General features: G+C 41.1%; 1 protein-coding gene across 1 annotated transcript; it reads right to left on the reverse strand.

The window, feature by feature from the left end:
* Nucleotides 1-9519: 9519 nt before the first annotated feature.
* On the reverse strand, nt 9520-12392 carry LOC308681545 (uncharacterized protein). The gene is made up of 2 exons (XM_081350541.1): nt 12254-12392; nt 9520-12165 (listed from the first exon to the last, which is right to left on the reverse strand). Exon 2 carries the CDS (start codon nt 11479-11481, stop codon nt 9880-9882), a length of 1602 nt encoding a protein of 533 aa, XP_081206667.1. The 5' UTR covers nt 11482-12165; nt 12254-12392; the 3' UTR covers nt 9520-9879.
* Between the last annotated feature and the right edge of the window lie 59697 nt (nt 12393-72089).

Genomic DNA, 72089 nt, shown 5'->3' on the forward strand with positions numbered 1-72089 from the left:
GCCCCCGCTTGTCACAGTGTAGTGGCCAATGTCCCAAGCTGTCATATCGCACATCTGGTTGCGGTTTTGGGAGTGAGGGTCTTGGGCTGTAGTGTTTCTTTGGTGGTGGTGGAGAGCTGGATGATGGTCGACCAACCATCATCCAGGATGCAGGCTTGTTGACCAGGTTCAAACTATGGGCAACTGCCAGGCGGAACCGTTTGAGAGGCATTGCTTTCTCATTTAGTAGGCCACAGTCCCTCTTGTAGACCAACCAGGAGTTTGCAATGGACAGATCAGGAATGTATCCAAAGAGGGGAATGTACATGGGACAGTGATCTTTCCTTGGATCCACCACCGTTTGACAGCTGAAAAAGGCATGATCCCACTGGCATTGACACATTTGTTGTCAAACTATTTTACTGCAATCACCCCTTCAGCAGACCTATAGTCGTAAGACCCACGTCATCTCTGATTCAGCTCTTTATCTGTCATCAAAGGAGCTCCATCAGTGTGGTTTGGTCGGACGGTGCCGATGCACTTGACACCCAAGGAGTTTTGCAGGGTCTGGACCAATTCAAAGAAGACAACAGAAAGACGTGGCTGTTGTATAGTTTAGCATAGTGTTGTCAGCACTTTGGCTTCTAAAGGTAGCATCTGCTCCTCTGAGGGCCACATTGAAAAATGTGGATGCCCCTTGATACTTCAGCAGGTCATGGATGATGCCAGATGAACTGGCTCTGCAGAAGACTTTAAAACCCCACTTGTCTGGTCTATTGCCAATATATTGGCATGTATATATATATATATATATATATATATATATATATATATATATATATATATATATATATATATATATATATATATATATAAACCATTTCGATCTGACTGTCCATGGACAGGATACAAAAATGCGGAAGTATATTCTTTTTTTACGAAAACCATGGAGCTGTCAAAAGTCATTTTGCTGACAAGTAAAAGTGAATTTCTCAGTTCAGGTAACACGAAAAACGAGTAAACGTCTGAAATTACACTTTAAGGATTAGTCTGTTGTTCCTGAATCGTTATTAAGATTTGTTTGTTAGTGACTCGCAAAGTTATCACAATATAGGAAAAATATATTTTCTTGCCGTTATTACATGGTAGGCTACACACCCTTTTAATCTCATCATGTTCAATACGCACTGCAAACTCAGAACGGTAAATGTCTTATTTTATCTTGAGGATGTAGATTCACCACTCTATAAAATGTGTACTTTTTAGCAGGCATATTATAAGAATCAGTTTCGAAGATCACGATTAACAAAAAAATATATATATATGTTGTCCAACAGTATTCACTATGGTACTGTAGCCTTTATGACCTGGAGCAATACATATATGAATTAATGTTAAGTTAATAACAACATTAAACTACGTTGGAATTTTTTTCGTGTTTTTACTTACATAGCCTACATATTTATTTGCCTGTGACGGGTGGCACATGCCTGTCGTTGAAGATTTGCAAACATAGCGTTTGGATAATTTATGTAAAAAAAAAAAAAGAGAATATATATAGACCTACATTTCTGCCTGTACTTTCAGCAGATACTGTATGTTCAACAGGGTTCATGTTTTATAGTTCAGACAAACCTTTACTAGTTCCAGTATATAAAACACATAATGCTGTCTGGTGTGAAGTGCTCTTAAAAATCTAAACTGAATTCAGTTTGACTAACAAAAAAAACAACAGGTTTTTTAAAGCATGATAACCAATGAGGTTTGACATGCTCTTAATGCATCTTTATTGGTCGTATATAGAGAATGAGACCAATGGAAAAGTTTCTCAATGCATAATCTTAAAGGGGTGGTTCAGGATTTTCGACATCGGTCCTCATTTTCAAGTGAGCCTGGTTGTTATTCATCAGTGGAGACAGTTTTCAAAAAAATTCATCCAGTCCTTACTTTTGGATAGTTCGCCTATGCTAGGCTAGCGCGAGTCAACGGTGCACGTTAGCCTGCCATTAAAAACAGTTTTACCCACTCCACAATACACCAAAAGCAAATAAATTATAACGCCAGACTATCGATGTAAATGTCTATTGAGAGAATAATGTTAGAAATCAAAGTACTCTTGTATCTCAATTATCTGCAGCAGGTAAATACACTTGCGTGATTGTTATGTGGACCGGCTCACTAGGTTTCCTAGGTAACCAAATAAAACTCTGCTGCTGCTGTAGACTGCTTATAAATACAGGGAACAAATTATAACTAATGCAATGTGATGAAAGGGTTGTTTGATTTCTAACTTTATTCTCTCAACAGACATTTACATCGATAGTCTGGTGTTATAATTTATTTGCTTTTGGTGTACTGTGGAGTGGGTAAAACTGTTTTTAATGGCAGGCTAACGTGCACCATTGACTCGATCGCGCTAGCCTAGCATAGGCGAACTATCCAAAAGTAAGGACTGGATGATTTTATTTGAAAACTGTCTCCACTGATGAATAACAACCAGGCTCATTTGAAAATGTGGTCCGATGTCTAAAATCCTGAACCACCCCTTTAACAAGCCGGTGGACATCTTTGCTTATGTTTGGTTCTCCTTGGTTCTTTGAGTCTCTGGATTGATATTATTTGTAGATCTTCAGTTTGATGAATATATGAAGAGTTCAGATGCAAAAGCCTCTAAGTGCCATCTGAAATTTTCTTCTAGAATGATCATTTTTATCAAGCTTGTATATTTAAGTTAAGTAATTTCACTTAAATGACAATTAATAGGTAATTTGCATTGCCATTTAAGTGAAATTATTGAACGTAAATATACAAGCTTGATAAAAATGATCATTCTGGAAGCAAATTTCAGATGGCACTTAGAGGCTTTTGCATCTGAACTCTTCATATGTTTCTTAGTACTTGGTGTAGTGGTTAAGGGGTTAGTTCACCCAAAAATTATAATTTTTTCATTAATTACTCACCCTCATGTCGTTCCAAACCCGTAAGACTTTTGTTCATCTTCAGAACAAAATGAAGATGTTTTTAAAGAACTGAGAGATGTCTGTAACATGTAAAGAGATGTTTATAAACGTTGCGTAACACAAAAGAAGGCGTACGCCGCTCTCTACGCAATAATTGGTATTTATAAAAAGCAAACTGGACGGGAAAATGTGCGGTCCTTCACGCAAACTCTGACCAAGGCGTACGCACAAAAACAGGTGAAATGAGAAATGTCGACACCGTCGGCAGATGGAAGAAACACGTGAAAGTGTGTGAAACTGTAAACCGTTGTGTAAAAGAAATGGCAATACTGCCTCTCATAAATAACATGAAGACTTCACAAAGCAAGTCTTACAATTAACAGCCTACAGGAACACCCGTTTGATCGATCTGCAGTGTAAAACAAACAAAATCAAACGAAGATTACAACAGAAAAGCAAATTAACACATATTTGCAAAATGAAAAGTGAAATATGTTCTGCAATAATATTGGCACGTTATGCAATTCATTCTCAAAATTCTCCGCCTCAGTCACCACTCCACTTAATAGGGATTCCCCAGTAATTTCCGCCAGTCTCTCATCAAGAGGGGTCAGCTCCGGTGTCCCCTTTCCCCCACCCGTGGCAGACACACTCTGGCGATGGAGCGCTAGACGCTTTTTTGCATCGACTTATTTCGGCCATGGTCCGAGGTTGTGGGGCTACAGCATTAACGGCGTCTGCAACCTTTTGCCACTCAAGTGCCTTTTTGGCATTAGTAATGCCCACACTGTGCCCTCCAAACAACATTTTACTCCTCTTTTCCACCTCGCCAACGATAATTTCTACTTCACATTGAGTGAAGTTATGTTTCTTGGTTTTCCTCACTGTGTTTGCCATGATTTCGCAATCGATGAATATTAACTTGTGGGCGTTATACGGACTATTTATGGGCAACTATGGGCGTGAAATGAAGCCGCAAAAGTTGCGCTACATTTAAAATTGATTGTGATTTATTAAGGGAAAACAGCGTAGGATGTGCGTGCACATGGTTTTATAAATCCGAATATTTCTGTGCATACGCACGTCCTATGTTTCATCCGTACGCCACTTCTGATGCAAATCCTATGCAAAGTTTTATAAATGAGGCCCCAGATCATTGGTGGTTTGATTAATTTAGCTATGACAATGCGGCCTTGAGCAAGACAGTTAACCTTAGCTTAATCCAGGGCAGTTTTTTTTAGTGCATTTCAATGACATTGTCACATGAAATTCTTGCAGGCCCGGAGTGGGTAATCGGGAGAATCGGGAGAATTCCCGGTGGGCCGCTTCACTTTTGGGCTGGTCAAGGATTTTTTTCTTTTTTTTCACATTTCAATGTCACATTAGTTACATTAGGCTACACACGTTCCGCATTCTGACACCGCAGCACGCAGCACTCTGCATGGGTTGTACCATGTGAGGGAGTTCTCCCCTCCCCTCCTATAGAGTTGGTTGGGTCCATAGCCCGTCTTTTCCAAAACGTTTTCTCAGGTAGGCTACCGCGGCACCGCCGGCGCCTACTGATAGCTGGGCCGGCCGTAACGGTACGCGTCAGGGAGGATGGATGGGAGGAAGAGGCCAGGAGGTATGGAAGCTTTGTTTCCGCCACAGAATAAACATTTTTAAAAGATAATTGCGACTTTTTATCTCACAATTGCGAGTTTACATCTCGCAATTCTGACTTTATTTATCCGAATTGTGAGATATAAAGTCAGAATTGCGTGAAATAAAGTCGCAATTGTGTGTTATAAAGTCAGAATTGCCTAAAATAAAGTCGCAATTGCGTGTTATAAAGTCAGAATTGCGAGTTAGAGTCAGAATTGCGTGATATAGGCTAAAGTCGCAATTGTGTGTTATAAAGTCAGAATTGCAAGATGTAATTCCTCCAGGTACCAACAGACACAAGTGGCTTTCTCAACTGATGGATTTATTGAATCCAGCTTGGTCAGGATCATAAACACACCGTGAAAACTAAAAGCACAGAACAAACAATAATTAACTTAAAGAAAGAAATTTGACAGATAAAACCATTTTGACAAATACAACATACAAAACATACCTCGTTGGCGGAGTACCGAGAGAGGAATTAGTTTTAGTCTTTTTCTTCTTCTTTTTGTTTATCTTATTTCTCTTAGACTTAGCTTAGTGACCACGCTTTAGTCATGCATCTTTCTTTCTCTTTTGAGATCGCTTCTTCTGCGGAAATTAACCTCTTCTCTGCATACTCTCTTAAGCTACAGCGCCCTCTTGTGGCACTCAACGGTAATAGTAATAATAAAAATACAGAAAATGTATAGAAACGAAAATGTGGCAGTAACACTCCCACCAATCTCACAACTCTTACTGTGGGATTTCTATGACTTACATTCAGACTGACAAACTGAACATGAAAATGAACACAAACCCTTAGTCTGCTTCTAGCAAAACAATAACCTTATGAATAGGTCGTTCTAATGAGACTGTTTTAGTCACAAGTTTACTGTGTTTGTCATATGTCCTTTCACTAACCAAAAGTCGAACCTTTCTCACTTTGTTATCAGTTCCTGGATAGACATCAGTGACTTTGGCTAGCTTCCATTCATTACGTGGTGCCGTGTCATCTTGTAGAAGCACTACATCATTTATCTTCAGATTCCTTCTGTGTACATTCCACTTCTGTCTTGGTTGCAAGTTGAGCAAATATTCTTTCCTCCAACGGATCCAAAACTCATTGGCTAAATATTGTACTCTTCTCCATCTTTTTTGAAGATACAAATCTTCTTTCATAAACTCTTCTGGAGGAGGTTGAACAATGGTTGACTTCATAGTGAGAATGTGGTTGGGCGTTAATGGCTCAGGACCTGTTGGATCACTTAAATGCTCGATGGAAAGTGGCCTACTGTTGACAATCGCCATGACCTCGTACAACAAGGTTCTCAAGGATGTACTGTCGAGTCTCTTTGCTGACTGGTCAAGGATGGCTGAAAGAACACTACGGATGGTCCTGATCTGTCTTTCCCATATTCCACCCATATGGCTTGCCGAAGGGGGATTCATGAGAAATTCACATCCAAGTGCTTTTACCTTCTCCTGATTCATTTCTTTCATGAGATCTGCGAGTTCTCTCTGGGCACCAATGAAATTGGTTCCTCTGTCACATCTCAGTTGACGTACATTTCCTCTTATTGCAATAAATGCTCGCAGAGCATTTAGGAATGCGTCTGTACTCAGGTCGTCTACTACTTCAATATGTATGGCTCGTGAACATAGATAGGTTAGTATGAGTCCATATCTCTTGAGCTCCTTTCATCCATCTTTGACGTATATTGGTCCAAAGCAATCCATTCCGACATAAGTGAAAGGCGGGGTAGGCTCCGTTCGGTCTATTGGCAAATCTCCCATACTTTGATTCTCCGTTTTCCTTCTGTATTTGCGACATCTGACACATTTGAAGATGTATGATGAAACTGCACGGCTGCTCCCAAGAATCCACCAACCATTTGCACGTAACTCATTCATCGTCATTCCACGACCTTGATGTTGAACCTTCGAGTGAAAATGTCTGATCAGCAAAGTTGAAATATGACTGTCCTTGGGAAGTATGGCTGGATGTTTTACATGCGGGTGTAGTACAGCTTGACCCAAACGTCCACCCACTCTGAGGATTCCTTCTTCATCCAGAAACGGACTTAGTTTGTACAGTTTATGATTTGTGGTCTTGGAAACTGTTTTCTTTGATTTTAGACTCTTTATCTCTGCTGCGAAAGCTTTCTCTTGAACAATTTTGATGACAAACAGTTCTGTTTGTTTTCTCTCTTCCAAATTTGTACTTTCTTTGGTCCTTTGTATTTCACCCTTGTGTTCCTTGACCTTTCTTCTCAAGATTGCAAGTGCTCTTATCAATCTGGACCATTCTGAGAACTTCTCAAATCTTCTGAAAATAGTTTGCTCTTCCTTTGCATTGATGGTATACACAGAGGCTTTGCGAAGTTCTGGATCATTTTCCCTGATCTCTCCCACCTTGACATCTCTATCCGAAATGTTCTTCTCCCAGAGAAATGCTGGCCCCTCAAACCATTCAGAGGACTTCAGTTGTTCTGCGGTTAAGCCTCGAGAAACGTAGTCTGCAGGGTTCTGCTCTGATGCGACATACGCCCATTGTTCTGGCCTTGTGCTTGATTTGATCCTTTGTATCCGATTTGCTACGAAGACCTTTTGGCATCATTATTTATGTAGCCGAGAACAACGGTGGAGTCTGTCCAGAAAAACTCTGCAATGTCTGGGATTTCAAGCTCTGCCCTGAGTAAATCACTGACTCTAACTGCGACAACTGCTGCTGAGAGTTCGAGTCGAGGGATAGTTGTGACACTAGTAGGTGTGACTCTTGACTTGGCCATTACTAAGCAACAATGGACTTGATCTGATTGGTTAATGATTCGCAGGTAAGTACAAGCACCATATCCATTGACATTAGCGTCTGCGAAGTGATGAAGCTCGTAGCTTTTAACCTGACCAAAATCTGTAGGAATGAAACATCTTTGAATCTGCATGTTGGCTAAACTTGGAAGGTCTTTAATCCAGGATTCCCACTGGGGTTTTAAGTGCTCTGGAAGCTCGTGGTCCCACTCAACCTTATCCTTGCACATTTGCTGGAGAATCTGCTTTCCCAAGAGGACGAACGGTGCAATAAACCCCAGGGGATCGTAAATGGAGGCGACAGTAGAAAGTACACCTCTTCTTGTAAGGGGATTCAACTTGACTTGAACTCTGAATTTGAAAGTGTCTGAAGTGACGCACCATTCAACTCCAAGAGCTCTTTCAATGCGTGGTAAACTTAGAGACATGTCAAGGTCTTTCACTGTGGCACACTCTTCTTCTGGAATAGTGGACATAACTCTCTCACTATTACACACAAATTTGTGGAGTCTTAACTTTCCTTTGGAACAGAGCTCTCTTGAGTCTTTGATGAGCTGAATGGCTTCCCTTTCAGTAGGAACGCTTGCCAAACCGTCATCAACATAAAAGTTTCTCTGTATGAAGTGTATGGTGTTTTCTTTGAATTGACCTTGTTCTTGGGCCGCGAGGTGTTTTAGGCCAAAGTTGGCACAGCCTGGAGAAGACGCTGCTCCAAAAAGATGGACCTTCATACGGTAAACTGATGGTGATGCTTCCAAATCTCCCTTCTCCCACCAAAGAAACCTTAAATAATCCTGGTCTTCTTTTGTGACATGGAATTGGTGAAACATCCGCTCTATATCACACATGAATGCGACAGAACTTCTGCGGAAACAACAAAGAACACCAACCAATGCGTTTGTCAGGTCAGGACCGGTTAAGAGATGGTCATTGAGAGAAGTGTCCTGGTACTTGGCCAATGCATCAAATACTACTCTGATCCTTCCGGGTTTGTGTGGGTGATAGACCCCATGATGTGGGATATACCATGCAGGAGTGTTATTCAACTCTTCGTCAGGGACTCTTTCAGCATCTCCCCTTGAGATGATGTCATCCATGAAGATTGTGTAATCATTGTAGTATGATTTGTCTTTCTTTAATCTCCTTTCCAGACACTTTAGGCGATGCATTGCACATACTCTATTGTCTGGTAATATGGGTCTTTCGTCACGAAATGGTAGTGGCATCTCATAGTGGCCGCTCTCATTCTGTGTGATGTTTTCTTTGAGTTTTGTGAGAAACTTTAAATCTTCTTGTGACACAGGGTTGCCATCAATGGCTCTTTCAGAGAAGTCTCCTTCAAGTGCTTTGATAATGTCCGAAGGGGTGCTGTCCTTTACTGTTGTCCTATTGACATAGTGGACTTTGTTCTGAAGCTTTAGAGAGGGCTTAAGCTCTGGGATGACTTTCTTAACAATAATGCGATGACTAATTCCAATCGCATCTCCATAGTTCAGGCAGGGATTGGTTTGTCCAACTATACTCCAACCAAGATCGGTGCGCTGAGCGTATGGCTCGCCTTCCTTGCCTGACACAATCTCTCTCGGGAGAAGAGCTTGTGAGCAGTTGTATCCAATCAACAATCCTACCTCGCAATCTTGCAAAGGTGTGATCTCTGATTGAAGGTGTTCCAGATGTGGCCAAGCTTTAGCTGTTTCATTAGTTGGAATGTGAGCTTTGTTGGCTGGAATGAATTCTCGTGTGTATGTAGCAGGTAAAGTGATTCTTTTGCTTGAGTTAAGGCCACGAACTTGAAGATCTTGAAGTCTGTCGGACTGAACAACTGTAGTCTGGGAAGACATAGTAGACAGTTCTAGTTTAACAGGTTCTTGGTTTGTTTCTAGTAACTTTGCAACTTCACTGAGAACAAAGGTTGTATCGCTTTGCGAATCCAGTAAGGCATACACAAGAACTTCTTTGGGTTTTGTAGAAGATGAAAGCCACACAGGAATGATTGCAGCGGTCTGTGTGTTATTTTCTTGACTTGCGACTCGGTTAGTCGTGGCCATGGCTGTAACTTGTTCTTGAGCTCGGTCGCTTTGACTTGACCTTTCGTTAATTGGATTTGGATTAGCTAGTGGTTGCCTTTGTTCTTTGTGCTTAACTCTATCTTCATGAAGACAAGTCGGATGCCCTTTACTGCACCTTTCACAAATATTGCGGTTGGTACAGCTCTTCGAATGATGGCCTGGTTTGAGACAACCAAAACATAGCCTTTCTGACTTAATAAAGCTGACTCTGTCTGACACAGCCTTTTCCAGAAAACTTCTGCATTTGTGTAAACTGTGCTTAGGTTTCTTACAGAATACACATACCAGTTGTATCTTTTCTTGTGAAGTCGTCATCAGTGTTTTAACTCCAATTTCTTTCTGTTTTGTAAGTTTCGGTTTGTCTGATTTGTTAGGCTCACATTGTTTTAGTGACTGTAAAGATGTAACAGGATTACAGGCAATCTTGGCTTCTCTCGTTAGAAACTCAACAAACTGGCTGAAAGTGGGAAACAGATTTGTTTGTTCTTCAATTTCAATAACCTTGCGGTTCCAACTAGCAGCAAGCCAGTCTGGAAGTTTGGAAAGTAGGCTATCTTTCGGTTCTCATTGCAGTCATTCAAGATCTCTAAAGACTTGATGTGAGCTGTTGCAGCTTCACAACTGCGCAAGAAATCTGCAAAGTCTCTTAGTTCGAAACTGTCCCTTGAGGTCATTTTGGGCCATGCATGCAGTTTGTCTCTAAAGGCTTTTGCGATTGTGAATGGATTTCCATATCTTTCATCCAGAATCTTCCATGCAGCAGCATATGCAGATTCAGTTCCAAGCAGGAAGTATCCTTCAACCGCTCTCTTAGCCGGTCCACTCACATATCTCCGAAGGTAGAATATTTTCTCCTTGTCCGGGATATTTTTTTGGTCTATCAGCGTTTGAAATGACAGTTTCCAGTCACTGTAACTTAAGGGATCCCCAGAAAACACAGTAGGTTCCGGAACAGGGATACGGCTAACACTTAGTGCACTTGCTAGCACTTTAACAAGATCTGATGTACCATCACTTATAGGAGTGGCTGCAGCTTGGGGTATGACTTGTTCAAGCAGAGATGGGAAGCTTACATGTTCAGCGTCTTTCATTTCTGTGTTAATCTTTGTTACATCGATCTTTTGTGCTTCTGCTGCACTCATTTGGTCATAAACCTGCATCCTTGCTTGTGCTGCCTTTAGATCTTTGACCTTTTCCAGGTGCAGTACTTTTCTTTTCTTTTCATCAAGTGTTCTCTGCAGAGCTGCATACTCTGCTTCTTGTTGAGCCTTAAACTTTGCTTCATCTGCTTCTCTCTGCATTCTTAGTCTAATTTCTTCTGCCTCTCTTTCTAAGCGCTTTTGTCTAATCAATGTTTCTTGTTCTACTGCCTTTTTCCTGACTTCAGCTTCAAGTTTTTCTATCTCTTGCTGTTCCATTTCTTGTTCTTCTAATATTTTGAGAACAGCTTGACTCGCTGCTGCTTCTGCTGCGGCTTCTTGATGTTTTACAGAGGATCTATGTGAATGCTCAGATGAGTTCTTAGTGATGTGGAAGGAGCTTGACTTACTGCTTGAAGTTTGAAAGAGGGAGCCTGCTTCCGGCCAATCTTGTTCCTCTTTTCCTTCCAATCGGCTGGTTGCTTTATTCACAAGGAAACCTGAGATCTCCACACACAGATCTACTCTGCGACGTGACTCCTGATCCGGTGGGGTGAGCTTACGTAACTCTTCATAAACTTTCGTGACATCTGCACAAAGACCTCTAACATCACCAATAATATCTTCAAGTATGTCTTTATTCAAGGGTCCTGTTTGAGAGAAGGGTAGCTTGGATGCTTTTGCACGTGTTCTCCACTTTTCATAGTTGTAGTTAATTCTTTGCTGGAGTCCTTTAATCCTCTCATCCTGCATTTCTCTTCCCTTTTCTGTGAGTGTTTTCACTCTCTGACTTCTTCTAAGTTGTACTGATTCTTGCTGCTCACTAAGATCAGTACATTGGGTTTCTTCAGACTGCCTCTGGGGGTCTGCACTAATTAGTGGTGTATTTGGATCAGTCATTTTAACGTCTCGTCACTTGTCACTAAACAGCAAAACGTTTACGTTAACTAAAAGTCACCCCTGTACTGCAGGCAGTTCAAATATAAAGGCAGAATAAAATAAAAATGTAACACTGAATCTTAATGCAGTAATATGAATGTAACTTAAATTACTCTCAACTTAAATATACCCAAAACGTATTCAAATAAGAGTTATTCACATTTAAACTGTTCACATGAAATACAGAATTCACATTACTGTTACAAATAGCCCAATAAAACAAATGTACTGATGCTTTTAGGTGCTTTAGAACTTACACTGTGGCTTAATAAACAAAAACTAGGAATAGCAAAACGTTACTTTCACTTTTCACTGTTTGATTAATCAACCTTAAACTTGTTTTGTTTTCCTTGTTTAGACAAACCCTTAACTTATAAGTGTCCACACTTCTTATGGCTTATCTTAAAGTGTTGCTCTTCAAATCGTGTGCTTTGGTCCCGTGCGCGCTCCCCGCTCTGTGCACGTGCCGATCACGCTGTGGCAAGACTGCTGCTCCTTTGATCATGGTGCCTCGCCTCCACCCGCGTGCAGATCAGTCCGAGTTTTCACTGTAATTCCTCCAGGTACCAACAGACACAAGTGGCTTTCTCAACTGATGGATTTATTGAATCCAGCTTGGTCAGGATCATAAACACACCGTGAAAACTAAAAGCACAGAACAAACAATAATTAACTTAAAGAAAGAAATTTGACAGATAAAACCATTTTGACAAATACAACATACAAAACATACCTCGTTGGCTGAGTACCGAGAGAGGAATTGGTTTTAGTCTTTTTCTTCTTCTTTTTGTTTATCTTATTTCTCTTAGACTTAGCTTAGTGACCACGCTTTAGTCATGCATCTTTCTTTCTCTTTTGAGATCGCTTCTTCTGCGGAAATTAACCTCTTCTCTGCATACTCTCTTAAGCTACAGCGCCCTCTTGTGGCACTCAACGGTAATAGTAATAATAAAATACAGAAAATGAATAGAAACGAAAATGTGGCAGTAACACAAGATATAAAATCAGAATTGTGTGAAATAAAGTCGCAGTTGCTTCTTATAAAGTCAGAATTGCAAGATATAAAGTCAGAACTGTGTGAAATAAAGTCGCAGTTGCTTATAAAGTCAGAACTGCAAGATATAGAGTCAGAATTGTGTGATATAAAGTCGCAAAATGTCTTATAAATTCAGAATTGTGAAATGTAAAGTCAGAATTGTGTGAAATAAAGTCGCAATTGCTTCTTATAAAGTCTAAGTGAATTATTATTTAACCTTTAGGCTACATTATTTGTTAACCCATGGTATTAATACAAACTACACAATAGTAGGCTACGAGCTGAACTGTTGCTTCATTTATCCAATTTTAAAAAAGTGCTAATTTGGAATTCCACCAAGGAAAAAGTGGGCCGGTCTTGGGCCTGAGACTCCCGGCTGAAAAGTGGCCCCACTCCGGCCCTGAATTCTTGTAAATAAAATCCATTGAGACTGGTCGTGTGTTGATAAAGATTATGAAGGATGACTTATTAGAGCTGTTTTGTGTTGTTCTGTATCTTCTTTGTTGAGTCTTCTGAGTTATATATAAATGTCATTCTGAGGTTGAATAATAATAGCTCTGGTTTATAGTCCTAGATTATCTTCTAGTTGCATTTGAATTTGAATTATATTCATGTAGATACTGTCAGGTTTTGTGTAGGTGCAAGGAGCGAGAACACGAGTGTAGGACTTTGGGTTTTAATGATAATAATAAAAAAAAAAAAAAACAGTCAACAAAAACTACCCCAAGAGGGAAACCAAGACAGACTTGACTTGACCATACAGCAGAGAAACACACTGTGTGCAGACGACGACGAACCAGCACAGGACTGCAAACACAGGAAGACTAAAATAGGGAGAGCAAACAAAGCAGGTAACGAGGTAGAACAGGTGGGGCAAATTAATCAATAATCAGGTAACAAGATGGTCGGGGTTAGACAATCGACAGGAGAGCTCATGGCACAAGGAAACATGACAATCCATGTGCTCACACCAAACGTGACAAACACATGAGCACATGGCCAGCAAACATAATCACCAGCCATGTGCCCCAACAAAACAAGACATGAACACACAGCTAATGAGAACACTCATAAGCCACGTGTTCACACAAGCTTCTTCAGCCACCACTGGATAGGAGGCAGATGAGGCAAACCTTTTCTTCCTCCTCCCTCTCCCTGAAGGGATCATTGGAGAACTGGGGACTTGGCAGTTTGTGAGGTGAATGGGAGGTGGGCCAAGAGGCGGAAGGCCACCCTTCTCTCTGCGATTGTAAACATACCCCACAAACTGCCAGAATGACAGTATCCCCAGCATGTGACCACGCAGCAGGGAAACACACGGTGTACATATGACGACAAACCAGCACAGGACTGCAAACAAAGGGAGACTAAATAGGGAGAGCAAACAAAGCAGGTAACGAGGGAGGAAAAGTGGGGCAAATGAATCAATAATCAAGATGTAATAAACAATTATAAACAAGATGGGCGGGTTTAGACAATCGACAGGAGAGCACATGGCACAAGGAAACATGACAATCCATGTGCTCATACCAAATGTGACAAACACATGAGCACATGGCCAGCAAACACAATCCCCAGCCATGTGCCCCAACAAAACAAGACATGAACACGCAGCTAGCAGAGGGCCAGGGCGATGCCGGAGGGACGAACCAGGCTGGCTCCGGCGGATCTGGAATTCTTGCAGAGGGCCAGGGCGGTGCTGGATGGACAGACTAGGCAGGCTCCGGTGGTTCTGGAGTCCTGGCTGAGGGTCAGGGTGGTGCAGGGAGTTTGCGTAGAGCAGGCAGGGCAAGACACTCGGGCAGCTCTGAAACGGCCTCCTTGGACGTTTCTGTGAGAGCGGGCTGCTCTGGGACAACAGCGGACAGCTCTGAGACAACAGCGGACAGCTCTGGGACAGCAGTTGACTGCTCTGGGATGGCCTCCATGAGCACATGGCCAGCAAACACAATCACCAGCCTTGTGCCCCAACAAAACAAGAAATGAACATGCAGGTAATGAGAACACTCATAAGTCACGTGTTCACACAAAACATGACAACATGAAAGCACGCAGCCAGTGAAAAACACAAGCTGTTTGCAACACAGCACAAGACAAAACATGACATAAAAGCACAGGAAACAAGGCACACAGACAAGACAAAACAGGAGTGTGAGAGCTCTGTCACAAAACCAAGAAATAGACTAGACAGAAGTGACAGAACCCTGACAGATACTTGTTTGGATTTTCTTTTCAATAACTCTTGAACCTTAACATACTATACAAATATAATTCAATGCCCTTTTTTATTTCCAAGAACGGGCTTTCAACACCACACAGCAGAAAAGCTACAATTTCTGCATTTTGTTCATAGGCTGTCTCCATAAGCAAATTACATGATTGCTTCCAAGGACAAACATAAACAAACCAAAAAAAGGTCAAATATGTCAATCATTTCAACAAGAGCATTGTGAGTGACTCAGACTTCTGCGGATTGAGATGCCACTCAGGACTGTAAAACATGGAAGCTTAATGGATTTTACATATGATGTGATTTTATGGTTATTATTATGGAAGAGTCAGGGCAAGGGTAAAAATGAACAAAGCAAAATGGAAGCATTTCTCTTTTCTACATTACAATAATGAGGAAACCCAAGGTGAATGAAGCAAAGGAAAGATAAGAAAGCAGGAAATTAAATTATTGAGATGATCTGCTGTTTTGACTTTCTTAATAACTGAGGTCAAGGTATGGAGAAAGGTGGAGAAACTCGATCTCTCAAACACAGGAGAAGCTATTTACAATGACTGCATTATAAGGATAGATGATACTTAGACTAAGTGAAAATAGTGAAAAATGTGTGAGCTTTGGTTAGTGAGCTATGGCTGAAATGCAACTTCATGCACAATCTCCAGCCTGCATGGAGAGGTTCTTGGGACTCCAGACAGAGACACCAGCAGCTTCAAAATGTTTGCTGCTCAACAGTGGCTTTTTTTTTTTACAGATGCCCTTTTAATACAATTAATTTGTTTGACAGAAACGTTCACAATAAGCCTTCTTCTAACCGAGTTCTTTTGTGCTCTAAATCACTCTCACATCTTTTGACAGTTCGATAATCTCGATTCAGTTTTAGTAAAATATTAGTTGGTTTAATGCCTTTTGCAAGACATTGTACTATTTCATGCTTTTTATCTTCAGAAAAACCCTTTCCCATATTGCATGTGACTTGTGGAACAACCTCTTTTATTAGGTTTTCCATTAACCTGAGAAGACCTAGCAAACTATTTAAAGAACCTGATGTCAGGTTTCTGGTGATGAAGGACCCAAAAGCAGAAAAATGCTCAATATTATTTATTAATTAGGTTCAAATAACTGACAACGAGCAGTAGAGCTCAGGGCCAGACTCAACTCACTAGAATAGAGAATAATCACAGTCCAGGCAATAGTTGAAAACCAGATAATCAGTTCTCCAAAGCGTCTGGTCCAAGGGAAAAGCAAGGAGGAGAATCAGGCAGGTGAGAAGTCCAGGTGAACAGCAAGCAAACATGGAATTAATCCTAGAATTAATCAGTTGTTAATTAAAGATCAGTCCAGACCGGCCATCCTGAAGGAATTCCTGAATTCCCGGAATTCCTGAAGTCCGAGTCACTATAGATGCGGGAAGAGATGACCGGGGTATATCTGTTGATCAAGGGGTTCAAACAGCTGGGGCAGATGACAGAGGCACGAGAGAGAAACACCAAATGAAAACCGAAAAACTGGTTTACAGAACAAAAGGTACGTGTGAATCGTATAGGAAACAAAATACACTGGCAAAGGAAAGAAAGAAAACAGGATATTAAGGGGCTGTTTACACGACAACATTTTCAACTTAAACGTAAGGCTTTTTAAGCGTTTTGGTTGTAAACAACAAAAACGTGAATCTGTGAAAACGATGACGTTATGCACATACATATTACATGTTCAATTTATAGTGTTTCATCGCCATCTAATGGCCTGACAGCAGAACACAGCATTTTTGGTCATCTTTGTGGATCCGTGTGAATGAGGATCGTTTTGACAATGGTGTTGTCTGTATGCGGAAAACTCAAAGGAAAAACTTAGTGAAAACGTACCCTAAATAGTGGAGAAATCAGAGAGAAAATAACAAGCAGCTGCGAGATAGCGTGAGCGGCCTCACTGATTATAGAGCGTGATCAGCACAAAGATTTGTGCAAGAGAAAAGGGATAGATCAAACCCGAGTCCTGACAGTTGTCTAAGATTGATTTAGTTGAAAAGATATGAGAAATTAAAAAATAAATACTTTCTTTGAAAAGAAAAACATAACAGAACAAAACTTTTCAGAAATCAGGTTCTTCAGAAACATTGACAGAATATGACAGAGCTTGTGTTTTAAAGCTAAGCCAAAACAGCACCGACCCACCAAGGCATGGACTCTACAAGACCCCTGAAGGTGTCCTCTGGTATTTGGCACCAAGATGTTAGTTGCTGTAATCCTGTAGGTTGTGAGGTGGAGCCGCCGTGGATCGAACTTGTTGGTCCAGCACATCCCACAGATGCTCATTTGGATTGAGATCTGGGGAATTTGGAGGCCAGGGCAACACCTTTAACTCTTCATGATGTTCCTCAAACCATTCCTGAACAATGTGTGCAGTGTGTATTTTCCTGTAGGAAGAGGGCACTTCCACCAGGGAACACCATTGTCATGAAGGGGTATACCTGGTCTGCAACAATGTTTAGGTGAGTGGCACGTATCAAATTTACTTCCACATGAAAGGCCGGCAGTTTCCCAGCAGAACATAGCTCAGAGCATCACACGCCCTCCACCGGTTTCTTGTTGTCCCACAGTGCATCCGGGTGCCATCACTTCCCAAGGTAAATGGCGCACACATATCCGGCTGTCCAAGTGATGTAAAAGAAAACGGGACTTATCGGACCAGGCTACCTTCGTCCACAGCTCCAAGGTCCAGTTCTATCGCTAGCGTGCCCAATGCGAGCTTTCGACGGTGAACAGGGGTCATTATAGGCACTCTGACTAAGACCTTCTGTTGACTTGGACCAGACGGCATAGCTTTCGTTGCCTTTGTACATTGATGAGCCTTGGGCACTCAACACCCTGTCGCCGGTTTGTGGTTTGTTCTTTCTCAGACACTGTTGGTAAATTCTCAATACTGCTGACTGGGAGCAACACACAAGGATTGCCGTTTCATAGATACTCAGACCCAGTCGCTTTGCCATAATAATTTGGCTCTTGTCAAAGTCATTTTGATATTTATTCCTGCCTATTTCTCCTGCATCCAACACGTTGATTATGAGAAATGATTGTTTGCTCACCATCAAATCTACCTAGACCTTAATATGTGACCTTGTTAGAAGATGGTCAGCGATATTCGCTTCACCTGTGACTGGTCATAATGTTCTGGCTCATCAGTGTATGTATATATATATATGATTGTTATTGTACAAGGTATGCTCATTTTATTCCAACATTTGTCTGCATGTTTTCAGATTGACGGATTCACGTTGAACTTCATTTCCTCATTTCTACTGAGCAGCTTTGTTTAGGTGTGAGTCAGATGTCATTCTAGAATATGCGGGTGAGTGGTTTGTAAAGCAGTTCTTATTAGTGAACAGACCAAGAGCATGAAGAGAGCAGTAACACTTGCTCCGGGTTTAAGAAAGGCACACGCAATAGGTGTTATGTCCTGAATGTTCACTATTTATATTTAATTTAGAAAAAAAAAAAATCTAATTAATTTCATGCCCAAACAATTCATCAAGCCTCTCCCTTTGAATTGTTCAGTTTCATTCCCTTGGATTCTGGTCACATGTGTACAAGCGCACTAGCCTGGCAAGCCATACCTACATCAAGATGTTAGGTCTGGCAACTCACCATAGACACGGCTCAAACCGAGGGGTGGGATAAACGGCTGTCTTTCAAATTCCCTCTGCACGCAATAGGACAGCGCTTCAACAACCAGAGCGTTTTCCTAACAGCGGAGCTAACGTTAGTTGATAGATTCAACTTTTGAATCTGGCTGGCAAAACTACTAACACATCTTCCTTTTTTGAGAATGACTTAAGTGACGTTCTTTGTTCTTTCTCAAAGAAAAACTTTTCAAAGCCGATTCGAAAGACTGTTCGCCAGCAGCAGCAGCTCTTCTTTGTTTTCAAGTAGCAGGGAACCCTCGCAACTCTGTCGTCATTATGTTAAGCCCGCCACACCTACTCTATATGCGATGTGATTGGCCTGACCCAATTTAGGTTTTTACAGCTCCGAAAGTCAACGGAGAGTTGCTAGACTACCCTGGCTGCAAAATACATTTTGCTGCCGCTAGGGTGCGTCTAGATTTCTAGGCTACAAGCGCACTGCAAGGATCCAACAATATTAACTTTTTGTTACACTTTTTTTATGAATTTTCTTTTCTATAATTTCATTTATTTTGCAATATTTTTTAGTAAAGAGTATATTTTGTCCTTATGGCAATTTAAATAGTTTGCTTTTTTTTCTTGCATGTTTGTAGTAATTAAATTTTTGGCATCAATCTGAGCAAATATAAGAAAATCTCTGTCTGTCATGAAATGGCATCCGTCACAACACATGAAGACTTTATTGTTTGTTAGAGTGATAAACATCTAGTAAGGATAACATTTATTCTGAAGTAAAGTTATCAGAAGATGTGGAAGCACATCTGTTTATATCTTTAATTCAAACCATTCTGCTGGCTGCAGGCTGCTGCTGAGTTGGCTTGCGTCTGTAAGCTTTGTATATCTTTCTGTTTTGAATCATTATTTACTATCATTCCTTGTTGTTTATACTGCTAAATATAGCTTATTCAACATCACACATTAACCTGACATCGCTAGCTTCAATCTAAATCATTATTGCTAGCACAACACACTAGTAATTCGCTAGCCTGTTAGCGTGCCATCCATGTGCTCTTTATTTATTTATTTATTTATTTATTTATTTATTTATTTATTTATTTATTTTTCTCTCACGCCTTTTACAAGTTCATCAAACCTTAGGTGAGTAGGATCAGTCAAAAAACACAGTGAGTCATGTCATCTTCTCCTCTATACTGCTTTGGATGCGACTTGCTTTGTGAACTCTGTCCATTGTTCGGTTCCGGCTGTAGTAGAGCCCGTGCAGTAGGGCAATTGGGTGACGGTAGGGCGCTGTAGTCGCGGGACAAAACACCACTCTTCCGATCCGATAACAACATAAAACAGGTTCTCCCCACTTAGTGAAACACCCACTGAGAATCCTGTTGAATGTGCCCTAGTTATTGGCGATTCTATTATACGGAACGTGAAAATAGAGACACCAGCCACCATAGTCACATGTTTGCCGGAAGCCAGAGCGCCTGACATCAAAGCAAATTTAAAAGTGCTGGCTAATGCTAATCATAAATTCTCTAAGATTATTATTCACATCGGCACTAATGATGTTCGACTCCGCCAGTCGGAGATCACCAAAATTAACGTTAAAGAGGTGTGTGAACTCGCAAGTACAATGTCAGGCACTGTAATTTGGCCCTGGCCCCCTTCCTGTTTGCAGGAGTGATGAGATACTTAGTAGATTATCCTCACTAAATGGCTGGCTGTCTAAGTGGTGTCCGCAAAATAATATAGAATTCATAGACAATTGGAAAAGTTTTTGGGGCAGACCTGACCTGTTGAAAAGAGATGGTATTCATCCCTCCTGGGATGGTGCTGCTCTTCTCTCTAGTAAAATGGCACATAGTCTCAGAGCTCAAACATGAATTGGGGCTCGGCTCAGATTTTCAGTCAGGATTTAGACCGTACCATAGTACTGAGACTGTTCTCATTAGAGTTACAAATTATTTGCTCTTATCATCCAATCGTGGTTTATCTCACTATTAGTGTTACTCGATCTTGCATTTGATACTATTGACCACAACATTCTTTTAAATAGACTCGAAAATTATGTTGGCATTAGTGGAATTGCATTAGCATGGTTTAAATAATACTTATCTGACCATTATCAGTATGTAGCAGTAAATGAAGAGATGTCTCATCGATCACAAGTTCAGTATGACGTACCACAAGGCTCAGTACTAGGACCGTAGCTTTTAACTCTGTACATGCTACCCTTGGGAGATATCATTAGGAAGCATGAAATTAGTTTTCACTGTTATGCTTATGATACTCAGCTCTATATTTCTTCACGCCCTGACGAAACTTACCAATTCACAAAATTAACGGAAAGCATAGCTGATATAAAAAAAATTGGATGACTAGTAATTTCCTACTACTTAATTCTGAAAAAAAAAAACATAGATTCTAATTATTGGTCAAAATCTTGGTCGTCGGTTAGGAACCTGGGTGTGCTCTTTGATACCAATCTTTCATTTCAAAGTCACGTGTCTAGTATCTGTAAAACCGCATTTTTCCATCTTAAAAATATATCTAAATTACGTCATATGCTCTCATTGACAAAGCAGAAGAATTAGTTCATGCGTTCATGACATCAAGGCTAGATTATTGTAATGCTCTACTGGGTGGTTGCCCTGCATGCTTAGTAAACAAATTACAGCTGGTCCAAAATGCAGCAGCTCGAGTTCTTACCAGAGCCAGGAAGTATGACCATATTAACCCGGTTCTGTCAACACTGCATTGGCTGCCTATTAAACATTGTGTACATTTTAAAATATTGCTGATTACTTACAAAGCACTAAATAGTTTAGCTCCACAGTACTTGAGCGAGCTCCTCTATTTACGTCTATTACGATCTCAAAATTCCGGCCAGTTGATAACACCTAGAATTTCAAAATCGACTGCTGGCGGTAGATCCTTTTACTATTTAGCACCAAAACTTTGGAACAGTCTTCCTAACATTGTCCGGGAAGCAGACACACTCTGTCAGTTCAAAGCTAGACTAAAACACATCTCTTTGGCCTAGCATACACATAACACATTATAGACTTCCATAATTCAATGTTAGGCTGCATAGATTAGGTCAGCCGGAACCGGGAACACTTCCCATAAATCCTGATGTACTCATTACATCATAAGAAGAATAGCGTCTATGCTAATATTAGTCTCTCTGTTTATCCCGAGGTTTACCGCAGTCCGCCAGATCCAGGCCGTATCCAGATCTGATGAAGGACCTGCGCCTGGACGTGACGACAACGCAGTCCAGAAGTGTCAACTAGTCTCTCCCCTGTGAAGGCCTCCCTCCCCTTATGGCGTTATTTTTTAGTCAAAAGTCATGAGCGTGTAAGACATGCTCACGAGTACATTATGTTATTTCACACGCGCAAAAATGAACCTTCAGCTGGCATGATAAAAGTACTCGCGCACAAATTCAACAACCGAGAGGTGTACAAGTAGCTGCGAGCGAGCGCCTGGCATACTCTCATAGGTTAACTCTGCTTGTACAGTGGAATCCTGTTTTGCTCGCGCAGCGGGCTTCTGCTCGCAGAGTGCTGTTTTGCTCGCGCAGAGGATTTCTGCTCGCTCAGCTGATTTCTGCTCGCTCGAGTCTACATGACTTTTGACAATTTGGGGGCGGAAACCAAGGAGGGCACTGACCCTCTTATGATTGGTCACTTTCATCATGGAAAATCTTGGGAAATCCTAACCCCGCCCACCTTCTGACGCAGCGCGCAGCTACTCCGGCTATCTCTGTGTATATTTTAGACAACGAAATATGTGATAAAAAACCATACTAACTCTTTTCGTTTTCATTTAAAGAAATCTTAAACATGATAGCCACACAAATGTGGTTCAGGCAACGCGTATTGATTATATTCACTGCACATTGCCTATTTATAAAAAAATATATATATATATAAAACACAAACCTGCCTCTTTTCGTTTTAAATATAATATAAAAACATTAAACATTTTAATATGGTCCAGGCAATATGTGCATTTGTACTAAACAACAGATTTTGCAGTAAACAACATTACAATTTTTAAAATTTTTACATACAATTATTACAATTTAAAATGACAAAACTCAACCCAGTCTCTTTTTGTTAAATTTCAGTTTTTATCAATATTAGCCATTATAAAAGTATAAGTAAAAGGTATAAGAAGCTATACAAATAAAGCTATACATAAGCTATTTAACTTTACCGTTGTATGGTTAGACTAGAGCGCTGACTTTGTATGTTTGACTGAATTGTTTGCTTTATTTGTATAGCTTCTTATACCTTTTACTTAGGGACTGTTCGTTATTTATTTAAGCCACTGGAGGAGTTTTGAGATCTGTTGTCAAAAAAGACATGACCCTCCCTTCGCCAGCAATAATTTTTTCTATGACCCTCCAAAATGATTGTGAAAAAAGGCACGACCCTCCCCGATAATTTATTGATTAGCCTAATTCTGTAGTTTGGCTTGGCAAAGATGTTCAGATAGCCATTATTTGTTTGTTTTTTAAACCATAAACTCTTGCTTTCTCATCTGGCTGTAACGATAGACCAAACCTATGATCGTATCACGATTTTTTATTTTAGATTTAAAAAAAATCATGTTTTCGGTGCTGATGCGGTGTGACGCGTTCAACATGTGGGTGGCGTTGCGAATAAAGCATCTAAAAGCTGTCACAAAGAACCGGCAAAAGTAATGATTATTAATATGTCAAATATAGCTAGACATTTTAATTGTTTTTAATAAACAAGTGTTTTCTGTGTCGACTGCAAAGATGAAGTTGACGATGCGTCGAGATCGTCTCAGAACGCGCCAGAGAGAAATGCACATTTCATAAGGAGAAAGCAGTCTGTTTTCCTTCGTTTTGAATTGTTCTGCATGTTTAAAAGTAGACATTTCAAGCTTTCTATATATTTCTCAGGTCTATGAGGCAAGTAGCATACCTTACGCTGAGTTTCGGTTCATTTATGAAACAAGAGTCCAGTTCACTCGCCCGCGTCTCCGTGTCATGTTTATCTATTTTCTACTGTATTTACTTCTTATTTATTAAATCCAGATGAAACATTGATTAAAATTAAGATAAAATTAATAAAAAAACGAAATTCACTTTAAAGAAAGGCTTTGTGCTTTCTGTTTGAGGTCTCTGTGCAATTTTTAAAGTCGCTTCAGAGCAGTCATGTCCGTGCGTAATGGAGAACTGTCACGTCCGTAACATTTTTTTTTTTTTTCAAATAAATGCAAACACGAAAAATAAAATAAAAATAATATAAAATTTAATTTTCTGTGGAGGCCGATCTTTATTCATCCGGTGGGTATATATATTTTGGTTTGCACAGTGTAATTTAAAGAATTACTAAAAAATATTTTGCCACCTAAAGTTAAAGATTTTTTTGTGTCACGTCACATGTGTATTTCCCTCATATTAAATATAAAACGCATGTGTAGACTGATATTTTTCTAATGTCTTGACTCCTTTCAGACGTTTCAAATAAATGCATTTTCTGATAATTTTTATTTTAAGTTTTGACTGCAAATGTCACGTCCATTCACTGGAATCGCCCAGTTTTAACGAATTTATCCTATAGTTTTTGTGGTGTAGGTCTATGTATTTTATGTTAACTTAAATAATAGCCTACTAATAGTGATTTAAAGATGTGGTAGCGCGGCGAAGATCGCGAGTCGTCAACTTCGTCTAGCCGACACTGACATAAAAAATAACTGTTTTATTAGTAAACAATTAAAATGTCTCCTGCTATATTGAACATATTTGCCTGTTCCTTACAAAACACTGACAGTGGGGTTTTTGACCGTTTTTTTTTTTTTTTTTTTTTTTTTTGAGCAGCAGCGGACAAATTATTTCGACACACACACACACACACACACACACACACACACACACACACACACACACACACACACACACACACACACACACACACACACACACAATATTGATAAACAGGATTTTTTGTTGCTTTTTTAATACAATAAAAATTAAATTAAATTTGTTGTTTAATAAAATTATAAGCCTATTATTTTTAGTTTATTAACAGCAACAACAGCTGTAAAGATGAAGTTGACGATCGCCATCTCCGTAGTAGTGAACACGCCTAGAGAGAAATGCACATCATTACATAACCAGAGAGTAGCCTATTTCTTTTCGTTTTAAATTTTTAAAAAGACATTTAAAGCTTTCTTAAGATATATTTCATGTATGTGAGGCATATGCTGAGTTTCGTTAAGTTAGGATGAGATGCGCTCCTGTTTACGAGCAGTGCAAGTGACCGCGCGGGCGCCTCTATGATTGTGTTGTCTGCTATATTTGGTATTTGACAATTTGTTGATAAAAAAAAAAATATTAAAATTAAGATACAATTTATACAAAACGAAATTCACTTAAAAAAATCGTTTTCTGCAAAACAAAACTTAATTAAGTGGTCAAAATCATGTCTGACCCGCTCCATGTCTCTCGATATTGCGTAGCCTATACTCGTGTGTGCGGTTCACTTTTCAACACTCAGTTTCTAAAAAGTTTGAAATCTTCTTTGAATTGTTAAAACAAACAACAACTGCACATGAGGAGCTTGAACTCATGATCACTGCTAGTACAGGTCAAGCTACGAACCGGAAGTAGGCAACCGGAGTCGTCGTCATGGCAGCGCGCATTGTTTAGACTGAGCAGAAAAAGGTGGATACTTTTATAATGGCTAATATTGATAAAAACTGAAATTTAACAAAAAGAGACTGGGTTGAGTTTTGTCATTTTAAATTGTAATAATTGTATGTAAAAATTTTAAAAACTGTAATGTTTACTGCAAAATCTGTTGTCTAGTACAAATGCACATATTGCCTGGACCATATTAAAATGTTGAATGTTTTTATATTATATTTAAAACGAAAAGAGGCAGGTTTGTGTTTTATATTTTGTTTTGTTTTTTATAAATAGGCAATGTGCAGTGAATAATCAATACGCGTTGCCTGAACCACATTTGTGTGGCTATCATGTTTAAGATTTCTTTAAATGAAAATGAAAAGAGTTAGTATGGTGTTTTATCACATATTTCGTTGTCTAAAATATACACAGATAGCCGGAGTAGCAGAGCGAGCTGAGTGACGCGCGCTGCGTCAGAAGGTGGGCGAGGTTAGGATTTCCCAAGATTTTCCATGATGAAAGTGACCAATCATAAGAGGGTCAGTGTCCTCCTTGGTTTCCGCCCCCAAATTGTCAAAAGTCATGTAGACTCGAGCGAGCAGAAATCAGCTGAGCGAGCAGAAATCCTCTGCGCGAGCAAAACAGCACTCCGCCAGCAGAAGCCCGCTGCGCGCGAGCAGGATTCCACTGTACAAGCAGAGTTAACCTATGAGAGTATGCCAGGCGCTCGCTCGCAGCTACTTGTACACCTCTCGGTTGTTGAATTTGTGCGCGAGTACTTTTATCATGCCAGCTGAAGGTTCATTTTTGCGCGTGTGAAATAACTTAATGTGCTCGTGAGCATGTCTTACACGCTCATGACATTTGACTAAAAAATAACGCCATATCCCCTCCTCTCTACAGATAAAGCGTTGTCGGGATAATTCCGGTTCGCGTGGCTACGTGGAAGCACTAAAAATTCTGTATTAGAAATTTTAAGGCCAGACAAGTAGTTTGTTGAGGAAGGACTACACGCCAGCGCACATATATTCAAATGCACATACCTATAGACTGAACTTGTAATACGCAAGTCCACGCCATCAGCGTTCTCACAGATTCGCGTTTTTGAAGTTTGCACAGAAAGAACTTAAGAGTTTTATGTTAAAACGGTGTCGTGTTAGCGACCCCTAAGTTAATAACTAATGATCGTTGCGACGGAAGTGAATCAATAAAAACTTACTTTAGCTGGACAATAACTTTATTCTAGAGCTGCTATAAAGCCAAAACAATCTCTGTTACTTTAATTTCCTATTATCAATGTAAAGCCGCTTTGGAACAATCTACATTGTTAAAAGCGCTATATAAATGAAGATGACTTGACTTGACTTGACTTGACTTGACATTCATGTCTGTAAAATTCTGAAAGGACAACCTGAAGCAACATGCACTGTTAAACATCCCTGCAAGTCCTAAATAATAATAATAATACCAAAACATCAAACGGTATCACCATGGAGAGGATGGAAAGGTCAAATTCATTCACCGTGACTGCAGGAGTGCGAAAGAGGAGATGAAATCCATTTGTCTATTAATTGACATTTGCTGGATGATTCCAGGACACTTTAAAAGGGAAATGGATTGGAGGGAGAGAAAGAGGCAATGTGAGACAGGATAGAGAGAGAGAGTGAAAGAGAGAGACTTGACTTTCAAAACCCTTTTAATTTACACAATTTTCCAAAACATTACAATGTTTTGGAAAATTGTGTAAATTAAAAGGGCTTTAAAAGTCAAGTCTATCTCTTTATACAAAACTAACTAACTAAATAATTACCAATTAAAAACCATATTTCCAAACTCGCGCAATGTCACTAAAACATCTCTCACACCCCACCCCATTTAGAAAAAAAGTACATTATCAGTTTGTTTCTAATTTGCAAACTCAATAGCAACATCTTAAAGAAAATCCCAATTTCATAATTAGTTTTTCTAAAAGTACAAAAAGTGGAACCAGTCTTGGACACTCACAGAATAATGTAAACAGCGTCAGAAGCCTTACAGAAAGAACATTCAGGCAAAACCATCATTACATTTAGAAACAAAGGCATTTGTAGCCAACACTCTGGGAAGTATTCTTCACTTAAGATCCTGACATTGTTAAGGAATAGGAGGCTTGTACAACAGGGATTCATGAGGGATTCACATCTCTGAGGGATTCACATCTCTGGGCACAGAAATGTAAGTCCTCCATTTAGTATATCCTTTTCTTCAACTGTCCAAAGTGTGCCGATTTAGTAAAACTATGATAAACCGTTTTCTTCCCCATACTTTGATAATTCCAAAATTGGGATCAAAACCTGATAGTTGAGGCTTTAGCTTAAAAGAGGGTTAAAAAACAAAGCACATCCATAATTTTCATCACCCACTCTTAAGAAATTGAACAAACTCCATGACTGAATAAAAAGAGAAAAATTGTACATTTTTTCAACATAAGGCTTCTCATTTAAAAATAACTCTTTGTCTAGGTCTGTCCCTCCAAGATCTTTAAGAATATACACGGCGTACCATCAGAGCAGTGCAGCAGTTGTTATGGTTTGTGTAGTCTCATTGCTGCAATTTTTTATTCAACATGTAAAAGGCCTTGACCTCCCTCTGCAACGGGAAGATAGAACACCCCAGGAGAAAGCCAATGGCCATTCCATCAACAAATGCATTTTGAACCTTTAAAGGTTCTTTAGGGGGATCTAACACTGTAACCTTATGCCAAAGCATTGAATCTGCCAGATTATTAAGCCTTATAAAACTGAAAGACCGTCCAAACCAGGTGAAAGTTCAGTTGTCAAAGGGCTCTCAAGATCCATGTAGGAGAATCCATATCATTTAGACAGGTGAACCTTTTTTGCCTTGTTCTTCCAATAAGCTGCGTAGAAGAAATGTGTGGCACTATGTCTGCTTCGTCCAAGGATTTCTTGTTCAAGGGCTTTTATGTTCTCTACTAGGGCACCTCTGGTATGTGCAGTAAACGGCTGACATTTTTTTTTAATCTGTACCTTGCCCACATCCTACCATTGACTTAAAGATGGGAAATTGACTCTCTCCTCTCTCTAAGTATTCCAAAAAAGGTGAAAAGTCAAGTCAAGTCACCTTCATATAGCACCTTTAACAGTATAGATTGTTTCAAAGCAGCTTTACAATGATAATAGGACATTAACATTTTTTTTTTTTGGCTTTACAGCAGCTCGAATAAAGTTATTGTCCAGCTAAAGTTAGTTTTTGATTGATTCACTTCTGTTGCAAAGATTATTAGTTATTAACTTAAAGGGACAATAAGTAACTTTTTAGTTATTTTATTATCTAAAATCAAATACAAATACCTCTGCCAATGATCTGACTTATCCTCGTAAACGAAGAATTTATTATCTTTATATACATAGGACGGGTAAGTCCACGGAGGATTCCATGTAGTTCCGCCATCTTGAAAAACTATAATAGCAGAGAGGGACAAAAAGTACTAGGCCAACGCGTTTCCACAACGCGTTTTCGTTCAGAGCCCGCGTGACTGAAACCAGCAGAAACGGAGCAGAGCAGTGAGAGGCGCTTTTGTCACTGCCCGGCAAGTTTAAAAGAATACACTGTCAATACAATATGTAATGTATTTTCTCTGGCTCTTGATTTTGTTCCGTTATTATGCTTGTTGTCATCTGTTGACATACGTTGTACAAGCAGAATCATGTGGCGGACGCGGTTGGTCGGTGTGGTATTAGTCCCGCCCCTCCTCCACTGTGATTGGACGGTTGGGTAAAAAGTGACAGTGATGAGCGCTGCGTTTTACCAAAAGTTGAACATTCTTCAACTCTCGGCGACCAGTAAAAAACGCCGAACGCTCAGCGCTTCAGCGTGAAAAAGACGCTCAGCGCCTCGTTACGCTCATGGCGTTTTAAAAACGCGGCGCTCCCATTGAAAACAATTGAAAAAACACGCCAGCCGCGAGTAAAAACGCTTTGGTGGACACACGGCTTTAGGCTATTACACAGAGCTGCGCGATCCACTGAGAAGCATTTAAATTCAGTGCAGAATTCTCTATCTCTATTATAAACCCACAAATGACTATGTGATTTAAGCTTGTAAAAAGCCAGATGAAACAGCGCTGATATTCTCAACATATTGACAGAAAAAAAAAAAAAAAAAAAAAAAACAGGCGAAACATTAGGCTACGAGAACAAACCGGCTAGAAGACATTTCATACCAAACCTTATGAATTAACTTTAGTAAAACAAACTTTTTTGGCAGAAATGTGCCTGTACTCATATTTAAAATGCTGTTATATTAATATAGTCATGTATAAATGTATTAAATGTAGGCCTAATGCAGTAATGTTTTGTTTATAAGTTATGGCAGTTTATTTTTATTTTTATTTTCATTTATATTTATCCTAAATGTTTGGGCAACTGTTTCTGATAACACATACAATAGGTTTATAGAAAATCAACAAAAAAAAACAATAAATATTTTCATAATTTTTCAGGATTTTTTTTTTATTAACGATTGTAAGTCTGAACCAGAATATCAAGATATTTTATTATTTCCCATATGATGGTGAAAAGTAAAAAAGCTTCACCATGTTATGTATAATAAATATTGGAGTAGGCCTATACCAAATAAAAATTCCTTCTAGACCCCTGTATAGTAACTATATGTTTTGTAATTACAAGTTTGGGTTTTTTTTTATTTGGGGTTTCTGTAGCCATTGACATTTCATTATTTGTATTTTATGGCATTGTACATTTTGTGTTTTTATTTGAAGGCTGAGGCTTCATTAATAAACACAACCCCAATAACCATCATTGGTTTTGAGATGTTACTTGCTGTGAATACTTTGTCTGATAGGCTACAGTATTGTGGCATATATAGTATCACATCCTGGCTAGTGTCTGTCGCACACGGCTAGGCGAATGGCCGGATGATGGGCCTATTTGGGAGAAAGTCCAGGGCTGTTTTTTAGCCCCAGTCCATCCCTGGTGTGAATAAAGCAGTGGTCCTGAAGTAACCTGTTATCAAAGTGCCAGAGTGATTTATTAGATTTAGTGGACTCAACAGAAACAGCCATAGAAATATAATGATGGTCTAAGAGAAAAGTAGGTGAAATAGAATTTCTAAAAAATGTTCTCCTATTACAAGCTTTAGTATAAAAATGATTAAGTCTAGTGCCAGACATATTATTTGAGTTCACTTTCATCCAAGTATTCTATCTATGCCCAGGAAATGCATCTCTCCACAACTCAACAAAATTATAATGGTCAACTATACCTTTAAGAGTCTGAAGGAGGATGTGGTTCATTATTATTCCTATGCAATTGCTGATTTAAAGTGCAATTAAAATCACTCCCCAATATAATAATGTTATCCCCGGGGACAGTCCGATAACGCATCTGATAGTTTTTCAAAAACAGTAAAATGGTCCTGGCCATCATTTGGAGCATTAAACAGAGAAAAAATTGTGTCACCTTAAATAACATCTACTCGTAATATTCTTCCTGGTATTATCTAAAAACTCTGAAAACAAAATTGCAACCCCTGTACTAACATTTGTGCCCTTCCATTCGTTAAACCACTTCTAGTCGCTAAACCACTGTGACTGGTTCTGTAAATCTGTGTGTGTTTCAAGATCACATCAGCCTTTATAAGAATTAAATAACTGAAGTGATCGTTTCTTTTTACTGTACTACGACAGCCATTAATATTTAAAGACTCAGTATTAAAAAAAAGTCATGACAATAATTACATATAAAGTTATAAAGCATCAAAAAGTAAAGAATTTACTTCATGTTCTTCTCCAGTATCTGGACCTTCACATTCAGAGTCATTCTCAGATAAGTCATCAGTTCATTGTGACATCAGAACTAACTTTGTACCGGCAAGTTTTCAATCTCATTTTGTTTTTCTGGGTATTTTGAATCAGCAACCCCGGCAACAACTAGCTCCTCATCAACTTTCACACTTCAGATTCATTTTTTTCAGATTAATTTTATTTAAACAGGGACAATGCACAAATTAACATTAACCTTGTATCAAAACAAGGAGAGATGCCTTGTGCCAGGTTATAGCACAAGTGCTATTTTCCGCCCGTAGTCCCTTGGCAGATCAATAAGACAATAGGACAAAATTTCATAAAAGTAAAATACAAAACATTAAAATATACAATTTTACAACTACAGTCACACTTAATTTTCAATTAAAACTATCATATGCTCAATTGTTCCCCCTTCCTTAAACCAACACACACACACACACACTTCATAAATGTGTACAATTTTGTTGTGACAGTAACCATGCCTTTGTCAAACTCGAAAAGGTTAGTGGATTTGTACATGTAATAAGGTGTGTAGGGAGAGTATTCCACTGAGTTATGGCCACAAATGAAAAAGTTGATTTGCCAAAAGAAGTTTTGCGATTGGGAATATTGCACTCTCCTCTAGTGGCTGACCGAGTAGCTCTTTTTTTTTCTGAGTTGAGCGTAATAAATTTTTTTAGAGGAGGAGCGACAGCATTATTAATGATTTTAAAAAGTAAGCAAACATTTGAATGCATTATCAAATTTCCAAAATTTAAAATATTATACTTAGTAATTATTTTACAGTGGTGATATTGACGTGTTTTTTTATCATGGATCTTAAGTGCTGTTTTATATAATGATTCAAGTGGTCTCAAGACTGTCTTACCCGCTTGAGACCAACTTGTCATGCAATGACAATGTACAGTGCATGTGTACTAATGATGGAAGCACTGTGCGTATCTTCAGTGGGACAATCTTGTGTAAGCACAGTAGAGTCCTCTCCACTGTTAGGTAAAGCAGCAGTTTCATCTTGCTGTACATTATCAGTACTTTCTGCAATGCCATCAACCACACCAGTATTTACCTGTTCTGTTACAATTACTCTCCTTCTCCTTTTCAGCCTCCATATTTAAAGGACACGGTTGTCTCACATGGCCCTGCTTCCCACAAGTAAAATATTTAATTGAATCAATGATAAAGATTGTATAATCTTTCCCATTCAACGTCAGTTTTACAGCAACTTCCAGGCTTTGGAATTCATGATATGCTTTAATTCTGTTTTGTTTATCATTTGGAAAGGATAACTTTTTTCGAGCTGTTAGACAGCGGCAAAACCAGTGTTGTGCCGAAATTCGACTGCCTGCCAAATTATTACCCCCCTCGTTGAAGTAGCTACTGATTGCCTAAACCTATCCAACCTCTAATCCCAACCCTCCCCCACAACAAATCCTAATTTTTCAGCACAACACCGAGATGAATGCATCTATCAGATAATCCATAATCCATGTTCAACCAAATAATCAACCATAAACATTTCCCTCAAGAAAATGAAAATTGCCTTGTTCATTCTTGATGCAGATAGGATGTTCAACACACCAGCTGCATAACTAACAGCAATTAAACAATCTTCCATGGACACGGTCTCATCCGATAAACATTTGCACCAGTGGCGTGTGGTCAAGGACTCAAAGCCATCCGAATTCAACCCCATTGCTGCTCTCCTTTGCCAACAAAGTCAGCAAATAAATGTAAAAAAGGAAAACGTTTGAAACTCACTCAAACACACCGCTCAGTCACTCACACACTCCTCCCGAACACTCCGCACATGCACACACACACAGAGAGAGAGAGAGAGAGAGAGAGAGAGAGAGAGAGAGAGAGAGAGAGAGAGAGAGAGAGAGAGAGAGCTGGACCTGCAGTATCTGATGAGTTGATCTGTCATGAAGACTTAGGCTTGTAGGATTTAATGCATGTGAAAGGTTCTGACATCTCTCGTCTTGGATTCACAGGAAGTAGAACAAACTTTTTCCTCTTCAGAAGATCTCATTGACAGGGTCGGATAAGTGACATTTTGCTGGACCTCAGTGGCACCATCTGCTGAAATATTCATCTTTAGTAGTGAATGAGAGGCAGAGAGGGAGAACCAAACAAGAGGAAGAAATCTAAAGCACTGAGTTTTCTTGCAGCAATTCAGCTTCTCACCAGAATGCCACAGTGTATGACACACATCCTTAGACAACTGATTGCTTATGCACTGTACAAAATCCAACTTCTATGTTGTCACACACACACACACACACACACACACACACACACACACACACACACACACACACACACACACACACACACACACACACACACACACACACACGCACACACACACGTCTCCTTTACTATATTTGTAGGGACTCTCCATAGACGTAATGGTTTTTTATACTGTCCAAACTGTATATTCTATCCCCTTACACTAACCCTACCCCTAAACCTACCCATCACACAAAACTTTCTGCATTTTTACATTTTCAAAAAACATTACTTAGTATGATTTAAAAGCTGTTTTCCTTACGGGGACTAAAAAAATGTCCCCACATGGAAAATGATTTAGGATATTGTGACATTTTGTCCCCATAATGTAGGGTTTACCAGGACACACATACACACAAATTTAAAAGTTTTGATTTGATTTGATTTTATTTATTTTTCTGGTAAATTTAACAATAAAATAATAAAATAACAATGAAATGACAATGATTTAACCAAAAAAAAAGGAGTAGGCTGAAGCCAAGGCTTATATTTGCCTACCCTATTAAATCACATACCTGAAGAATCAGCACTATAAATTATAAACAAAAAAACAAACAAACAAAAAAAAAACAGCATACATAATTATACAATACTGCACATACACATTTTTTTTTATATTAACAAAATTTACATACTAACTGAATAATCATTAACAATTTTCTTTTTACATTTTGTTTTAAAGCTAAACAGAGAAGTACATAATTTCAAATCATCTTCTAGTAAATTCCATAATTTCACACCCATAACTGATACACATCTAGATTTAACATTAATTCTTTCTTTTCCACATTCAAACATAAACAGGCCTCTTAAGTTATATCTACCCTCTCTTAACTTAAATAATTTCTGAATACCAGATGGAAGACTTTTAAGTGCTCTATACATTATTTCCGCTATTTTTATATATACGATATCTGTAAATTTTAAGGTATTACTTTGAATAAATAGTTTATTAGTTGGTTCACGATATCCTACCTTATTAATAATTCTAATTGCTCTTTTTTGTAACTTAATTAATACAGCTATATTAGTTTTATTTGCATTTCCCCATATTTCTGAACAATATGACATATAAGGCATTACTAATGAGGAATATATAATTCTCAAACCTATTTTATTTATTCAATCTTTTATTTTATACAATATTCCTACAGATTTTGCTACCTTACTTCTGATGTATTAAATATGTGGTTTCCAACTAAGTTTATTATCTAAAATCACACCTAAAAATTTTGTTTCATAGACTCTTTCAATTTCAACTCCATTTAGGTGTAATTTAACATTGCTATAAGTCCTATTACCAGAAAATATCATAAATTTTGTTTTATTTTCATTTAAAGATAACTTATTATAGTCAAACCACTTCTTTAACACAATTAATTCTTTTTCTACCAATTGCAATAATTCATCCATATTTTTTCCAGAGCAAATAATATTTGTGTCATCAGCGAACATTATAAATTTCAACATTGTAGATACTGTAAAGATGTCATTTAAATAAAGAATAAATAATTTTGGTCCCAAAACTGAACCTTGAGGAAGGCCGCATGTTACTGTTTCTAAATCAGACTGTGTATTGTTAATTTGTACATACTGAAATCTATTACTTAAATAACTCTTTAACCACTGATGTGTGACCCCTCGCAAACCATATTGTTCACATTTTTTCAACAATAAAGCATGATCAATAGTATCAAATGCTTTACATAGATCAATAAACACACCAACTGTATTGAGTTTTTGATCAACTGCAGCTGCAACATGTTCAACAAGCTCCATCACAGCTAAGGATGTAGAGCAGTTGTTCTTAAATCCATATTGGTGCTCACTTAATACATCATATTTATTTAGAAAGGAGTCCAATCTGTTTATAAACAATTTTTCAAGTATTTTTGAAAACTGAGGTAACAGTGATATAGGTCTATAGTTAGTTAGTATTTGCTTATCGCCACCTTTATAAACTGGAAACACCTTTGCTATTTTCATTTTTTCAGGAAAAGTTCCAGTTAAAAAAGATCTATTACAAATATAGGTGAAAGGTTTAATAATACAATGGATGACTTCTTTAATAAAAGCCATATCAATATTATTGCAATCAGTAGACTTTTTTTTTTTAAACTTACTTACTACTTCTAAGACATCACTATCACATACTCCTCCAAGAAACATTGTGTTAATATTATCAAATGTAGGACTAATATATTCCTTATTAAACTTTGGTAGCTCATTAGCCAAATTTGGACCAATATTAACAAAATACTGGTTGAAGGCATCAGCAATAGCCTCTTTATTTTCTAATGTTGTGTTGTTATGTTTGAAACACAATGGAAAATCTCTATCTTTATGATTTTTCATTACGTTATTAATAATCCTCCAAGTACCCTTTATGTCATATCTGTATCTTTGCAATAGCTGGTCATAGTAATAATTTTTTTGCTTCCTTAGTACTGATATTAATTTGTTTTTATATTTTTTATACTGTTCCTCTTTTCCCTTGGTTGGACACTTAATAAAATCCATATAGAGCTTATTCTTCTTTTTACATGACTTTTCTAAACTCTTTGTCATCCAAGGTAACGGCCTATTTTTTTGTTTCTGTTTACATTTTTTCAAAGGACAATGATTTTCATAAATTTGGGTAAATATTTCCAAAAATGCATTATATGAATCATTAACATCTCCAACATAAACATTTTGCCAATTTTGATTTAATAATTCTATTTTCATAGCTTCTGTAGCTCCAGATAATTTTAATCTAACTAAATTAAAATTTTGTTGTTCCTTTCTTAAATGTAACTCATTCAACATATCCAACACAGTAAACACAGGCAAATGATCAGTAATATCTGTTACCAGAAGTCCACTTTTGGTTTTCACATTAAATTTGTTTATAAAAATATTATCAATCAATGAAGCACTTTAGTTATTCGTGTTGGTTTCAATATTAATGGATAAAAACCCAAACTAAACATAGTATTAACAAATTCTGATGTTTTAGCATGCTCATTAGATTTCAATAAATCAATATTGAAATCTCCACAAACAAAGGTAAACTTTTCATTATGCCTCTCAAGCATCTCTGATATTATCTTTCTGAACTTATCTATACAAGAACCTGGAGTCCGATAAACACAACTAATTGACATATTTTTAGATCTATTACCCTCAATTTCAACAGATAAGCATTCCATCAAATTATCAATAGAAAATGTCATATTAACAATAACTTTACATTTTAAATTAGACCTTACAAATAATGCAACACCACCTCCCCTTTTATTGTACCTATTCTGAACAAACATTTGATATCCATCTAAACCATCCAACAGGCATTTTTCTTCACTGATCCAAGTTTCAGAAATCGCTATCACACTAAATTTCTCCTTAAAAGTTTGCAAGTAACTTTTAATTTTAAAAAAATTACTTTGCATACTCCTGCTATTGAAGTGAATCAGTGAAAAAAACCCCATCCCCACATTGAAACTTTCATCAGAGTAATACTCACAGTCCTGTTGGAAATTATGGCAGAAATGGGTCTCTGGATCTATTTCATTTTCTACATCAAAAAATTTGTGATCTTCAAAATCAAAACACTTTAGGTGTCTATCACTCATGTCTGTGCAATCAGTCACCCTTCTTCATCTTTCATCTGTATTTATCCAGCTCAGAGACACAATTGATGGCTAAGACTTTAGCCTGCTCCGGTGGACCATTAAGTTTTATCATTGTTTTGCAGTTCCTGGTCCATGTAGCCTGTATTTTTTTCTCTTTCTTCAGAATCCTTGCTTGATGTGCAATCTCTGCATTCTTCTTGGTTAGATGTTCGTTCACAAACACATCTGTACCCTTTAGTTTTTTTGCAACTTTCAACAATTCAATTTTATATTTTCTACCCACAAATCGAATGATGATATTTGGTCTCTTATTCTGTTTTTGTAGACTTGCATTCTTTTTTTGTGGGATTGTATGACAAGCAGCTATAGTTTTTCTGTCCAATGAAATGTCTTTACTGCTGAAAAACTCAATGACTTGCTGCTCAAGTGAGAGTAGTTCACCTGGTGGTGCGTCCTCTCCTTCATTGTCCCCTGCTGTTATCCGTGCATAAGTGCGATGAGTAGTCTTAAGTCCAGATATCACCACATCATCCATTCTTGTGTACTGTTCCAGGTCCTCCACTCTTTTTTCCAACGCTTCTATCTTCTCATCCTTTTCTTTAATGATCGCTTTCAGTTGTTGTATATCTCCAATCAGACGCATTAGGCTTGTCTGTTGCTTTAGCACTTTACTAAGCTCCTCTGACATGACATTCAGTGACAGCTTAACTTCTTCCATATCTTTTGCCAAACTTGGAGCCATTTTTGCTGATTGTTAGTTGCTGAGGCTTCAGGTAATTCAACAGGCCTTTTACTGGTTAGCCAAGCACATGTTGTAAAAAGAGTGCTTAGAGGGTCAAAAACTACCAAGTTCATTGAACTTGTGTAAAAAAAATAATAATAATATAAAAGTAGTAATTTTGTATGATTTGGTTAAAAAACAGAACTGCGTACATTTTGCAGAAGAACATTGTGCTTCAGCTTTGCATGACTGTGCAGATAACTACTCGGTTACAATCGTAACCTCAGTTCCCTGAGATAGGGAACGAGTATTGCGTAGCTATACGCAGTGGGGAAACTCCTTTTCCTCGATTTACTGAAGCTTTTATGTAAAACGCATTTGCAGCTGCACAGCTAGCACACTGAGCGTCTGGCTCGCTCATAGGCTGTGCTGCAGTAACTGCTTAAACCAATGGCGCAGGCGCCTCTGACAGGCTACCAATGAGCATCATTGCACGTCAGAGCTCCCAAAGGGGGCGTGGCCTTAGTCTATATCAGAGCCCCGAATTCGCCATTATATCAGGTTCCACGACTGAAGCGACAACTCACCTGGTTACTATAGTGCGGCCGGCTACGCAATACTCGTTCACTATCTCAGGGAACTGAGGTTACGATAGTAACCGAGTAGTTCCCTTTCGAACGGTCACTTCGTATTGCGTAGCTATACGCAGTGGGGACGCCATGCAAAACGGCGCACTAAAAGTAACTGGTTGCCACTGAACTCAGGACACCTGAGCCCAATACAAGTCCGAACCATTATATATATATATATATATATATATATATATATATATATATATATATATATATATATATATATATATATATATTAGACCAGACACTGTCGGGCCTTATAAAATATTTGTGTCAGTAACAATACCAACCCAATATACTAATGAACCCAGACACCGTCGGGGCTATTTAGCATATTAAAAAATAACCAGCAAGCGGGTTTTATATGTTGTGAATGATTATGCACAGTACACTGTAGAGAAGACCGGGCACTACCGGGCCTTCATCATACCGAAAACACCTTCGCTTGTAGAGAAGGTACTTCCATATTATAAAATTTCGTAAATGTGGAAGGCAAGGACCAGCCGGCCGCATCACAAATATCCTGAATAGGAAAACCAGATGACCAAGCCCACGACGAAGCCATGCCTCTAGTCAAATGGGCTTTACTACCTATGGGGCAACCTGACCCATCGAGGTGTAAGCCATAGATATAACATCCACAATCCATCTAGACAGCCTTTGCTTGGTGAACTGGATCGCCTTTGGATCGGCCACCAAAGCAGACAAATAGCTGTTCTGACTGCCTGAAAGACGCAGAACGCTCCAGATAGATTCTCAGTGCTCTGACAGGGCAGAGAAGATTAACCTCCCCGTCCTCGGCAGAGGGGGGGAAAGGCTAATAACGTAATGACCTGTGCTTTGAACGGCGTAGAAAGCACTTTAGGCACATAACCATGCCTGAGTTTGAGGATGACCTTAGCGTCACCTGGACCAAACTCCAAACATGAAGGGCTCACGAGAGCGCCTGCAGATCTCCTACTCGCTTGATAGATGCCAGTGCCAACAGGAGAGCAGTCTTTAGCAAGAGAGGTTTCAAATCAACCGCTGGAGCGGTTCAAATGGTGGGCCCTTTAAGGCCCCCAGAACCCTGAAGAGGTCCCAGAGGGGCACAGAAGGGGTTCTGGAGGGGTTAATCCTCCTAGCACCCTTCAAAAAACACACCACCAAATCATCCCTTCCTATCGACTGGCCAGCTATCAGGGCATGATGCGCTGCAATAGCTGCCACATACACTGAGCGTGGACAGGGAGCGGCCCGCATCCAACAGCTCCTGCAGGAAGGATAATATCACAGCTACCTCACATGACTCTGGGTCCATACAGTTTTTCGAGCACCAGCTGGAAAAAACTGACCATTTCAAAGCATATAGGCGCCTAGTAGACGGGGCCCTGGCTTCAGAGATAGTGTTTAGGACCTTCCCTGGAAGGTCCCCGGGTACCCGTTTAGGGGCCACACATGGAGGGCCCATAAATCGGGTCGCGGATGCCATATCGTTCCTTTCGCCTGAGAGAGGAGGTCTTTCCTCATTGGAACAGGCCAAGGGACTGTGTCTGATAGCTGAATCAGCTCCGGAAACCACGGTCTGGATCTCCAGAGAGGGGCCACCAGCAGGACTGGGTCTCCCTGACCCTTTTTTTTTTGACTTGTGGAATCATCGAGACAGGGGGAAAATCATAGAGGGGGCGATTGGGCCAATGATGGGTCAACGCATCCCTGTTCTTCGAGAAGAACATTTTGCAATGAATGTTGGATCTCGAGGCAAAAAGGTCTATTTTGGCCTCTCCGAACACACTCCATATCAGACGAACCGTCTGAGGGTTTAGGGACCACTCGCCTGGGGGAGTGTTGCCCCGTGAGAGCATATCCGCGCCCATATTCTGAACGCCCGGGATATGCATTGCTCTCAAAGAGCGCAGATTGTTCTGTGCCCATATAAGGAGGTCTCTCGCCAGGGCATACAGGCTGCCTGACCTGATGCCACCTTGGCGATTTATATAGGCCACCACTGACATGTTGTCTGTGCGGACCAGGACATGGTGGCCTTTTAGGTTTGTTAGTAACGCTTTCAGGGCCAAACCAACCACTTTCATTTCCAGACAGTTGATGTGTAAGCTCTCCTCCGTGCTCGACCAGAGGCCGGAGACAGGCTTGCCCTCGTGCAGAGCACCCCAACCTAGGTTGGATGCGTCTGTAAACACCACTTTCCTTCTGGAAACTACTCCCATGGTCACACCCTTGAGGTACCAGTCCTGAGCTCACCAGGGAATCAGGGCTCTTAAACAACCGTGATTCACCATGATGCGTAGGCTGCCGGACTGCCATGCATGGGTTGGCACACGGCATTTCAGCCAGTGCTGCAGCGGGCGCATGCGCAGTAATCCCATACAGAGTACTGACGATGCTGCTGCCATGAGACTGAGAAGTTTCTGAAATTTTCTCAGGGGCGTGCGCTCTGAACGAGGCTGCTAGCGTCTGTACTGAGAGCGCGCGCTTTCGTGTGAGCCGCGCTGTCATCTCCACTGAGTCTAAAACTGTGCCCAGAAAAACTACTGTCTGGCTGGGTGTCAGTTTGCTCTTGGTGACATTGATTGTGAGACCCAGGCATTTCAAATGGCCAAGAATCAAATCCCTGTGAGCTATTAGCTCTGCTCTCGATTGCGCTAGCACCAGCCAGTCGTCGAGATAGTTCAACACGCGCACTCCCTGATGTCTCAGGGGAGAGAGCGCTGCATCCATGCACTTCGTGAATGTACGGGGTTCTAGGGACAGGCCGAAAGGCAGAACCGTGTACTGATAAGCTTGACCCTCGAAGGCGAATCTCAAGAATGGCCTGTGATGAGGGTCTATCTGAATATGAAAGTATGCGTCTTTCAGATCCATTGTTACAAACCAGTCCCCCGGGCGAATTTGCGCTAGGATGTGTTTGATAGTCAACATTTTGAAAGGCCGTCTCATGAGAGCTTTGTTCAAATGTCTCAAATCTAGTAAGGGTCTGAGACCGCCGTCTTTTTTCAGAATTAGAAAATAACGGCTGTAGAACCCCGAGTGTGTTTGCGAGGGGGGGATTAATTTTATCGCCCCTTTTGCTAACAAATTCTGTACTTCGGCGCGAAGCACGTGACCCACGTTGCTTCTCACTGAAGACTCGACAACCGCCTGAAACTTTGGGGGTCTGTGAGCGAATTGGAGCGAGTAGCCTCGCTTTATAATGTTTATGACCAACACATCGGGGATGGCTTGCCAGGCCCATGCCCGTGTGGCTAGGGTTTGATACACAGTTTGGGATGGGCCGCCTAACACAGGGGGACCTGATACCCTTACATTGTGATTTGTGCACATACTGAGTGTTGGACTGACTGTACAGGCTTTTGTCTGTGCTAGTAAAAGGATATGTATCGTCGTCATCGCCGGATAGCCACAGGTGAGACGGCGTCAGGGGAAAACGGCAGAAAGGGCGTAGTCCACTGAATAGATGCTCGCTCAGGCTGAAGGGCTTGTTCAAACGGCGAAGCTCAGTAAAACAGTCAGAGACATGAAGTTGTCGCTGAAGGAGTGATATCTGATATAATGGCGAATTCGGGGCTCTGATATAGACTAAGGCCACGCCCCCTTTGGGAGCTCTGACGTGCAATGATGCTCATTGGTAGCCTGTCAGAGGCGCCTGCGCCATTGGTTTAAGCAGTTACTGCAGCACAGCCTATGAGTGAGCCAGACGCTCAGTGTGCTAGCTGTGCAGCTGCAAATGCGTTTTACATAAAAGCTTCAGTAAATCGAGGAAAAGGAGTTTCCCCACTGCGTATAGCTACGCAATACGAAGTGACCGTTCGAAAGGGAAATATGTTTATCATACTGCTCATAAAACTGTCCTGGATACCTGTGAATCCAGGACAAGCGAACAGCATACAAGAGGCATGGCAAGAGCGCGCAAGTGTCTTTTTCTAGAATACTCTGTTCTCCTGTTATTTCAGTGCTGCATTTTAGTCAAGGTAAGCCCATCTTCGATTCTCTGCTTATTTTGTATTTTTAACTTCACATAATTCTGTATTTTAGTTAGACGCGTTGCTACATTAAACAAACAGCCGCGAGTGAAAATTATTATTGTTGCAGTCTAATTTGCACTTAAGCCTTTGCTCCCAGCAGTTTCGATTTGGCACATTTTCGCGTTATTCACTTAATTGCCCGACCGAAACAGCTGTACTCACTCAAGCGGTGAAAGCATTATCTGTATATCTGTGTAATTTGCGCGCTGTCGCGGAAGCGTTCAGCTCCCGTGTTCAGCCTCCTCGTGTGAAGACCGACTCAGGTAAAGACCATCGACTCTACCTACGCGACTCCACCGAGCAAGGACACCAGAAAGGCACTTAAGTATCTCCTTTTCCTTCCCTCTTTTTATCTTACTGTTCACCTGAATCAACATGTGCTTTCAATACATTCCTGTTATCTCTCGGCAACGCCCTTTCATCACGCGCAAAAGACAGCGCAATACTGCCAATCTGCGTCCCATTCTCTCATCCTCACACACTCCTCTCTCTCTTTCCGTGGGTCTATGGAATTGTCAGTCAGCAGTCATTAAAGCTGACTTCATTCCAGCCTTTGCATCTCATTCTACTCTTCGTATCTTGGGCTTGACTGAGACCTGGATCCGTCCAGAAGACTCAGCAACCCCCGCTGCTCTCTCTAGCAATTTCTCCTTCTCTCACTCCCCTCGCCAGTCTGGGAGAGGTGGGGGTACAGGGCTCCTCGTTTCTAACAATTGCAAATACTCCACGCTCTCTTCTCTATGCAACAACAACAACTCATTTGAATATCATGCCATTACACTTACAACTCCCATTAAGATCCATATTGTAGTCATTTATCGCCCCCCAGGTCAGCTGGGTAACTTCGTAGAGGAGCTGGATGTGCAGCTGTCCACTTTCCCTGAAGACGGCACCCCACTTCTAGTCTTCGGTGACTTCAACATTCATCTCGAAAAGCCGCATGCAACAGACTTCATCTCTCTCCTAGCCTCTTTCGATCTCAAACGACTCATCACCACAGGTACTCACTAATCAGGCAACCAACTGGACCTGGTTTACACATGCAACTGCACCACAGAGAACATTTTGGTGAGACCCCTCCATGTTTCAGATCATTTCCTCATTACTTTCAGCCTACAACTCTCTACCCCTGCACCACCAATCCCCACCACCAGTCACTTTCAGACGAAACCTGCGCTCACTTTCCCCCTCCCATCTTTCCTCTGCTGTGTCATCTTCTCTTCCCCCACCCTCACAATTCTCATCTCTGGATGTGAATACCGCAACGGACACCTTATGCTCCACTCTAACCTCTTCTCTAGACAATATCTGCCCTCTCTCCTCCAGGCCTGCACGCGCTACTCCCTCCAACCCCTGGTTGTCTGAGGTTCTTCGTGAACACCGGACCGAACTCAGGGCAGCGGAGAGGAAATGGAACAAATCAAAAGACGCATCTGACCTGAGTATGTATCAATCTCTCCTCTCTTCCTTTTCTGTTGATGTTCATGCTGCAAAATCTTCATACTTCCACAACAAGATCAACAGCTCCTCCAACACACGATTACTCTTCAAGACATTCAACTCTCTCCTCTGTCCACCTCCACCACCACCCGCCTCCTCCTTAACTGCTGACGATTTTGCGAACTTCTTCACCAACAAAACAAAAGCTATCAGCAGTCAGTTCTCAGCACCACACACACAGGAACCCAGACCGACCCCTTCCACAGCCAATATCCTTCTGTCCTCCTTTTCTTTGCTAACCGAGGAAGAAGTATCTACACTTCTCCTCTCCAGTCACCCTACCACCTGCCCTCTAGACCCCATCCCCTCACACCTTCTACAAGCCATCTCTCCCACACTTCTACCATCACTCACACACATCATCAACTCCTCCCTCCATACTGGCACTTTCCCCACAGCATTCAAGCAGGCTCGGGTTACTCCACTGCTTAAAAAACCAACGCTAAACACATCATTTGTAGAGAATTACAGACCTATCTCTCTCCTACCATTCATTGCGAAGACACTTGAATGAGCTGTTTTCAACCAAGTAACATCCTTCTTGTCTCTGAACAACCAGCTGGATGTCAACCAATCTGGCTTCAAGAAAGGGCATTCAACTGAGACTGCATTACTGTCGGTCACAGAAGCCCTGCGGATCGCAAAAGCTGCTTCCAAATCTTCGGTCCTCATTCTCCTGGATCTGTCTGCTGCCTTCGACACTGTGAATCATCAGATCCTTATGTCCAGCCTCTCAGCACTGGGCATCACAGGAACTTCACTCCACTGGTTTGAGTCCTATCTCACAGGTAGGTCCTTCAAGGTCGCATGGAGAGGCGAGGTATCCAGAGCACATCAACTGACCACAGGGGTTCCCCAGGGCTCAGTTCTTGGTCCTCTCCTCTTCTCCATCTACACCACATCACTGGGACACATCATACAGGCACACGGCTTCTCCTACCACTGCTATGCTGATGACACACAGCTCTTCCTCTCGTTTCAACCAGATGATCCCACAGTAGCTGCACGGGTCTCAAGCTGTCTGGCGGACATCTCCACATGGATGAAGGCACATCACCTGCAGCTCAACCTGGCTAAGACTGAGCTTCTCGTCCTCCCTGCCAATCCGTCTCTACAGCACGACTTCACCATCCAGCTAGATTCATCATCAATCACCCCATCAAGGTCGGTCAGAAATCTTGGAGTAACGTTTGATGACCAGCTGACCTTCACAGATCACATTTCAAAGACAGCTCGATCATGCAGGTTTGCACTGCACAACATCAGGAAGATCCGGTCCTTCCTAACTGAGCATGCAACACAAATTCTTGTCCAGGCCCTGGTCATTTCTAGGCTTGACTACTGTAATGCTCTTCTGGCCGGACTTCCAGCATGTGCAACCAAACCTCTACAGATGATCCAGAATGCTGCAGCTCGCCTTGTCTTCAACGAGCCCAAAAGGGCACACGTCACTCCTCTGTTAATCTCTCTACACTGGCTACCTCTCGCTGCTCGCATCAAGTTCAAGGCATTGACGCTTGCTTACAGATCTGTCACAGGCTCAGCTCCCTCCTACTTTCACTCACTCCTACGAGTCTACATCCCTACCAGACGCCTATGATCGGTCAACGAGCGACGTCTCGTGGTTCCATCACAGAAAGCCACAAAATCACTTTCCAGAACATTCTCATTCACAGTTCCGTGCTGGTGGAATGCACTCCCCACCCTCATCCGGAATGCAGAATCCCTGACAACATTCAAAAGTCAGCTGAAAACCTATCTATTCCATAAAAAAAAAAAAAAAAAATTCCTTTCCCTTTGAAACATCACTTATCAGGCTTATGCTACTCTGAATAATGGCTGAACTTCGTATTTTGAGCACTTCTTGCGTTGTTGTTGTTTTTGCCTCTTCATGATGACTCGCTTAATTTAGTCCTAATTTGTAAGTCGCTTTGGATAAAAGCGTCTGCTAAGTGACTAAATGTAAAATGTAAATGTAAACTTTCACCACTAGGCTTAAGAGATAACCAGTTAGACGGAAAGGATCTCAAGCTGAATAGCTGAAGACATCACTGTAGCTATACCTATTAGTAGACACAGTTCAAGACCCTTCACAATAGAGACATAAAGCAATTTGTCTGTTAAATAAAATACCTTACTCACCTGTTAAGTAATAAAAATGCCATCTCCCTGTCACTTTTACAACATTTCAAATCCCTCAGTTCTCCCCATCTCCGAAAAGCCAAGCCAATGTTGATTCTCGTTTTATGAAAAGCTCTGTTGTGTTCTCTTTTTGCTAGCAGACTCCTCTGTTTGCCTTTTTTTTTTTTTTTTTAATGGGTAATTCTGCAGATGTTATCTGACCAGACTTTAAAAAAAAAAAAATATATATATATATATATATATATATATTTTTTTTTTTTTTTTTTTTTTTACAATGTGTATGCATTATGCAGTTTGTGTTTATGGTGTGTTGACTTAAAATATCCACTAAAGCATGTGTGTTATAAGCATTATGACTAACGAGACCTTCAGATGTGCAGTAACATTCAGGACACATCCAAAAGCTCATCCCACCCACTTAACACACATGATGACCTTTTCTATAGGTGCAGAAGATTATTATAAGGTTTTTTTTTTTTTTGCCTTTGCCAATTATTGTAATCTGAAGCAACTCGGTGCATTATATGCTGATAAACTGATGCATGGTTACAGTGTATACTTTTTTAAAACACAAACATTATATACAAGTTATTGGCAATAACAGCAAAAAATACTTTCTTCTCTATGTGTTTTGGATCAATTTGTCTGAACGCTTCTGTAGCAGCAGGTCAGACTCCAGTAATAGCTACGTTTCAATTCCCCATGTCTTTAAGTCTGTTCAAGAGTGTATTTGTGGGTAAATTACAGTGTGAATTTAGCTGCTCTTGAGACTTTCCTCAAAGAACCATAATTCAAGGACTTAAGATTGCATTCAGGTGAGGGCGAGAGCTGTTTGACATGCTTTGGAGATGCAGTTTGTCATGATGACCTAACACACCAGAGGAGACTCATAACCCTTCCCTCCTATTTGCCAAGCCATGATAGCCTCACATTTCGTAAGTAGCACAGAACGCAGGTGCCATGATGGTGCTGAAAGCAAACAAGGTTGTAAGTTATACAGACATTTACACGAACGGGACGGATCCTCTGCTAAAGATGACAAGGGCAGGAGGTTTTCACTTGTCTTTTACTGCAGCCAATAAACTTAAGCATAAAATTGTCAGGCCTCAGGCAGTCATACTTAACACAGAGTAAAGTGAAAGCTGTTGGAGCGAATGAAATCAGCTGGGGATTTTATGATACATTTTTTTAAAGGCTGTTAAGAGATGCTGAAGAAAGCGCCAGTCATATGTGTGTTCGTTTGGTTAGAGTGTGGGATGTAAAGCATGAGATTCAAATTTGCGTACAAGTCCGACAAAAAGACAAAAAATTTAGTTAGTAACGTAATCCATTACATTTCACACATTGTAATCCAAACATTTTGGGTAATATAATTAGACTACTTTTTGATTACTTTTGACCTAACTCGTTTATCACGTAATTTATTTATTTATTTATTTATCATTATTAACTAGTTGTACCATTTTCTTGTGAAAATATTATATAGAATGTGCATTTCTTAATTTATTTATAGTATGCTGATTACCATGTTTGCAGAAATATCCCATTAGCTTTGGAGCATGTGCATCTCTTTTTTGGAATAAAGTAAAGGAAACATGGTCAATGATTACTAGCGTGTGATGAATATTCATTGTTTACTCTGAACGTAATCATCAACAACTGGGGTAGTATCTAAATCTGCATTATTTTCATGCAGTTCGTAAAGAGCTGAAATTCGTAAATATTCTGATTGTTAGAGCACTTTCAGATGGGTGGAACATTGAATTGGCTCTCAGTATGTGGTTACTGATGGGGGAGAGGATTTAATCATATAAAAGGATATCAAGTGCATGGGAGGGTGTAATGAAGCAAAACGGATGGAATAAAACCAATAAAGCTGTGTTTATACCGTGCACCAGTTTCACACAAAAATGACTCTTAGTTGATGAGTCAGAGTCTCTTACTGATTTGACCTGCTGGGTGTAAGTGCTGACTTGCATGTGGGTGTTCGGTTTGCACGCCAGATTAAATCAAATCGTATTCAGTCATTAAACTTCAACTTAAAATTAAATTCAGTTTATGACCAAAGGTCATATTCAGGTCAGGATTCAGGTCATATCTGCAGCAACATTTTAGGATCGATCACATGCTGCGTCTCAATGTTCGCTCTGTGTTACTGTTTTGTGGATCGGTTATTTAATTTCTTATTTATGTCTGATCCATAACTGAGCGTGAGGTGATCAATGGCTCTTGACCTCTAATGTAATAACAAAGGCAGAAACATTTAAATTAAATTTATTAGTCACAAACATTTTTAAACCGGACTAAGCAAGGACATCTATTATAGCTAGAGAGAGAGATAGCTATCCATTAGAATTTCCATTTATGTCAATGGCTGTTCAAAGCAATTCCACTATAGGTGAAAGAACTTATTTTGGATATTATCTGCCTTATCAGATATAATACAATATTGTTTGATTTATTTAATCTAAACCATTCATGTTTTTGTCTCTTATGCTCACCAAGGCTGCATTTATTTAAATTAAAACAACAGTAAAATTGTACTAATTATTGCCATTTAAAATAATTGTTTTTTGTTTGAATATATTTTAATGTAATTTATTTCTGGTTTGGCTAAGCTCCATTTTCAGCATTATTAATCCAGTCTTCAGTGTCAAACAATCATTCAGAAATCTTTCTAATATGCTGATTTGCTTCTCAAGAAACATTTCTGATTATTATCAATGTTGAAAACGTGTAAAAAAAATAAATAAATAGAAAGTTCATTAGAACAGCATTTCTGAAATTTAAAGCTTTTGTAACTATATACTACTGTTTAAAAGTTTGGGGTAAGTAATAATCATTTATTTTTTGTAAATAAAAAAAAACTATTTTGTGTAATAAATGTAACGAAACAGACACTCCAAACAAGATGGTTGAGGTGAGAAACAGGTTTAATTAATATTAAGTGAAATAGCAGTAGCGGGATCTGGAGGATGAAGAATCAGAGATACTGATTGTCCGTTCTGAAATGGTGGTAGATGAGACCATGGATGATGGAGCACACACCGGTGATGGCAGAGTGGTGAGTTTATGCAGGCATGACAGAAAAGATGAAGACAACAACGAATTGGGAGACACACTCTCGAAGACAAAGACACTATGGCAATGAAACGCAGAAGGTAGGAGAAGAGTCAATAGAAGTCTTTACTCATTTTCAAGACCAGACAAAGTGCCAGAGTAAGATGTGTGCTTATAAGTATTTGTAATGTTGAGGAGATGGCTTGCAGGTGCTGATGATTAGTACTCAGGTGATAGTGATCTCAATGATTGTGTGGTGGTGGAGCCTGGCTGATCCCTGGCATTAAGTTGATCAAAAGTGACAGTAAAGCATTTATAATGTTACTAAATATTCTGTTTCAGATAAATGCTGTTCTTTTGAACTTTCTATTCATCAAAGAATCCTGGAAAAAAAAATTACACAACTGTTTTCAACATTGATAATAAGAATAAAGGTTTCTTGAGCAGCAAATCAGCATAATATAATGATTCGAAGGATTATGAAAACTGGAGTAATGATGCTTAAAATTGAGCATTGCCATCCCAGAAATAAATTATATTTTAAAGTATATCCACATAGAAAACCGTTAATTTAAATTTTAAGAATATTTCACAATATTACAGTTTTTACTGTATTTTAGATAAAATAAATACAGCTTTGGTGAGGAGAATAGACCTCTTTCAAAAACATAAAAAATCTAGCTGATCCCAACCTTTTGAATGGCAGTTTATATACACTGACAGAATCTGGTTTTGAAATTTGAATAGTTTTGATGCTCACAAACCCTTTAAAATGTCCATGTAGTCCTGAAGGCAAATCCTTTACTCCTCTACTTGAAATCTTGCATTTGATCTTTGGTGGATCAGATGATATAGCCATTGCTACTGATAAGCGATCACAACAGCTCAGTGTGGAATGTCCTGCAACACATTTCATTCAGTATATTTCATTGTAGAATTGAAAATAATCCAAGATATTTGAAAAGAACAAAGATATTTGCTTTACTGTTTTCCACTCCCTCTTTCCCCAAGGACCATTCGGAGTTCCTGAAGGCACAGAGGGGCTGATAGTGATCAAGGCGTGTAGGCCAAGATGTGTATACGTTGGGGGTTGATGAATTGTCACACCTTTAGTACAAATGGGGAAGTTGTAATCATCTGATTGGTCAGCTTGAATGTCTCACATCTGGGTTTTAGTCACATGGTCAGGGAAAGGATAAAATAAGATTGTAACTGTTGCTCTGTCTCTTTTCTTACTCTCTCTCTCTCTCTCTCTCTCTCTCTCTCTCTCTCTCTCTGGTAACATTTTATATATATGCTGGGTACAATAAATGGTATAAGTTATTGTAAGAGCCATTTCAGTGTTTATGTCCAGGTTTGGCCAGTAGGTGGTACTATGGTCATGGCATAGCTAAACGGGGCTCATCTACTTAGGAGGGTAGGTGTAATCAGACACAGGTGTTGCCAGAGGGGAAATGGCCAACTAGTTTTTGACCGCCACGGATGCGGTGGGTGTATGTTTGATAATGTGACAGTGTCGATGAAGATGGAATATTGTTCGTTATGGATAACGAAGACCTTGTGTAACAATAAATCATATCTCTCACGACAGAGAGGAAATCAGAACTTGAACTCCTGTTACATTATTTCTGAACCAAACAAAGCGGCCACGGCAAGCGTGTCAACTAGTCTACTTCAAACCTCTGCGTAGCCCTCAGCTGCTAAGCTTAGGCTTAGCGGTTACATAAGTCAAAAACTAGGCTTTATGAAGCTGGAAGATCGTCGCATGTGGATTTAGATGTTCACCGTTAAAGCCATGCGGAGTGGCCACTGGAAACCGGACATCTAAAAGCTGCTCATTGTGTATTTGCCCGGCTGTGTTACACACCGGAACCCGGTGAGAGGACACGGCGGTGCTGACCCATCCGGCCCGGAGCCAAGCCAAGGTCTGCTCAGCTGTTCGAGGACAACGCAAAACTTCTTTCATCATCCACCAGTGTGAGGACGTAAGGTATGTTGTAGCGCTACAAAGTATTTGAATGGCCATTCATAAAGTTGTGTGCACACTACTCAGACTTACCCGGGCGTAAAAATCCAATGCATTGGTGAAGAAAGAACTGAACATTTTGTAGTGGAAAGCAAATGACATTGACTACTGATTATTAGCTTTGTGACGTTCAAGTACACCATGAGTTTATTTGAAAAAGACGCGTCAGCTGCTGAGGCGGTTGCGCAATCAGCTGAATGGAACAGTAAAGCAAATGTTTCTGGTGTGTTAAAAGAGAAAGAAAAACGTGTTGTAACATTAACTGCAAATGCATTTGAACAAAAGCTGGAAAGGCTGCAAAATGATAGGAAGGCTAAATTAAATAAGGCTTCTAAGCTAAGGGAACGTATCAAAGAGCTTAAGCAAATAAGTGATAAAGAAGGTGTACAATGTGTTCTGAGTGCTCTTGTTGATTTGTGTGATGATGCAAAATGTGTTCATGATTCCTTGCTGGTCATATTACCTGAGGGTGAAAAGGAAAAACATGGTATTTGGTTCAAAGCAAAAATGATTTGTAATGATGAATTTCGGTCTGAGGTGAACTGCTGGTTATGTTATTCCCTCAATGAAAGGTAAAAACGATGATGAATGTGGTGATGATATCCGGCCAGAGGACAGTGTCTCAAATGTCCCTAGCAAGCAATCAAGCAGGAGGAGTTCTCGCAGTGGAAAATCCACTAACTCTGCAAGAATAATTTAAAGGGCAGAAAGAACTGCACTGCTTGCCCGGGCAACAACTAAAAATGAGAAGAGAGCAACTTGAGCTGGAAGCTATGCTAGCTGCCTCCAATGCTAAGTTGGAAGTGCTGGCATCTGACATTGTTAATACCACATCTAATGGAATGAGTTCTTACATGAGTAAAAGCAAAAGAATGGCAACTGTTAAGGAGCTCAATCCTAGGGCAAGGGAATACAGGCCTGTAAATCACCACAAAGCACAGCAGGGCCAGGATTGGTCACTGCCAATAGGCAATCCACAACTTACAGCTATGCTAACTCAGCAGGCTAGTCAACAAGGCTAGGCTGGGCTAAACCAGAGGATGGGTTCTCAAATGGACGATCACCATATTGTACCACCACAACCTTTGAGACCCCACCCGTTCAATGCTCAGCTAGTAGAGGAACAGCAACTGGGGAACATCTGTTCCATAATGGAAAGGCAAAACGAAATAACTACAGCATCGGTCCAACAGCAACGCTTCATGTTATTGCCTGCAAGAGAGATTCCCTTATTTGATGGGGATCCTCTTCAATATATTTCATTTAAGTGAGCGTTTGAGCAGGCAGTGGAGGATAAGGTCAGTCAAGGTGATTGTTTATATTACCTGGAACAATTCACGAGAGGACAGCCAAGGGAACTGGTACAAAGCTGCCAGCATATGACACCTGATCTAGGTTATGTTAAAGAAAAGCATCTGCTTAACCCTCTGAGGTCGACAAACGCGCGGGCGCGTTTTGCTGGATTTTCTCCACATTGTAGCACTATAAACTTAAATTACTCAGTCATTTATAGTCATACAGAAAAAAGAAATATAAAAAAAGAATCTGTGATATTTCTCCTTTTGTATGTGTCCACTTACAATCAAACCAAAACATTGTGCTTTTGTAAAATAAAGAAAATAAACAGGGTGTGCGTTCTGCCTCTCCGGCGCGGTGAACTTTTTTTTCTTGAGCACGTCTATAAACTGAAACAAAACTCAGCGAATACTTGTCACACATTTATGAGCCATATACCTTTATAAACATTTAAGTGTGTACTTTTAAATGATCGGATTCAAAACGAAAACAAATATTCTCTGTTTAAGTAATTTTATTTTAGTTTTATGAGGAATACAACATTAACCTCAACAGGGTGATCAGTCTGGGCTATGCAGAGCAAGTTCCAGAACAGCAGTTGGATCACAGCAGTGGTAGGGTGTGGTATCTCCCACACCATGGTGTATATCACCCCAGGAAGAGGAGTCTGCGGGTGGTGTTCGACTGTGGTGCGACTTTCAAGGGAACATTTTTGAACCAGCAGCTCTTGCAAGGTCCCAATTTGACCAGTACATTGCTTGGTGCCCTGCTCAGGTTTAGGCTGGAACCTGTAGCAGTTATGGGCGACATACAAGCAATGTTCCATCAGGTCAGAGTTGCAAAGGAGGATAGAGACTTCCTGCGCATTGTACGGTGACCAGAGGAAGATCTCACCAAGAAAGTAGCTGGGTTTCGTATGACTGTCCATCTGTTCGGTGCTGTGTCCTCCCCGAGTTGTGCTAGCTTCGCTCTGAGAAAAACAGCAGATGACAACTAGTCTGAATTTCCGGCTGAAGTTCTTCAAACAGTCAAGGATAACTTTTATGTGGATGATTGTCTGAAGAGCATGCCCTCTGAAGAAGAAGCTGCCTTCATGGTCAAAAATTTAAGTACCCTCTGTCAGGCAGGAGGATTCACTCTGATGAAATGGATTAGTAACTGTCGCACCACACTGCAGACTATTTCAGAGGAACAAAGAGCTAAAGACCTGACTGAACTGAATCTGGATAGAGACAAACTTCCTCTTGAGAGAGCTCTTGGCTTGCAATGGTGTGTTGAGAGTGATTCGTTCAAGTTCAAGATGGAGATCCAGCAGAAGCCAGTCACCAGGCGTGGAATGTTGTCAGTGGCTAGTTCTGTGTACGATCCTCTAGGTTTTGTCGTGCCTGTGGTGTTGTCTGCCAAAATCCTGCTGCAAGAACTTTGCAGAAGAAAATATGGATGGGATGAGACTGTGCCACAAGACATTTTGCAACAGTGACTCAGGTGGTTGGAGGACTTGGATATGCTGTCTGAATTTAAGGTCGATCGGTGCATTAAGCCCAAGGGCTTTGGACAACTAAGACATGCTCAGCTTCATCACTTTGCAGATGCTAGTGAAACAGGATATGGAGCAGTCACATATCTCCGGATGCTGAATGATGGAAATTATATTCATGTTGCATTCCTGATGATCAGGAGGTCAAGAAGGAGGTCACAGTGAATGTTGTGTCTGTGGAGGGCTCACATGTTGCCACAAGCCAGTTACTGACTTACTTCTCAAGTTGGAGTAAGCTTAAGGTGGCAGTAGCCTGGTTACTTAAATGGAAAACCATTCTGTTGGAAAAGAGCCGCAGGAGGAGGGAGGAGAAAGCTGCTCTTACTGGCAAGCAGAGCACAGACAATAATGTGCCACAGAGGAGACAAGGGTTCAAGGACAAGCCTGGAGGGCAAATTTTGTCCATAGATGACCTTTTGGGAGCGGAGCTGGCTATCATTAGATATTGTCAGCAACAGAGATTTGGAGAGGAAATTGCCATGTTGTCAGCTGGGAACTCTACAGTGAGCAGGCGTAGTAGAATCCACAGGTTGGATCCGCGCTTGGATGATGGGCTTCTCAGAGTTGGTGGGCGGCTGACTAGAAGTTCCTTGCCAGAGTCGATTAAGCATCCGCTAATCCTCTCCAAGGACCAAAATTGTGGCCACTCTCATCCTCAGGCACATTCATCAGCAGCAGGGCCATAGTGGTCGGAATCGCACGCTATCAACACTGCGGAAGAAGTATTGGGTCACTAGCGCCAACTCCGCTGTAAGAAAAGTCATTACAGAATGTTTCTGTTGCAAGAAGTATAATGGAAAAATGCAGGAGCAAAAGATGGCAGATTTGCCAGAGGAAAGGATTCTTCCTGACAAGTGACAAGCCACCATTTACCAATGTTGGCGTTGATTATTTTGGCCCAATTACAGTGAGGAAAGGACGTGGTACAGCCAAACGCTATGGCGTGATACTAACCTGCCTGGCAAGCAGAGCAGTCCACCTCGAAGTGGCTGACTCTTTGGACACTGATGCATGTATAAATGCTCTGCGGCGTTTCATCTGTAGAAGAGGTCAAGTTGTTCGTATTTTATCTGACAATGGAACCAACTTTATAGGAGCAGAGAGAGAACTAAGAGAGGCTCTCGCAGCTTTGGATCATGGAAGAATTCAGGGAGCTCTGCGGCAAAGGGGAGTTAACCCCCTGAGGTCGACGGTATCGCCGGCGATACCAGCTCGCTTTTTTTCAGTTCAGTTCAAAAGAAATTAATTTTGCTCTGTGGACTTTGATATTACAAGCAAGTTTCATACATCAATCGATTCTGTTAAATGTGTATTATTTTTGTGTATACTCACAATAAAAACAAAGTGTTGTGCTTTTTGCCAAATAAAGAAAAATAAACGTGATGCCTTCTATCTGTCAGTGTAGTCCATTCTGAAACGCGTCCGAAAATGAACAATAACTCAGCGAATACTCAGTCAAACAGGCAAACAGACATACAGGCATGAAGCTTGAATTCTCTTCTCTTAAATGAAGTAATTTATATAAAAAACAAATATTCTCATCTTGTGAAATCTGTATTAAAAGAGAGCGATTCCAGTCGACCTCATTACAACTAATTCAAATGTAATGTGACTCCGCCTACGGAGAGCGCGCGCTATTCAAACGCAAATGAATGAGGCAATCCGCGCAATCCTGTGAACGCCCCCATATCAGCACGAGAAACACAAGTTTATTCAGATCATTACTTTAACACCGTCTCGTAGCGCTGTGAGGAATAACAATAATGAAAAAAGTACCTCAGAAGTGCGGGTATATCGAGGAGCGAGCTGAGGAATACTGTAAGTTTTTTTTCTTCTCACGTGAATCGGGTTTCTGTTTATGAATGAATGAACGGCAGAGATGCGCGCTGTTTACCACAGCTCGCAAAAAGACAGTTTAAATTTAAATTGCGTCTCTGTGTGAATGAATGATGATGTTTTAGCAAACTGTATTGCCGTACTGAGTTGAGTAAAAATCGACAGAAATATGTTGAAATAAAATGTAGACTATTTGTATAAGCAACGTTTTAAACTGAAAATTAACATTTATATGCCCTTATATTTCATAAAAACAACGTTACAGTCAGGCGTTTCTGTTTGTGTATGAATGTTTCGGTTTTAGCAAACTGTATTGCTACACTCAGTAAATATCGACTAAAATATGTTGAAATAAAATGTATTTGTATAAGCAACGTATTAAACTGCAAATTAACATTTATATTTCTTATAATAAAAATGAAAGACCTATGTTACAGACATATGAAAGACAACATTTCGTTGATTAGTTTTGGATAGATTATACATTTTTAATGTAAAATATCTGCCACCTCAAATAAGCTTTTGTTTGCCAATATTTGCTTATGTTAAATATAATATGTTTTGTCAAAAATAAAGTTATCAAATAATCAATCAAATCCTTAACTTTGAAATATGTATGATAAAATGTATACTTTAGTTTTTACAAAGAAAGATTACACTTGAATTGTTGTAATTGTAACCTTTTTAATAAAAAAATATATTTACAAGGTAGATGTAAACAAACTATTAAAAGGTAAATATAAGCCTTTTCTTTAAATAACTTTTATTGTGGTTTATTATTGACAAATTTGGGGAGAGTATAAATATTCCAAAACTGAAAATACAGTATGAGAATTAACTGCACAATTACTAGACATGTTTTCCTTGGATATTATAGGCCAAATTGCAAGCACAATATGTGGAAACATTCTTGTGGCTCAGTGACTCACCTGAATGAAAGGCTAATTAAGTATGCAGGCCCCATTGTCTCCTCAGGTGTGAACCACTACATATACATGATCGTTGACGCCCACTCCGCATATGGCCTTTCCAAACAGAAAGTGCTTTGCAAAATTCAAATCAATGTATTGTGTTATGTGAATGATAAGGCAGGGTGATTTTCACTTCATTTTGAAGAAAAAACACTAGGCAATGACATATTTTGGACAAAAGTCTTATTGGCACATATTTAGAATGTGTTTTATGGCCTTATTTCAGAAACTTTAGTTTTTAGTTTTTTCAATAACCATGCATAAACATTATTCTCTCAAAAATGCAGACATGTACATTCTTGTTGCTCACATTTCATGGTAGCCCTGTTTGTGCTAAATAGTGTGTAATTTTTTTTTTGCCATTAATATGTTTATAAGCAACTGAAAAAAGCAAAAATGTCAGGGCATGTCAGAACATCTCAAGGACCCCAAAAACACCTTAGACCCCAGAGGGTTAACTGGAGTTTTAATCCTCCAACAGGTTCACATCATGGTGGGGTTTGGGAGCGGGTTATCCGCATGGTGAGAAGGATTCTAAGTTCAGTTCTTCAACAGCAGACCCTGAACGATGATGGGCTTCATACAGTTATGTGTGAAGCTGAAGCCATCCTAAATGATCGGCCTATCACCAAACTCTCTGATGATCCAAATGATTTGGAGCCACTTACTCCCAACCACATTCTTCTAATGAAAGGAAATCCATCATTGCCGCCAGGATTGTTTGAGCCACATGACTTGTACTTAAAACGCAGATGGAAGCAAGTTCAGTATATTGCTGAACTTTTTTGGAAACGTTGGGTACGGGAATATCTACCCTTGCTGCAAGAGAGGCAAAAATGGAATGAAATCAGGAGAAATCTAAAGTTTGGAGATATTGTCGTCATTATGGATACTACTGCCCCACGAGGCTCTTGGCCACTGGGAAGAGTGTTGGAAGCTTTCCGGGATAAAAAGGGATTTGTGCGTTCAGTGCGTCTGCAAACACAGTTAAGTGTCATTCAACGTCCGGTAACAAAGCTCTGCCTGTTGCTTGAGGCTGCAGGTTAAATGGTAAATTTTAGTGTTAATGTGTGTGAACTCACTGTGACTAAAATGTTTGGATAAAATGTTATGTCAGGTTGGTAATGGCTCCTTAATTTGTTTTGTTTTGAATTGTAATGTTTGTTAACCATTCCAATTAGGGGTCGGTTGTATAAGAGCCATTTCAGTGTTTATGTCCAGGTTTGGCCAGTAGGTGGTACTATGGTCATGGCATAGCTAAACGGGGCTCATCTACTTAGGAGGGTAGGTGTAATCAGACACAGGTGTTGCCAGAGGGGAAATGGCCAACTAGTTTTTGACCGCCATGGATGTGGTGGGTGTATGTTTGATAATGTGACAGTGTCGATGAAGATGAAATATTGTTCGTTATGGATAATGAAGACCTTGTGTAACAATAAATCATATCTCTCACGACAGAGAAGAAATCAGAACTTGAACTCCTGTTACATTATTTCTGAACCAAACAAAGCGGCCACGGCAAGCGCGTCAACTAGCCTACTTCAAACCTCTGCGTAGCCCTCAGCTGCTAAGCTTAGGCTTAGCGGTTACAGTTATCATCATCTCATACATCTATTTTGTAACTATTTAAAGTGTAACCATAACCATATTTTGTCATTAAACCTTTTCAATTACAAATAATGTGCTGACTAGTTTTGATTTGGTATTGACTTTGAAGTGCGACCTTTTGCAATACAATATTGTCACTCTTCATAGCAACGCTCTCCCACGTATTAAGCTATTGTAACTGTGCTTATTTCCATCGTTGGTATAAGTAGCAGTGGGTGGTAATAGACAAGAAATGTACAGTTTTCTACCATCTTGCTAATAATGTTTCTTTAGTCATTTGGCAGTCTTGCAGGCTGAACCCTTGCAGAAAATCCACCCTTACAGATGGTGCCGAAACCCGGGATCCCTTGCAGTGAGTTTTCTGAAATTTACTTTGATCGGTCATCAGAATGAAAACATTTTTTCACAGTTGATTATTTGAATGTATTAAAGGTGGTATCAGTGGTTTCAGGCCCAAAAATATTTTTATCACATTCATCTAATTTTTCCTAACGATCTGCTAGCTGCCCGCCCCATAAGCATGCCGTCAAAAAAACACGTCTCTGTAGGCAGCCTAGGCTCTGAGATCTGCACACAAAATCTGTTTTGGTTTTGTGCTCGTGCACGGCTGCACACGAAGTCAGAGCTGAAGAAAAAGCTGGCTCAAAACCTCACAACACCCTCCCCCTGTCGGTGATTGGTTGGAACACTATTTGTTTTGGTTTTGAGTGTTTGGCTAAACCATTTGTTTTTGTGTGCAGATCTCAGAGCCTAGGCTGCCTACAGAGACGCGTTTTTTTGACGGCTTGCTTATGGGGCGGGCAGCTAGCTGATTGTTAGGAAAGATTAGATGAATGTGATAAAAATATTTTTGGGCCTGAAATCACTGATACCACCTTTAAAGCTGACCTTCTGACCATGGTGTTATGTTGAAGTGTTTTAGTTATTCAGCAAGAAGTTCAATTTCACACCAGAGCTCAGAACGATAACCTCTTTACTCTTTTTTTTTTGTGTGTCTCACTCACTCTCACAACGCATGCGCACACAGAACCCCCGTAACCTTGGAAACCTTGAATGAGAATACAACATTTCCCCCTCCCCATAAAGAACTACAAAAACTGTGTTTCAACTTAAACTATGGTTGAGGAGAAATGACTAAACACCTATACGTGATAGTCTGTGATAAAGTCCTTCAGATATGCAGGACGAGCCCTTGCCCGAACCGGTCGACTCTCCAATGCCGTCGACTGTGGCACATCTTGGCCACCCTGATAAACGTCAAGCCGTGGCTGAAGGTGTTGAGGCCCCAATGCTGAAAGAGATGGTTGCGGGGCCTCTCTGACAGGGGAACCTTGAAACTCCGGGCCTGGCCGTGGCTGTACTGGCTCCAATGGAGGGACCGGAATGGGCATGTACTGTGGCGCTCTCCCACTAGGCTCCCTCGCCCGTAGGCACCTGGTTGAGTTCAAAGGGGCCGGCACTTTCCGCAGTCTGCTAGCATGCCAGCGCGAGCTATCGCTCAACAAGAATGTGGCAGACTGTAACTGACGATCCACCTGGAGGGGTTTAGACCAAAACGATGCCATTTTGCTGCTACGGTGGGGTCTGCGGACCCGAACCCAGTCCATCACCGTTATCTTATTCTCCTTGACCTTGTGCCTCTTGTCGAAGCTGTCCTTCATTCGCCTCTGGTTTGAAGTTACCGCTGCTTTGGCTGCTACCCAGGTGCCATTCGCTGCTGCTGACAAGTCTTGTGCTCGGAGTCTGTCCAATGGCAACTCCATCTCCCGGCCGAGCATGAGCAAAGCCGGAGAGGCCTGGGTGGTGGTGTGCTGGCTAGCTCTGTAATGCATAAAAGTTAGGTTGAGTGCTGTTTGGAATGTGTACCCCTGGACAAGATGTGCACGAATGCCATTCTTAAGGCTCTGATTGAACCTTTCGACCCCGCCGTTCGCTTGGGGGTGGTAGAGTGCAGCCCGGATATGCTTAATTCCCTTATTGCAAAGGAAAGTGGAGAAGTCTGCAGAGGTAAACTGCGGCCCATTGTCAGTAGTGATGGCACGGGGCATGCCCCAGCGAGCAAACAGGCTATCCAGTATCTGTGTGATGGTCTGTGATGTGACCGTTCCGGCTGGTATTACCTCAGGCCATTTAGAATGGAGATCGTACACGACCACCAGAAAGCGTTGATGATGAGGAACTCTATGGTCATGAATTTCCCCACAAATGTCCACTTGAAGGTGATCCCATGGGCGAGATGGCCATGGAACAGGTTGAAGAGGGGTTGGAGCTGGTAGTCCAGTCTTCCCACTGAGGAGACAAGGTTCACAGTCCCTGACCAGCCCTTCGATGTCGTGGTCAATGCCTGGCCACCAGACCAGGTCCCGGCATCTTTGCTTGAGCTTAACGATGCCCAAGTGGCCCTCATGCGCCATTGATAGGACACGTGCACGCAGACTGCCCGGCACCACTGTACAGAGGCCCCTGGAGACACAAACATCACCCCAGCAGGACAGTTCATTTCGTACTTTAGCAAAAGGTTTTAACTCCTCAGGCATCCGTGCTGGCCACCCAGAGCATATATATGTGCGGAGTGTTGTCAGTGTGGGGTCACACTTGGACTCCCTTTGCAGCTCCTCCAGGGAGACGGACGCTTTCAGAGGTGCATGGAGCATCTGGATGAGTTCTGGCTCCATGTCATCACTGCCTGGCGAGGCTGTTGGTGTGGGCGCATCAATGGATCGAGATAGAAGATCAGCGACCACGTTGTCCCTCCCTGGTGTGAATTTGAGTTGGTAATCATACTGCCTAAGGCGCTCACCCCATCTGTGCAGACGTAAGGGTTTATGACCTGAGCCGGAGGCTGACAAGAGAGTGATCAGAGCCTGATGGTCGGTGCGGAGGATGAAACGACGACCATAGAGGAAAAGGTGCCATCTTTCAGTTGCCCAGATACACGCGAGTGCTTCACGTTCACCGACAGAATAGCGCTGTTCTGTGGGGGTCAAAGCTCTGGAGGTGAATGCTACTGGTCTTTCCACCCCATCCTGCTCTTGTGACAGCACCGCTCCCAAGGCCTGTGTAGATGCATCACAGGTGACGATAGTCTGACTGTCAGGGTCAAAGTGGGCCAGGACAGGTGGTGTGGTAAGCTGGGACTTCAGTGTCTGTACGGCCTCGGAGCATGCTGCAGTCCAGTCCCATGGCTCCTCTTTTTTTAGTAACTGGCGAAGTGGAGCTGTGGTTTGCGAGTACTGAGGCAGGAAACGAAGGTAGTAGGCCGTCATGCCCAGAAATGAGGCTACCTGGGAGGCAGAGGTGGGCTCTGGGATTTTGTTAATCGCCTCGATATTTGACTGAAGAGGGGCGATACCCCTAGATGTGAGACGGAACCCTACAAAATCTATGGCTGAGGCTGCAAACATGCATTTCTCTCCGTTCAACGTAAGGTTATGTGCCATGAGAGCACTGACCACCCTACTGAGACGGTTGTTATGGGTCTGGACATCCGATGCATGAACAACTATGTCATCCAGGAAAACTGCAACTCCAGGAATACCAGCAAAGATGGTGGCCATCACCTTTTGAAAGCAGCTGGGGGCGGAGCTTAGGCCAAACGGCATACGAGTATAACGAAATACCCCAGTGTGTGTGACAAAAGCTGTGAGGTCTCTGCTGGAAGGGTGGAGTGGCACCTGCAAGTAACCCTGGCGCAAATCCAGCTTCGTAAAGACTGTCGAACCATAGAAGTGAGTGGTCAGCTCCTCAGCTGTAGGTAGTGGGTACTTGTCGGGGATAACAGCCTTATTTACAGCGCGCAGGTCAACACAGACTCGTATTCCACCAGATTTTTTCCTTGCAATGACCAGGTTAGAAATCCAGGGGGCCGCATTAACTGGCTCAATCACCCCCATGTCCAGCATCATTTGAAGCTCAGCAGTGACTTCCTCCCGCAGAGCTAGAGGAATCCTGCGCAGGGGCTGTATGACTGGCGATACTCCAGGGTCCACCAGAGGCTTGTGGGTGAAAGCTGTAAGGCAACCCAGTCCGTCAAACAGCGCTGGCCATCTCTGTTGCCAGGTGGAGGTGACATGGTGGATATCAGCGCCCTTATCGTCTCGCAGTGTGAACCCCAAGCTTGTAAAAAGATCAAGCCCCAGGAGGTTGGCTCCCTGTTCAGAAATGTAGAATGGGAACGATGGCAGGTGTTTGGAGCCATAACGTACTGAGACACGGAGAACGCCAAGCATAGTAATCCTGGAACTGTTGTAGCCACAGAGAGATGTGCAGGGCTGCTGTAATGGCAGATGGGAGAAGAACTTGTGATACGTTTTGGCATTGAGCAACGATGCAGCTGCACCGGTATCCAGGAGGAGTGGGAGACTCACCTCATCCAGCAGCACAGTACATGTCCTAAAAGCTGCCTGACCAGCTGATACATGTCTAATTTCGGTGTAGTCATTACAGACAGGTGAGAGTGTCCTCTGTGATGCTTGTGTAGCAGGAGCCGACCGGCATACCTTAGCAAAGTGATTTTTTTTAAGCAATTCCTACATGTCTGTCCACGTGCAGGACAATTTTGGGCTCTTGAATTGTGCGAACTAGACCCACAGTTGCCACAAAAACTTGAACTGCGCCGGTTTCTCTGCAGCTGTGTAAAATGCACAGGAAAACCTGCATCCTTACTCTCACTTTTTCCTATGGGTAAGGGAGTGTGGCTTTGGTAACTGGCAGGTCGGAGTTGTTGCATAGGGATGTCCGCGGGGGGGCGCGCATCAGCGAGCAGTGTAGAGCATTCGAGAGCTGCCTCCACTTGCAGCGCGATTACAACTGCTTGATTTAGTGTTAGTTCGTCAGATTCTAACAACAGTTTTTCCCGTGTCTTTTCACACAGTATCCCTTCAATAAACTGATCACGAACGATCTCATCTTGAAGTGTCCCATAATTGCACGAGCGCGCCAGGTCTCGCAGATTAGTTACGTAGTCCTGCACGGACTCACCCGATCGCTGAAGCCGTTTGCGTAGCTTGTATCGGCGTAGTATGACTCGTTGCTGGCCCGTGAAGTGGAGAGCGAGCTGAGCGACCGCTTCCTCGTAAGTCTCCGCTTCCCCAAGAGCCCGATATATTCTCTGTCCCTCGGCCCCGAGACAGTGACGAAGCAGGGCAATTTTCCTCCGATCCGAAATTTCAGTATAGTCCATAGCCTCGAGATATACCGTGAAACCATCAATCCAACTCGCCCACGGAATAGGCGGTTCACCAGGAACGGGAAGAAAAGGTGCCGGCGGTGGTAAGCTAAACTCAGCCATTCTCGTCGCCAATGTTATGTTGAAGTGTTTTAGTTATTCAGCAAGAAGTTCAATTTCACACCAGAGCTCAGAACGATAACCTCTTTACTCTTTTTTTTTTGTGTGTCTCACTCACTCTCACAACGCATGCGCACACAGAACCCCCGTAACCTTGGAAACCTTGAATGAGAATACAACACATGGAATGGGTAAGTCTTTTTTCATTGTTTAATGGTTTGATAGGAAAAGTCTGTATTTGCATGAATTGAATGAAACAGAATTCTTTAAAGAAGGTTTTAAATAGCTTGAACAGTCCCATTACTGTACAATCCGTGAATATTCAGATCTCCTCAGGGATGGAAGGGAAAAAATTCTGATAATAGTGACATATTGTTTGCTTTAAAGAGCAAAAAAGTTGAGCCTACCTTTTGTAAACTCAAGCAATAGTACATTTGGATTAAATGTTCATATGAGGAAATGCTCCAGTGATGGGATAGCCTGGGTTTCCCCATGCTGCCTTGCGCACAGCGCGATTTTATTCACACTGCTAGGCAGCCTTGGACACCATGGGCCAGATTTTCCCCTCAAAAAGGGAACCAATCACAGAACGGGGAGGGAGCAGCAAGACGATGACGACGTCTATGCGACACACCGAAGCAGTTTGTTTATATCTATGGATCCAACATGGCATCAGACGCGAAGTTACCTTTCGATGCAGCCTTAGATAGTGTTCTAAGTAGTTTAGAACACAAGTTTATTTCGTCTTCTTCCTCGTCGAATTTCTGTCGCTCTACATACGTCATCTGGTATAATTGAAACGATTGGCTATAAGCTACGTACAGGCGCATTTGATAGACATTCGTAGCACCCAATAAACGGCTCTGGGCATTCGTAAACCACGTCTCAATGAGAAGAGGTCTGACGTTAGCCAGGCTAGTGATGGGACATAATTGGCCAACATCAAAAGAAATCAAAACATGGTGAAATATTTGAGGCTTTAAACTTCATAAGATTTACACGGATACGAGTTAACAACGTGTCTATCTTCAAGTATAGATGCTAAATGTAAAGAAGTGCAATCTAAAAATGCAGAGGCACAAATGTCTGAGGCAAAGATTCAAGATCTTCAAACACAGCTAGATAAATTACTAGCTGAGCAGTTAGCCCTGACTGAAAAATGTACAAATCACAAAGAGACCATTGCATATCTCAAGGGTAAGCTGAATGCTAAAAAGTCCATGTCTCCCAAAATGCTTAACAGTGATGGGACTAAAAAGCATGTTCACTTCTTAGAGGAGGTGACTTGCTCTAATGAATCTGAAACATTTGGTTCAGAAAATGCATGTGCAACTGTCCAAGAAAGTGTGCCTATTTCAGTTCTTAAGGTGATGAAACACTGTAATAGTCATGTACCAGAACGCACGGTGTACAAGTATTAGAGAGTCATGAAAATCCTCAAACTCCAGGAGAACATAGCAAACATCCCTATGGTAAAGAAAGCAGGTTTTGCAGTTCCTGTCAGAAAATAGGCCATACAGATGGAAAATGCTAGTCACTGGGTAGGGGTAGACCTCCTCCTTATTTTCAGAAAAATAGCAAACCACTTTCTAAGAGCAAAAATCTGTGATCGTGCATGCACGTACAGGTAAAACTCTTAGCGAGTTAACTACATTGTTCATTCAAGACCTTCAGCTCTTGCTAGAGAACACACTTCATAGAACACACTTTATGGTTGTTTGTGCTACTACATATACACAGGCTAATTAAGTTTATTCTTTAAATCACATGATTGCTTTACTGTAAACTTTACTTTGTTGTATGAAACACTTAAAAGGTTGTAGATGCTATGCATTCTAGGCCATGTATCTTGTGTAAACTGGAATAATTGTATTGCATGTGTGACTATGTTGAATTTGTTTGTCTCCTTAGTGGAAAACTCTGCTATTTCCCATATAGCTGCAGTAAAACAGGAGCATAGAATTGCCATCTGGCTACAATGTGATTCACAATTGCATTAACCATGAAAATGCTTTCCTCACAACAGGATTCAGTAACTATGAACATTGCACCTTATCATGCCCCTTAAAAAAACATTGGTGTGGAAAGATTTTGAGCCAGATCACATCTAATGCTGGCTCCCTCTTACAACAACATTAAAAATGTTAAAACCCACTCACATTTGTTAGGGGCATAATTGAATTTACACATAGCCACAGCTAAATGCAGCCACATAATGACATAATTTGATCTTCACACAAAGTCAAATCTGCATCTAGCTGATTCAGCCTCACAAAAAAAAAAAAAAAAAAAAAAAAAAACTGCATACAATTTTAATTAAGTCTCATCTAGACTGAATTGTAACTGTGGATTTCATACAGTAATTGCTTTGTTTTTCTTTGGATGTCGGTATTTCTCATTTTTACCTAAGTACAAAAAAATGATGTTATCATTAATACATTTGAAACATTTCTTAAACTTATTTGATTTCTGCTTATTTGTTTTTGGTCGATTTGACTTGCAACAATGTTTTTGGACATTACTTCAATTCAATCTCTGTGTTTGGTTACACTGAATATTTTTCTGATACTATTCATGAAAACGGTTTTAAACCAGCAACTTGTTGTTTTGTTATAATGCAATTTATTTAAATGTTGTTAGAAACAGTGTAAGTCAGTGGTTCCCAAACCTGTCCTGAAGGCCCCCCAACACTGCACGTTTTCTTTGTCTCCCTACTCAAACACACCTGATTCAACTCATCAGCTCATTATCACATGGGTTAATTGAGCTGATGAGTTGAATCAGGTGTGTTTGATTAGGGAGACAAAGAAAACGTGCAGTGTTGGGGGGCCTTCAGGACAGGTTTGGGAACCACTGGTGTAAGTGACCCGTTTGGGCTGCGCGAGGCACGTTCAGGAAGACCAGAAAGACGAAGAAGACTGATAAGGATTAAACTATTATTTATGAACAAGACACATACCAAACATAGCATGTAAAGATGTAGAACTGACAAGGAAGAACTGAAACTAGGCAGACTATATACACAGACAATTGAGGAGACTAAGTGACAACAGGTGCACACAGTGAGTGATGATGACTGATAAGGATGATGACAGGTAACAGGTGAAACTGATTGACAAGGAAATACATGGTGCACAAACACAGAAGGCAAAAAAAAAAGTCCAAGACAGGTGTCACAGTGACAGTACACCCCCTCCTGGAAGGCGCAGCCTCGTGCTGTAACGAAAGAGATGAAGGCGGAGAGGTGGGGATTTGGGAGGAGGAGGAGCAGGCAGAGGGCTGGCAACAGGAGTGGGCGAAGGGTTGGAGAAGGTCGGTGGATTACTGGGAGGAGAAGAGGGTCCAGGCAGAAGGGAGGTGTATCCAACGGGAAAACTCGTGGCCCATGGTGGAGCCGATGGAGGGAGAAGCCATGGAGGTTGAAGGGCAGAGGGGTTCTAGGGCGATGACGGACTGAGGCGGAACCGATGGGGGAGGATGACATGGAGGAGACGGTAGTTCGACGGGCCATGGTGGAGCAGAGGGTTCAGAGGGACACGGGGAAGCCACTGGCTTGACAGGTACAGGTGTAGATGGGGATACAGAAGGGTGCGGTGGAGACAGAGGGACTGAGGACCAAATAGGAGCAGAAGGGAGTGAGGAGTCCAATGGAGCCGGGGGAAAGAAGGGACGAGATGAAGCCAGAGGAGTGCAGTTTAGAGGTGATGGAAGGTGGACAAGCCACCAAGGTGGATCCGGGGGGACGAGGGAGCCTGGTGGAACTGGTGAACTGATGGGACACAGTGGAGATGAAGGAGATAGAAGCCAAGGGTGAGCTAGTGGATTGATGGGCCGATGTGGAATCCTGGACGCGGTGGCTGGAGTAGGATTCCAGGCATCCACAGTCCAAGATGGTGCTGAGGACTGGAAGCCCCTCAGCGAGCCCCCATTCCAGTAGCATGTAGAGGGCGAGGGCTGGGGCTGACAGGAGGCAGAGAAGATGAGGATGACGGTTGGATGATGAGAGGGGCGGGAGAGGGTGGTTGGGTGGGTATTCAGGCTCAGGAACCGACTCAGGCGTGGCGGCGGCCATCTTGGCCGGAGACAAAGGCTCAGGCGTGGCGGCGACCATCTTGGCCAGAGACGAAGGCTCAGGCATGGCGGTGGCCATCTTGGCCGGAGACGAGGGCTCAGGCGTTGAGGCGGCGGCCATCTTTGCCGTGGGCTCATCTTTGCCGAGGACATGAAGAAGCTCAGGCTCGGCATGCCTGACGTGAAGAAGCTCAGGCTTGACAGGCATGTCGTGAAGAAGCTCTAGAGACCAGGAAGAGCGATAACGATTATACTCTATTTATTATTTATGAACAAGACACGTACCAAACATAGCAAGCAGTAAAGACGTAGAACTGACAAGGAAGAACTGAAACTATGGAGACTATATACACACACAAATGAGAAGACTAAGTAACAACTGGTGCACACGGAGTGATGATGACTGGTGAGGATGATGACAGGTAAACTGATTAACAAGAAAATACATGGTGCACAAACACAGGCTACGTTTACACGTGGCCAGTTATTTTCATAAACGGACATTTCACCCTGTCCATTTTCAGAAAAAAGTTCGTTTACACAAACCTGTGTATATGCCGTCAAGAGCATGCCAAACCTGTAGGTGGCAGTGTAACGAGAAGCTCAAGCCCATGTTAGCCAATCAGAATCCCGAAAATATAGGTCGCACCTTTGACGCAGTGCAAGTTCTGTCGCATACTGTGACGTCGACTGCCTAAAACTCTGTTTTTCTCAGTTTACATGCAAACAGTTTTTTTCCAAAATCTCCACTCTGGCCGGAGTTTTTAGAAACAATCGTTTTCAGAGGCGAATTCTCTGTTTGCGTGTAAACTAGGGGCACAACCGAAGGGAAATGTCTCCGTTTTTTCAAAATAACCATGTACGTGTAAACGGGGCCACAGAAGGCAAAACAAAGTCCAAGACAGGTGTCATAGTGACAGTAAGAGCTTGTAAGTTCTTCTTTTATTCCCCCTTGACCATATTTTTAAGTGCATCAAATTAAGGGCTTTTTGCCAGAGACAAATTTAATCTGACCATATCAAACCTCTGACCAATGACAAATGCCATGTGTCTGCTTTTGCTGTTTGTTGTACTATATGCTCTTTTAAATCACAGGATCCCTGCTACCTAAGTTAATATCCTGTGTCCTGCCTCAGAAAGAGACAGCTCCCAGATTGCTGTCCCACTCGTTTGCTCCCAGATTCAGTGCCTGTTGCCAGTGGAGGTGTTAAGTATTCGATGGATGATTTGCATATCTATGAATGGTGCAACACATTTGATGGAGCCTCCTCATGTAGGGCTGAAAGGAGAACAAAGACTGAAGAATGACCAACTGCTACTGCAACAAGCCTGGGCGAAAAGTCTGAAGATGACATCTACACACAACAGAAAGCATGTCTTAATGGACAGTGCCACCTTTGGACACCATGTGTGTGGCCAACGTTGCCAAGGGGGTAATCCAAGATATTTGAAATGAACAAAGACATTTGCTTTACTGTTTTCCACCCCCTCTTTCCCCAAGGACCATTTGGAGTTCCTAGGCACAGAGGGCCTGATAGTGATCAAGGCCTGTGGGCCAAGATGTGAATACTTTGGGGGTTGGTGTATTCTCACACCTTTAGTACAATGGAAGAAGTTGTAATCATCTGATTGGTCAGCTTGAATGTCTCACATTTGGGTTTGTCACATGGTCAGGGAAAGGATAAAAGAAGATTGTAACTGTTGTTCTGTCTCTTTTCTTACTCTCTACATACACAGGGTCTCTCTCTCTCTCTCTCTCTCTCTCTCTCTCTCTCTCTCTCTCTCTCTCTCTCTCTCTCTCTCTGCTTCCGGCGTGAGTGTTGGGTGCGAGTGGACGGTTGTGAGCGTGGGTGGTTTACTCGAGTGGATCTTTTTTTCTTTCTTCTTTCTTGTTGTTCTGTTGTTTGTTTGTTTGTGTTTCTTATTTTTTGGGTTTGCCTTTGGGGCCTCGTGCTACCTGTTTTATCAGGGAGACATGACGGCCCAAAGTGCGCAGGGTTTGGGTTCACTCACGCGGCGCCATGCGGTTAAAGTGGCGTCCGCTGCAGGTGTTGAGGAATGTTGCATGGCTGTCGGAGTGGTTGTGGGGCATGAATGTATTGTTTCCGCCTCGAGGATGAATAATGCCATGGTGATTTTCCTCAACAGTATTGAAAAAGCAAACGAATTAGTTGAGCATGGAATTGTAATCAGCGATGAGTTTGTCACTGTGCTTCCCCTCTTACTACCATCAAAAAGAGTGACTTTATCCAACGTTCCCCCTTTTCTTAGTGATGAAATATTAACTCAGGCATTGTCTCGTTACGGAAAACTGGTATCCCCAATCAAAAAGATTGCGATCAGTAGTGAATCCCCTCTTTTGAAACACGTTGTTTCTTTTAGGCGTTTCGCATATATGGTAGTTAAAGATGATGCCGAGTTGGAATTTTCACTTAATTTTCGAGTTGAGGGATTTGATTACGTGATTTTTGTTACTACCGCGAAAGCAAAGTGTTTCGGTTGCGGCAAATCAGGACATGTAATTCGGAATTGTCCGGATAAATTAAAGGAAACCGATGCTAATAAGGAAAATAATGTTAATTCCGTTCCCGGTGCGAGTGAGGCAATCGAGGCTGTTTTGTTGAACTGTGAGGCGCCGGGGGTGAGTCGGGCCGAGCCGGAGTCGGTGGTTACGGGGAAGGAACCCCCCGGTGAGGGGCTGGATGCTGCTGGCTTCGCCGAGGCTGGTTCAACTTCGACGCATCGAGAGCACTCAGGTATGACACGCGTTGAAACAACTATTTGCAATGATGGAAAAGTGATTGGGGTACAGTTTTCTGGGAACACGGAAGGCAAACAATCATCTTGTGTTGCAGAGAGTATGACTTTGCAGAGTGTATGTGAGGCGGATTGTGTTGTTACAGAGATGGAAAACAATATGTTCAAAGTACCCAAAAAAAGGAAAAAGCCTGGTCAGTTGCAGGATGAAAAAGCTTGCAAAAAAATGGATGTACAAGTTAGTGAGGATCAGGAGACTGAAAGTGATAGCGAGTTGTCTGATTCCAGTGTAGTGCTTTCTCAAAGTGATTTTTCTGGTCGAAGTTACGATAATGAGGATATAAAGATGTTTCTTAGGGCAACAAAAAACAAAAGAGGTGTTTGTGTTCAAGAATATTTCCCTGACATCAAGCAGTTTGTTGAAAAAACGAGAAGCCTAATGGCAGAAGGTTGTTTTACTAATAGAGAAGTGTATCGTTTGAAGAAGATTGTGAGGAATTTGGACAAGGAGTTGTACAATGATGTTTAAAAAATTAAGAGATACCACTTTTAATGACTTGTTGTGTGTTGGAGGGCTGTTCTTCTTTTTTCTGCTTACTTTTGTCATGAGTGAAGTACGCCTGGCTACCTTGAATGTGAACGGTGCCAGAGACATTAGGAAAAGAGCCATGTTGAATGAAGTGATGAAACAGAAGAATCTAGATGTTATCTTATTACAAGAAACACACAGTGATGGTAAAAATGCTGCTGATTGGGCAAGGGAGTTTGAGGGTATTTCGGTACTGAGCCATCATACTTCAACAAGTGCTGGAGTTGCTGTTTTGTTTGCAAAAAGTTTTAGTCCAATTTCATATGTTGTTGATGAAATAATAAAAGGCAGACTTTTAAAAGTAAGAGCTTGTTTCGAAAATAACGTGTTTGTTTTTATCTGTGTTTATGCTCCAACTGCTGCAGTTGAAAGGATGGTTTTTTTGGACATATTATGTTCTATCTTGCAAAGTTGTTCTTCTGAAGAATATTTATTTTTGGGGGGTGATTTTAATTGTACTGAACACGTATTGGACAGAAACCACATTGAACCTCATTTGCCATCCCAAAAACGGCTCATCCACATAATAAAGAAGTATGAATTATGTGATATCTGGAGGCAATTAAATGGAACTGAGAGACAATACACATGGGTTCATACAAGAGATAACGTAGTGTCGCTTGCTAGATTGGATAGAGTTTATGGATTTAAGCATCATCTTAATATTTTTAATAAATGTTCAATTATCCCTATAGGCTTCTCAGATCATGGAATGGTGCAATGCTGTTTTATTTTAAGCTCTCTCAAACCTAGAAGTGCTTACTGGCATTTTAATATTTCTCTGTTGAGTGACAATTTTTTTAGGGGCTCTTTTAATTTTTTTTGGGAAGAATACCGAAATACAAAGCACGAATTTCAATCAGTACAACAGTGGTGGGACTTTGGCAAGGTTCAAATTAGGCAGTTCTGTCAGCAGTACACTCACAATGTTACTAGAGAGATGAGAAGATCTTTGGAGAATTTAGAAAATGAAATAAGTGAATGTCAACAGTTAGCGGAATCCACTGGAGATAATCAATATTTAGAAATCGGGTTAAGGAAAAAGGCTCGGTTAGATGATTTGCTGGGGTATAGAATACAAGGGGCACTGGTCCGGTCAAGATTTCAGAGTATAGCCCAAATGGATGCGCCGTCCAAATACTTTTTCAGCCTTGAGAAAAAGAATGGGCAAAGACGTTTAATTCAAGCTTTGCGCTCTGAGAATGGGGAGTTGTTAG

Source organism: Scardinius erythrophthalmus, assembly GCF_964197995.2.
Source record: "Scardinius erythrophthalmus genome assembly, chromosome: 21".
Taxonomy (NCBI): domain Eukaryota; kingdom Metazoa; phylum Chordata; class Actinopteri; order Cypriniformes; family Leuciscidae; genus Scardinius; species Scardinius erythrophthalmus.

Bases quoted from the DNA above. Each gene is read 5' to 3' on its own strand.
- LOC308681545 (XM_081350541.1), bottom strand. From the start codon at position 11,481: ATGACTGATCCAAATACACCACTAATTAGTGCAGACCCCCAGAGGCAG.